Source organism: Triticum urartu, chromosome 2A (genome assembly GCF_056163025.1).
Source record: "Triticum urartu cultivar PI428250 chromosome 2A, HENAU_Tu73, whole genome shotgun sequence".
In the NCBI taxonomy this organism is placed as follows: domain Eukaryota; kingdom Viridiplantae; phylum Streptophyta; class Magnoliopsida; order Poales; family Poaceae; genus Triticum; species Triticum urartu.
Genome location: NC_141874.1, coordinates 59,019,495 through 59,091,583, shown reverse-complemented (window position 1 = coordinate 59,091,583; position 72,089 = coordinate 59,019,495). Strand labels below are relative to the sequence as shown.

The window sequence follows — 72,089 nt, the reverse complement described above, 5'->3', positions numbered from 1 at the left end:
ATGTGTACTTTACTAGTGTCTATAGCAACCCCTCAGTATTTGATACTAGTTCAGTTGCTAAGAGTAGTAACTCGAAACGGGAGTTGCAGAATGAACAGAGACTAGTTAAGGGTGAAGTGACGATGTGTGTTGGAAGTGGTTCCAAGATTGATATGATCATCATCGCACACTCCCTATACTTTCGGGATTAGTGTTGAACCCAAATAAGTGTTATTTGGTGTTTGCGTTGAGCATAAATATGATTGGATCATGTTTATTGCAATACGGTTATTCATGTAAGTTAGAGAATAATTGTTGTTCTGTTTACATGAATAAAACCTTCTATGGTCATACACCCAATGAAAATGGTTTGTTCGATCTCGATCGTGGTGATACACATATTCATAATACTGAAGCCAAAAGATGCAAAGTTAATAATGATAGTGCAACTTATTTGTGGCACTGCCATTTAGATCATATTGGTGTAAAGCGCATGAAGAAAATCCACGCTGATGGGTTTTTAGAATCACTTGATTATGAATCAGTTGATGCTTGCGAACCATGCCTCATGGGCAAGATGACTAAGACTCCGTTCTCCGGAACAATGGAGCGAGCAACAGATTTGTTGGAAATCATACATACTGATGTATGTGGTCCGATGAATATTGAGGCTCGTGGCAGGTATTATTATTTTGTGATCTTCACAGATGATTTGAGCAGATATGAGTATATCTACTTGATGAAACACAAGTCTGAAATATTTGAAAAGTTCAAAGAATTTCAGAGTGATGTGGAGAATCATCGTAACAAAAATAAAAGTTTCTACGATATGATCGCAGAAGTAAAATATTTGAGTTACGAGTTTGGCCTTCAGTTAAAACAATGTGAAATAGTTTCACTACTCACGCCACCTAGAACACCACAGTGTAATGATGTGTCCGAACGTCATAACCGTACTTTATTAGATATAGTGCGATCTATGATGTCTCTTACTGATCTACCACTATAGTTTTGGGGTTATGCATTAGAGACAGCTACATTCACGTTAAAAAGGGCACCATCTAAATCCATTGAGACGACACCGTATGAACTATGGTTTGGCGAGAAACCTAAGCTGTCGTTTCTTAAAGTTTGGGACTGCAATGCTTATGTGAAAAAGTTTCAACATGATAAGATCGAACCCAAATCGGAGAAGTAAATCTTCATAGGATACCCAAAAGAAAATGTTGGGTACACCTTCTATCACAGATCCGAAGGCAAGTTATTCATTGCTGAGAATGGATCCTTTCTAGAGAAGGAGTTTCTCTTGAAAGAAGTGAGTGGGAGGAAAGTAGAACTTGATGAGGTAACTATACCTGCTCCCTTATTGAAAAGTAGTTCATCACAGAAATCTATTCCTGTGACTACTACACCGATTAGTGAGGAAGCTAATGATGATGATCATGTAACTTCAGATCAAGTTACTACCGAACCTCGTAGGTAAACCAGAGTGAGATCCGCACTAGAGTGGTACGGTAATCCTGTTCTGGAGGTCATGTTACTTGACCATGACGAGCCTACGAACTATGAGGAAGCGATGATGAGCCCAGAGTCCGCGAAATGGCTTGAGGCCATGAAATCTGAGATGAGATCCATGTATGAGAACAAAGTATGGACTTTGATTGACTTGCCCAATGATCGGTGAGCCATTGAGATTAAATAGATCTTCAAGAGGAAGACGGACGCTGATAGTAGTTTTACTATCTACAAAGCTAGAATTGTCGCCAAAAGTTTTTCGACAAGTTCAAGGTGTTGACTACGATGACAGTTTCTCACTCGTATTTATGCTTAAGTCTGTCCGAATCATGTTAGCAATTGCCGCATTTTATGAAATCTGGAAAATGGATAAACAAAACTGCATTCCTTAATGGATTTATTAAAGAAGAGTTGTATATGATGCAACCAGAAGGTTTTGTCAATCCTAAAGGTACTAACAAAATATGCAAGCTCCAGCGATCCATCTATGGACTGGTGCAAGCATCTCGGAGTTGGAATATACGCTTTGATAAGTTGATCAAAGCATATAGTTTTATACAGACTTGCGGTGAAGCCTGTATTTACAAGAAAGTGAGTGGGAGCACTACAGCATTTCTGATAAGTATATGTGAAAGACATATTGTTGATCGGAGATAATGTAGAATTATTCTGCAAAGCATAAAGGAATATTTGAAAGGAGTTTTTCAAAGAAAGACCTCGGTGAAGCTGCTTACATATTGAGCATCAAGATCTATAGAGATAGATCAAGATGCTTGATAAGTTTTTCAATGAGTACATACCTTGACAAGATTTTGAAGTAGTTCAAAATGGAACAGTCAAAGAAGAAGTTCTTGCCTGTGTTACAAGGTGTGAAGTTGAGTAAGACTCAAAACCCGACCACGGCAGAAGATAGAGAGAGAATGAAAGTCATTCCCTATGCCTTAGCCATAGGTTCTATAAAGTATGTCATGCTGTGTACCAGACCTATTGTATACCCTGCCCTGAGTTTGGCAAGGGAGTACAATAGTGATCTAGGAGTAGATCACTGGACATTGGTCAAAATTATCCTTAGTGGAATAAGGATATGTTTCTTGATTATGGAGGTGACAAAAGGTTCGTCGTAAAGGGTTACGTCGATGCAAGTTTTGACACTGATCCACATGACTCTAAGTCTCAATCTGGATACATATTGAAAGTGGGAGCAATTAGCTAGAATAGCTCCATGCAGAGCATTGTTGACATAGAAAGTTGCAAAATACTTACGGATCTGAATGTGGCAGACCCGTTGACTAAACTTCTCTCACAAGCAAAACATGATCACACCTCAGTACTCTTTGGGTGTTAATCACATAGCGACGTGAACTAGATTATTGACTCTAGTAAACCCTTTGGGTGTTGGTCACATGTCGATGTGAACTATGGGTGTTAATCACATGGTGATGTGAACTATTGATGTTAAATCACATGGCGATGTGAACTAGATTATTGACTCTAGTGCAAGTGGGAGACTGAAGGAAATATGCCCTAGAGGCAATAATAAAGCTATTATTTATTTCCTTATATCATGATAAATGTTTATTATTCATGCTAGAATTGTATTATCCGAAAACATAATACTTGTGTGAATACATAGACAAACAGAGTGTCACTAGTATGCCTCTACTTGACTAGCTCGTTGATCAAAGATGATTATGTTTCCTAACCATAGACATGAGTTGTCATTTGATTAACGGGATCACACCATTAGGAGAATGATGTGATTGACTTGACCCATTCCGTTAGCATAGCACTTGATCGTTTAGTTTGTTGCCATTGCTTTCTTCATGACTTATACATGTTCCTATGACTATGAGATTATGCAACTCCCGTTTACCGGAGAAACACTTTGTGTGCCACCAAACATCACAACGTAACTGGGTTATTATAAAGGTGCTCTACAGGTGTCTCCAAAGGTACTTGTTGGGTTGGCGTATTTCGAGATTAGGATTTGTCACTCCGATTGTCGGAGAGGTATCTCTGGGCCCTCTCAGTAATGCACATCACTTAAGCCTTGCAAGCATTGCAACTAATGAGTTAGTTGCAGGATGATGTATTACGGAATGAGTAAAGAGACTTGCCGGTAACGAGATTGAACTAGGTATTGAGATACCGACGATCGAATCTCGGGCAAGTAACATACCGATGACAAAGGGAACAACGTATGTTGTTATGCGGTCTGACCGATAAAGATCTTCGTAGAATATGTGGGAGCCAATATGAGCATCCAGGTTCCGCTATTGGTTATTGACAGGAGACGTGTCTCGGTCATGTCTACATTGTTCTCGAACCCGTAGGGTCCGCACGCTTAAGGTTTCGATGACAGTTATATTATGAGTTTATGAGTTTTGATGTACTGACGGAGTTCGGAGTCCCGGATGAGATCGGGGACATGACGAGGAGTCTCGAAATGGTCGAGACGTAAAGATCGATATATTGGACGACTATATTCGGACATCGGAAAGGTTCCGAGTGATTCGGGTATTTTTCGGAGTACCGGAGAGTTACGGGAATACGTATTGGGCCTTATTGGGCCATACAAGAAAGAAGGAAAAGGGCCTCAAGGGTGGCCGCACCCCTCCCCTTGGTCTGGTCCGAATTGGACTAGGGAAGGGGGGCGCCCCCTTCCTTCCTTCTCCTTTTCCCTTCCTCTTTTCCTATTCCATATGGGAGGTGGAATCCTACTAGGACTAGGGAGTCCTAGTAGGACTCCACACTTGGCGCGCCCCCTCCTAGGGCCGGCCTCCTCCTCCCTTGCTCCTTTATATACGAGTGCAGGGGGGCACCCCAAAGACACAACAATTGATCATTGATCTCTTAGCCGTGTGCGGTGCCCCCTTCCACCATAATCCTCGATAATATTGTAGCGGTGCTTAGGCGAAGCTCTGCGACAGTAGAACATCAGGATCGTCACCACGCCGTCGTGATGACGGAACTCTTCCCCGACATTCCGCTGGATCGGAGTCCGGGGATCGTCATCGAGCTGAACGTGTGCTAGAACTCGGAGGTGCCGTAGTTTCGGTGCTTGCTCGGTCGGGCCGTGAAGACGTACGACTACATCAACCGCGTTGTGCTAACGCTTCCACTTTCGGTCTACGAGGGTACGTAGACAACAATCTCCTCTCTCGTTGCTATGCATCACCATGATCTTGCGTGTGCGTAGGAAAATTTTGAAATTACTACGTTCCCCAACAGATCTCTTCCTTCGTGCTGCATCCTGCCCGCCGTCGCTGTCTGTCGTGTCGATTAGTTATGGGAGTGAAGTCGTTGTTGAGGTCGTGGCTCCGGTGCTGCAGATTATGCCTGAGCTGCAGAAGATTTGTGGGGAGCCCACATCGCCTATTTCGATGGTGCTTCCTAAGGAGATGGGGTTGCTTGGAGGGGCGTCTTTGGAGCGCAGTCAGCCGATCACCTTTGCGGCCCGTGGAGGTTTGGATGCTGCTATTGTTGTCCCACCTATAGCTGTTGTTGGCCAGGTGGCATCTGTGGGTGCCGAGGTTGGTGAGATAGGTGCTTTGGCACCTAATTCTGAGGCATTGAAGACCATCCAATCGCCCGTCTTTGACCATGAAAGTATGTTGGCACGTATTGACGAGGTGGTCTTTGCAAAAAAAAGCTTTGCCGCTTGCTCAATGTTTGAAGGCAGCTAGCCCTGGGTCTGGCAAGGCGATTGCTTGCCTCCTAGCGGAGGAGGCTTCTACGGGCAAAATCAAGAAGGTGGAGAAAGCTCTCAGAAGTATAAGCAAGAAGAGTGGAGCCATTGGTAAGGTGTCCGCGGCTGCTTAATAGATGATGCTCCGTCTCTTCGACCATCATCTCCGAATGGCTCGTCTCCGCGGATTTCGTGGTGTCCGTTGTATTCAACCTTGATTTCGTTGAGGGTTTCATTGCGACATAGAAGTGCTAGGGATTGTGGTTGTTGCGCGTTATGTATGTTTGTTGGGTTAACCGTGGGGTCATGGAGTTTCTTAGCGAGTAGCCCGCATGTGATCTATATGTATCGGTTTTCGACTGGTTTTTCGTTAATTAACCGGACAATTCTCCACATCTTAATTAATCGATGAGGCAAGTCTTTTGTCTTCGTTTCGATTTTATTTTTTTTGAAAAACCAACGCAGCGGCAGCTCCAAATGTTACCTCCTGCAGGGCCGGTACTCTCACAGACAACCGTCTTGGATTCACTTGCCTTGATTCTCAAGCTACATCTCACTCTGGCATACGCCTCCTCCGCCGAGAGCGGTGTGAAGCTTGGATTGGACAGGAAAACAGACGCGGTCTTCAGCGCCCGTGCGCTCCGGAAGAAGAACTCGAGGAAGCCAGCCTCCGCTGGGTCCCCTGTGAACTCACGGAAACTCGTCACCTTGATGCGCGAGAGGAGGTTTCCTTTGGGATCAGACTCCTCCCAGGACTTGAGGGTGAGGTAGTTTCCAGTGGGTTCATCACATCTTTCACTTTTGCTCTGCAAGAATTGGTAGGATCAGACAACACTTGGAAAAGCACCCCTGGAAGCCTCAAACGAATTACGTTGTTGGAGAAATGACGGAACAATACTTCCACGCATGATACTAGCACAAAGTACCAACCAGCCCACCTGACAGAACAACAATTGTGCTCATGCTGTCACCATATATGCAACCTCTTCCGTATATATATAACAAATAAAAAGTGAGGAAGCAGGGTTCGGTCAACCATGCATGGAGGTCTTAAACAGGTGAACAGTTTCGCAGAAATACTGCCCGAGACAAACTTTCATATGTGAGCCATGACAATCAGTTCGTGAGTAATTACTTAATTGGAGACAAGTACCGCATATTGCGCAATTGGTGTAATAGCATCAATTTGGTAGGGGTGGTATACCATACAGACCTCCAAGAAACTCTAGGCAGCAAATGTGCTAGTTTATCATGTGTAATTTGATCGGTTTGAAATAGGCATTACATGCCGTTTGCATTGCACAGCACAAATACTGCTAGCTAGTATGAACACAATGAGAAAAATCTAAAGCAAGAAAATCAAGAAGCAAGGCAATTGAAATCAAAATAATAATAGCAATATAAACTGTGGCACAACAAATCTTTCTTACTCCCTCCGTTCTAAAATACTTGTCATGGTTTTAGGTCTTAACAAACAGATTCTAAAAACCGGACATATGTACAAGACATCGTTGATTTGCGATATATAAAGGGAGCATGTGGCAAGTCAGCTTTTAGAGCATCTACAACCGAGCTCCCCAAACCCCCTCCACCCCCCCCCCCACACACACACATCCCCCTTGAACGGCCGGTGGATGGCCTAATCACTGATCGGTAAAAACGACCCAAACGGGCTCTACGCCCGGGTTGCCAGGGTGCGTCCGCCACGTCAGACTGACAACAGGGACCCACGTGGAAACACACAAAAACCCATTGATCCTATGGATGTGTACTCCGATTAGCGATGAGGGCGGTGGGGCGCATTGTAACACCCACGATGCGGCTATATCTCCCACGTGTTGGAGCACGACTTAGAGGCATAACCGCATAGTAGGCATGTCGCAAGAGGGGTAATCTTTACACATCCCATGTACTGAATAAGAAAGGGACAAAGAGTTGGCTTACAATCGCCACTTCACACACTACATAAATATATCATACATCATCCAGAATACAATTAAGGTCTGACTACGGAACCAAAAAAAGAAAGACAACCCCAAATGCTAGATCCCCGATCGCCCCAACTGGGCTCCTCTACTGATCATACGGAAAAGACACATAGTAACGGCCCGAATCCTCGTCGAACTCCCACTTGAGTTCAGTAGCGTCCCCTGCACTGGCATCATCGGCACCTGCATCTGTTTGGAAGTATCTGTGAGTCACGGGGACTCAGCAATCTCACACCCTTGCGATCAAGACTATTTAAGCTTAAAAGAAGGAAAAGGGTAGTGAGGTGGACTGCAGCAAGCACTAGCATATATGGTGGCTAACTTACGCAAATGAGAGCAAGAAGAGAAGCAAAGCACGGGCGAGAAGCTAATAATGATCAAGAAGTGATCCTGAGGCTACTTACGTTCAAGCATAACACGAGATCGTGTTCTCTTCCCGGACTCCGCCGAAAAGAGACCATCACGGCTACACACGCGGTTGATTCATTTTAATTAAGTGTCAGGTTATCTACAACCGGATATTAACAAATTCCCATCTGCCCATAACCGCGGCCATGGCTTTCGAAAGTTCAAAACCCTGCAGGGGTGTCCCAACTTAGCCCATCACAAGCTCTCACGGTCAACGAAGGATATTCCTTCTCCGAGGAAGACCCGATCAGACTCGGAATCCCGGTTACAAGACATTTCGACAATGGTAAAACAACACCAGCAAAGCCTCCCGATGTGCCGACAAATCCCGATAGGAGCTGCACATATCTCGTTCTTAGGGCACACCGGATGAAATCTACGTACAACTAAAACAAAACCTCAAGTTTCTCCGAGGTGGCGCTGCAAGTGGCTCTGTTTTGGACCAACACTCAGAGGAGCACTGGCCCAGGGGTTTAAAATAAAGATGACCCTTGAGTCCGCGGAACCTAAGGGAAAAAGGCTTAGGTGGCAAATGGTAAAACCAAGGTTGGGCCTTGCTGGAGGAGTTTTATTCAAGGCGAACTGTCAAGGGGTTCCCATAACATCCAACCGCGTAAGGAACACAAAATCAAGGAACATAACACCGGTATGACGGAAACTAGGGCGGCAAGAGTGGAACAAAACACCAGGCATAGGGCCGAGCCTTCCATCCTTTACCAAGTATATAGATGCATTAAAGTAAACAAGATATAATAATGATATCCCAACAAAACCCATGTTCCAACATGTAACAAGTTCCATCTTCGCCTGCAACTAGCAGCGCTACAAGAGGGGCTGAGCAAAGCGGTAACATAGCCAAACAACGGTTGCTAGGAAAGGTGGGTTAAAGGCTTGTCATGGAAATATGGGAGGCATGATATAGCAAGTGGTAGGTATCGCGGCATAGCAATAGAGCGAACAACTAGAAAGCAAAGATAGAAGTGATTTCGAGGGTATGGTCATCTTGCCTGCAAAGTTCTCCGAGTTGACGAAAGCTTGATCCTCGTAAGCGTACTCAACGGGTTCCTCGATAACGTACTCATCTCCCGGCTCTACCCAAGGCAAGAACACAAGCAAAGGAACAACAATCAACCACGGTGCAATGCACAATCAACATGATGCAAAACATGGCATGATATGCGAGATGTGATATGCAATGCATATACGTGCTTCGGAAGGGAAAGATTGAACCAGGCATCAACTTGGCAAACCAAGTGTGCCGCTGGAAAGATGAGTTGATTTCGGTCGAAATCGATATAAAGATCACCGGAATCGGAGGCACGGTTTGCAAATGGCAAGCAAAACAAGAATGGCACAATTCTGCGATTAACAGCACGATGCCATCTAGAATGCAACAAGAAACTAAGTTACTGCACTCCAACATATCAACAAGGCACATGGAACAGATCTACTCAAGATTCTTGACAAAATATGAACACTGAGCTATGGCTAAATCACACGAGAGCAGGTTCAAACAAGCATGACAAAAGTGCAAAAGATATCAGCTTCACAGACTTGGTGAAAATATTAACATGTCAGGAATTAACATCAGGAAGCAATGTTTACAGCAATCAAACAACATGCTACAGGAACAGATCATAGCAAACAAAGGCATGGAATGAATCTACTCAAAACATAGAACAAAAACCCCTTATTGATCAAGAGCCAAAAAGGCACAGAAGATATTATGGCACCCATGTAAACATAGCAAGTTTCGTTAACAGATTCAGACTTAGCAGAAAACTGAGCATGGCAAAAATAGAATAATGAAGGCATCTTTGCGAGCTCGATTCACTCATCACAAGGCATTGCATGACAAGGTAAGCATACCTACAGCAAGAAGACATGATCATGAAGCTAACCAAAGCAAGAACAAGTTTAAAGCATGCTTGGATCAACTACAACAACCATAGCAAAATTGATTAACATGTAAACAATCTGCCAGGAACATTTTATAGCAAAAGTAGAGCAAGATTAAGTCATTCTAGGGCACTCCATAATTTCAAACAGGGGAATGAATAGATAGAGCATAACCATATATCCAAATCATCCTTACTGAAGCAACTCAAATAAAGCATGTATCTCACTGTAGCAACATGGTTACATAGCATCAAAATAACAGCAGACAAAGACTTAGCCAAAATCCCGAGATCCTGAAATCAACAATAACACGAAGGCTACTTTGTATGCTTGTGCTAGTCACCACACAGATCACAAAAATGCATGGCATACACCCCTGGAAATATGGCATGACATAGATCAAAACACATGTAGAGATCATGCCCATATGCAACACACAACAAATGTAGCAAAAATGACAAATCCTCATACTCTGATAAGAATCAGCACCTAACACTTTATAGCACTCTTGCATCAAATATTTGGGAATCAAGATGGACTCAAACAAGCAGGTCACAATGGAATGAAATGAAGAGCACATCATGATGAACATTTTGATATATTGCACGCACGAAACGGAGCATCACACGAGAAGTTACAATAGGTCAAAGTATGCACCAGGATGATAAAGTTTAGGGACTTAAAAGAAATTGGACCTCGCAGAAAGTCAACGCGGGCGGCGGATCTCGCTGGAACCGGGGAAGAAGATGGCCGGAGAGCGGGGGCCGGCGGGGGGGTGCCGGATCCGGGACGGCGCGGTCCCCGGAGGCAGCGGTGCCCATGGGCGACGGCGGGGTGCACTGGAGGGCGCGGGGCGGCGCGGCACAGACGGCGACAGGGTCACCGGCGGGCGGCGCTCGGATCTGGCGGCGGCGAGGCGGATGCAGGCCGGCGGCGGCGACCGGCGGCGAATCGGCGGCGGGGCGTGCGGTCTCTGGGAGGCACCGGCGGCGGAGGAGCGCGCAGGCTCGGGGGGGCCCGTCCCGGCCTGGCGGGCCGGCGGCGCGGGGGCGGCGGACATGCCACATGGCAGGAGGATATTGGCTGGGCGCGGCGGCAGTGGATGTGTCCGGCACCGGCGGACACGTCTGGCAGCGGCAGGGAAGGCTAGACTAGGGTTTCGACGCGGATTTGGACGGGGAGGACATATTTATACCTAGAAGGAGGTGGGAGTGTCCAAATGAGGTGTAGTTTTCGACCACGCGATCATGATCCAACGAGGGAGGACATGTGATAGGTTTGGATGGGTTATTGGGCCACTTTGGAGGGGTGTTAGGCTGCAACACACATGAGGCCTTTCCGGTTCCCCGGCGAACCGTTGGAGTATCAAACGGACCCTAAATGGCACGAAACTTGACATGCGGTCTACCGGTGGTGTACCAAGGCCGCTTGGCAAATCTCGGTCCATTCCGAGAACGTTTAACACCCGCTCACGAAAAGAGGGGCACCGGAGGACGTAGGAGTGTCGGATTGCAAAACGGACAACGGGGAAAAAGCTCGGATGCATGAGATGAACATGTATGCAAATGCGATGCACATGATGACATGATATGGAATGCATGACATTAACAAAATGCAAAACGAAGACAAAACCCAACCATGAGGAATCTCATAACTTGGAGCCGAGAATGGCAAGAGTCGGAGTACAAATATGGCAAGTTACATTCAGGGTGTTACAACACTCCATCACTACGAAAGGATCTCATCCCGAGATCTAGGACTGAAAGAACTCTAGATATTCGGAACGGAGGTGGTCCTCACGTTCCCAGGTGGCTTCTCGGTCAGAATGATGTGACCACTTCACTTTCAGGAATTCAATAGACTTGTTGCGAGTCTTGCGCTCAGTTTCTTCAAGAATAGCAACGGGATGCTCATGATAAGACATGTCTTCTTGGAGATCAATCTCTTCCAAGTTGATGGTGCGGTCAGGAGTCTTGAAGCACTTGCGAAGCTGTGACACGTGAAACACATCGTGCACATTTGCGAAGTTGGATGGAAGCTCAAGTTGATAGGCGAGATCACCTCTTTTGCCAATGATCTTGAAAGGACGCACGTATCTAGGGGCAAGCTTCCCTTTGATACCAAAGTGACGAGTACCTTTCACTGGAGAGATGCGGAGGTAGACATGGTCCCGATCTCGAAAGCCAAGTCACGATGCTTGCTATCATAGTAACTCTTCTGACGCGATTGCGCGGCTTTGAGATTTTTACGGATGACTTTGCACATTTCTTCAGCTTCTGTGATTAAGTCATTGCCAAGAAGTTGGCATTCACCAGTCTCTGACCAATTAAGAGGAGTACGACACTTTCTGCCATAGAGAATCTCGAATGGGGCCTTGCGCGAACTCGCTTGGAAGCTGTAGTTGTAGGAGAACTCGGCATATGGAAGACAATCCTCCCCTTCATACAGAAAGAAATGACACAAGCCCTGAGCATATCTTCAAGAATTTGATTTACTCGCTCGACTTGTCCACTAGTTTGAGGATGGAAGGCTGTGCTGAAGCGAATGTTGGTGCCCATGGCCTTCTGGAAGGAGTCCCAGAACTTAGAAGTAAAGATGCTTCCACGATCTGAAGATATCAACTGCGGAATGCCGTGCAAGGAGACAATCCTGGAGGTATATAGCTCTGCCAACTGAGCTGCTGTGGTAGATTCTTTGATAGGAAGAAAATGAGCCACTTTTGTAAGCTTGTCGATGACAACAAAGATAGCATCATTTCCACGCTTGGACTTGGGAAAACCAGTCACGAAGTCCATCTCAATATGGTCAAACTTCCATTCTGGAATGGCAAGAGGTTGGAGGAGACCAGCTGGCCGTTGGTGTTCTGCTTTCACTCTTCTGCAGACATCACATTCATTCACGAACTGAGAAATTTCTTGCTTCATTCGAGTCCACCAATACGACTGCTTGAGGCAAGGTTGTCAGAATCGCGATTCTGTTATACGATTCTACGACTTTACGATCCAAACTAATCCCTCTGATTCTACGATTTTAGTTAATAGAATCTACGTTTTTACGATCCTGATAGTGAAGATTCCACGATTTGCGATCCTACCATCAGAGCTCCGATCCAATTCAAAATCGCGATTCTGACAACCTTGGCTTGAGGTCATGGTACATCTTTGTACTTCCAGGATGAATGGATAGGAGGGAATTGTGAGCCTCGTTCATAATGATTTTACGTAGATCACCCTTAGGAACCACAATTCGGTCCTCGAAGAATAGAGTATCTTTGTCATCAAGGCGATAGCACTTGTACTTGGGTTGGCTCTTGGCGATCCCATTTTTCACCTTCTTCACCATGGCATCAAGAAGTTGTGCCTCACGAATTTGATCTTCCAAAGTAGGAGAGAATTGGAGGTTGGCAAGGAAGCCTTGAGGAACAACTTGGAGATTTAGTTTGCGAAAAGCTTCACAAAGGTCCGGTTGGAAGGGCTTGAGAATTAAGCTGTTGCAGTAAGCCTTCCTGCTCAAAGCATCTGCAACGACATTGGCCTTGCCTGGAGTATATTCAATGCTCGGATTATACTCTTGAATCATCTCGACCCAACGAGTCTGCCTAAGGTTGAGGTTGGGCTGAGTGAAGATGTACTTGAGGCTCTTAAGTGAAGATGTCCACTTTCCTTCCCAACAAGAGATTTCTCCATGTTAGTAGAGCATGGACAATTGCCGCCAACTCGAGGTCATGAGCGGGGTAGTTATTTTCGTTGGGCTTCAACTGGCAAGAGGTATAGACCACAACTTTCTTCTCTTGCATTAACACAACACCGAGACCTTGTAGGAAAGCATCACAGAAAACTTCGAATGGTTTGGATTCATCACGAGGAGTCAAAACAGGAGCTGTGACTAGCTTCTCTTTCAGGGTATTGAAAGCCACGTCACACTCAGGCGTCCAGACATACTTGACATGCTTCTGGAGGAGGTTGGAAAGCGGCTTTGCAATCTTAGAGAAATTCTCAACGAATCTTCGACAATAGCTCACAAGCCCAAGAAAGCTGCGGAGCTTCTTGACATTCTGAGGCGGTTCCCAATTCACAATTACAGACACCTTCTCAGAATTAACAATTATGCCCTTGGCGGAGATGATATGGCCAAGGTAGAGAACCTCATCGAGCCAAAACTCACACTTTGAAAACTTCGCATAGAATTGATGCTCTTTGAGTTTGTCCAGCACCAATCTCAAATGTTTGGCATGATCCTCCTTGTTCTTGGGAAAGACCAAAATATCATCGAGATACACCAAGACGAAATCATTTGTGTAAGGGTTGAAGATGAAGTTCATCATGCGAGAGAATGTTGGAGGAGCATTGACAAGACCGAAAGACATGATAGTATATTCATAAGAACCATAGCTTGTCCTGAATGTTGTCTTGGGTATATCTTGTTCACGAATGCGAATCTGATGATAACCCATACGGAGGTCAAGCTTGGAGAATACTTGAGCACCTTTAAGTTGCTCGAAAAGCTCATTGATGTTGGGAAGTGGGTACTTGTTCTTTATTGTCTTCTTGTTCAATGGGCGGTAGTCGACACAAAGTTGGTCCGTGCCATCCTTCTTCTAGACAAAAAGAACACCACAACCCCATGGAGATGAACTCGGTCTGATCAGACCCAGACGCTCTTGTTCATCGAGCGGTTTCTTCAATACCTTCAATTCCTTTCGTCCAAGATTGTAAGGATGTTTGCGAACAGGTTCCGTCCCAAGCTCAAGATCAATGACGAATTCAAATGGCCGGTGAGGAGGCATTCCTGGAAGCTCTTCTGGAAAGACGTCTTGATATTCACAGACGACTGGAATCTGAGAGATGGCATCCAACTCGCCCTTCTCATTGAGATAAAACAGTCGAATGGTATCATCATGAGCGGCATAGATGATCACATCCTCAGACGAGTGTGTCAATTGAATCTGCCTGGCAGCACAATCAAGCTGAGCCTTGTGCTTAGAAATCCAATCCATGCTGAGAATTAGATCAATATCCGAGTCACCAGGAACAATAGGAGAAGACAGAAACTTATAGTCGCCCATCTCGATAGACACGTCTGGGATGCAATTGTTAGATGTCATTTGCTTCCCCGGGGACACAATCTTCAACAGGAAAGGAATCTTTTCGGTCACAAACTCATGCTTGGCAACAAAAGGTCTTGAAATGAAAGAAAGCGATGCACCAGTGTCAAACAATACTTTTGCAGGAAAAGAGTTAACTAGAAAGTTACCCATGATCACTTCTGAAGAGTCCTATGCCTGAGCTGCGTTCATCATGTTGACCTTTGCAAACTTGGAATTATGCTTGACCACTGCATTGCTGGCAGATCTCACAGGAGGAGGAGGCGGAAGGCGCCTTTGGTTGAAGCATTTGTTTGCATAGTGACCTTTCTACTGACACTTGTTGCAAGTGAAGGAAATATGCCCTAGAGGCAATAATAAAGTTATTATTTATTTCCTTATATCATGATAAATGTTTATTATTCATGCTAGAATTGTATTAACTGGAAACATAATACATGTGTGAATACATAGACAAACAGAGTGTCACTAGTATGCCTCTACTTGACTAGCTTGTTAATCAAAGATGGTTATGTTTCCTAACCATAGACATGAGTTGTCATTTGATTAACGGGATCACATCATTAGGAGAATGATATGATTGACTTGACCCATTCCGTTAGCTTAGCACTTGATCGTTTAGTTTGTTGCTATTGATTTCTTCATAACTTATACATGTTCCTATGACTATGAGATTATGGAACTCCCGTTTACCGGAGGAACACTTTGTGTGCTACCAAACGTCACAACGTAACTGGGTGATTATAAAGGTGCTCTACAGGTGTCTCCAAAGGTACTTGTTGGGTTGGCGTATTTTGAGATTAGGATTTGTCACTCCGATTGTCGGAGAGGTATCTCTGGGCCCTCTCGGTAATACACATCACTTAAGCCTTGCAAGCAATGCAACTAAATGAGTTAGTTGAGGAATGATGTATTACAGAACGAGTAAAGAGACTTGCCGGTAACGAGATTGAACTAGGTATTGAGATACCGACGATCGAATCTCGGGCAAGTAACATACCGATGACAAAGGGAACAACGTATGTTGTTATGCGGTCTGACCGATAGAGATCTTTGTAGAATATGTAGGAGCCAATATGGGCATCCAGGTCCCTCTATTGGTTATTGACCAGAGAGGTGTCTCGGTCATGTCTACATAGTTCTCGAACCCGTAGGGTCCGCACGCTTAAACGTTCGTTGACGATATAGTACTATATGAGTTATGTATGTTGGTGATCGAATGTTGTTCGGAGTTAGGGATGAGATCACGGACATGACGAGGAACTCCGGAATGGTCCGGAGATAAAGTTTGATATATGGGATAATAGTGTTTGGTCACCGGAAGGGTTCCGGAATTCACCGGAAGGGGTTCCGGATGTTTCCCGAAATGTTTGGGTACGAGGACACTTTATTTGGGCCAAAGGGGAAAGCCCACAGGTTTTTGGAAAGCGCAAAAGGAAGTTTTGCGGAGTCCAGGGGCCAGACGCCAGGGTCCCTGGCATCTGGGTCCAGACGCCGGGAACCCTGGCGTCTGGCCCTGGAGTCCGAGAAGGACTCTTGCCTTTCGGGTGAAACCGACTTTGTGGAGGCTTTTACTCCAAGTTTCGACCCCAATGCTCAACATATAAATAGAGGGGTAGGGCTAGCACCCAAGACACATCAAGAAAAACCAAGCCGTGTGCCGGCAATCCCGTCCCCTCTAGTTTATCCTCCGTCATAGTTTTCGTAGTGCTTAGGTGAAGCCCTGCGGAGATTGTTCTTCACCAACACCGTCACCACGCCGTCGTGCTGCCGGAACTCATCTACTACTTCGCCCCTCTTGCTGGATCGAGAAGGCGAGGACGTCACCGAGCCGAACGTGTGCAGCACTCGGAGGTGTCGTGCTTTCGGTACTTGGGTCGGTTGGATGTGAAGACGTACGACTACATCAACCGCGTTGATATAACGCTTCCACGAACGATCTACGAGGGTACGTAGACAACACTCTCCCCTCTCGTTGCTATGCATCACCATGATCCTGCGTGTGCGTAGGAAAATTTTTGAAATTACTATGTTCCCCAACAGCGGCATCCGAGCCATGCGTAGATGTCATATGCACGAGTAGAACACAAGTGAGTTGTGGGCGATATAAGTCATACTGCTTACCAGCATGTCATACTTTGGTTCGGCGGTATTGTTGGATGAAGCGGCCCAGACCGACATTACACGTACGCTTACGCGAGACTGGTTCTACCGACGTGCTTTGCACACAGGTGGCTAGCAGGTGTCAGTTTCTCCAACTTTAGTTGAACCAAGTGTGGCTACGCCCAGTCCTTGCAAAGGTTAAAAAAGCACCAACTTGACGAACTATCGTTGTGGTTTTGATGCGTAGGTAAGAACGGTTCTTGCTAAGCCCAGTAGCAGCCACGTAAAATTTGCAACAACAAAGTAGAGGACGTCTAACTTGTTTTTGCAGGGCATGTTGTGATGTGATATGGTCAAGACGTGATGAGATATAAGTTGTTGTATGAGATGATCATGTTTTGTTGAAGTTATCGGCAATTGGCAGAAGCCTTATGGTTGTCTCTTTATTGCATAAGATGCAAGTGCCAAATAATTGCTTTACTTTATCGCTATGCGATAGCAATAGTTGCAAGAGTAATAGTTGGCGAGACGACCATGTGACGACACATTGATATAGATCAAGATGATGGAGATCATGGTGTCATGCCGGTGACGATAGATATCATGACAGTACTTTGGAGATGGAGATCAAAGGCGCAAGATGATCATGGCCATATCATGTCACATATTTTGATTGCATGTGATGTTTATCTTTTATGCATCTTATCTTGCTTTGATTGACGGTAGCATTATAAGATGATCTCTCACTAAATTTCAAGATAAAAAGTGTTCTCCCTGAGTATGCACCGTTGCCAAAGTTCGTCGTGCCCAGACACCACGTGATGATCGGGTGTGATAAGCTCTACGTCCATCTACAACGGGTGCAAGCCAGTTTTGCACACGCAGAATACTCAGGTTAAACTTGACGAGCCTAGCATATGCAGATATGGCCTCGGAACACTGAGACCGAAAGGTCGAGCGTGAATCATATAGTAGATATGATCAACATAGTGATGTTCACCATTGAAAACTACTCCATTTCACGTGATGATCGGTTATGGTTTAGTTGATTTGGATCATGTGATCACTTAGAAGATTAGAGGGATGTCTTTCTAAGTGGGAGTTCTCAAGTAATATGATTAATTGAACTTAAATTTATCATGAACTTAGTCCTGGTAGTATTAGCATATCTATGTTGTAGATCAATAGCTCGCGTTTAGCTCCCCTATTTTATTTTTGATATGTTCCTAGAGAAAACTAAGTTGAAAGATGTTAGTAGCAATGATGCGGATTGGATCCGTGATCTGAGGTTTATCCTCATTGCTGCACAGAAGAATTATGTCCTTGATGCACCGCTAGGTGACAAACCTATTGCAGGAGTAGATGTAGATGTTATGAACGTTTGGCTAGCTCAATATGATGACTACTTGATAGTTTAGTGCACCATGCTTAAACGGCTTAGAATCGGGACTTCAAAGACGTTTTGAACGTCATGGACCATATGAGATGTTCTGGGAGTTGAAGTTAATATTTCAAGCTAATACCCGAGTTGAGAGATATGAAGTCTCCAACAAGTTCTATAGCTAAAATATGGAGGAGAATAGCTCAAGCAGTGAGCATGTGCTCAGATTGTCTGGGTAATACAATCGCTTGAATCAAGTGGGAGTTAATCTTCCAGATAAAATAGTGATTGACAGAATTCTCTAGTCACCATCACCAAGTTAGTAGAACTTCGTGATGAACTATAATATGCAAGGGATAACGGAAACGATTCCTAAGCTCTTCGTGATGCTGAAATCGACGAAGGTAGAAATCAAGAAATGCATCAAGTGTTGATGGTAAACAAAACCACTAGTTTCAAGTAAAGGGACAAAGGGAAGAAAAGGGAACTTCAAGAAGAACGGCAAGCAAGTTGCTGCTCAAGTGAAAAACCCAAGTCTGGACCTAAGCCTGAAACTGAGTGCTTCTACTGCAAAGGGACTGGTCACTGGAAGCGGAACTACCCCAAGTAATTGGCGGATAAGGATGGCAAAGTGAACATAGGTATATTTGATATACATGTTATTGATGTGTACATTACTAGTGTTTATAGCAACCCCTCAGTATTTGATACTAGTTTAGTTGCTAAGAATAGTAACTCGAAACGGGAGTTGCAGAATGACCAGAGACTAGTTAAGGGTGAAGTGACAATGTGTATCGGAAATGGTTCTAAGATTGATATGATAATCATCGCACACTCCCTATACTTTCGGGATTAGTGTTAAACCTAAAATAAATGTTATTTAGTGTTTGCGTTGAGCATGAATATGATTGGATCATGTTTATTGCAATACGGTTATTCATGTAAGTTAGAGAATAATTGTTGTTCTGTTTACATGAATAAAACCTTCTATGGTCATACATCCAATGAAAATGGTTTGTTGGATCTCGATCGTCGTGATACACATTTTCATAATATTGAAGCCAAAAGATGCAAAGTTAATAATGATAGTGCAACTTATTTGTGGCAATGCCGTTTAGGTCATATTGGTGTAAAGCGCATGAAGAAATTCCATGCTGATGGGCTTTTGGAATCACTTGATTATGAATCAGTTGATGCTTGCGAACCATGCCTCATGGGCAAGATGACTAAGACTCCGTTCTACGGAACAATGGAGCGAGCAAAAGATTTGTTGGAAATCATACATACTGATGTATGTGGTCCGATGAATATTGAGGCTCGCGGCAGGTATCATTATTTTCTGATCTTCACAGATGATTTGAGCAGATATGAGTATATCCACTTGATGAAACACAAGTCTGAAACATTTGAAAAGTTCAAAGAATTTCAGAGTGAAGTGAAGAATCATCGTAACAAAATAAAAGTTTCTACGATATGATCGCAGAAGTAAAATATTTGAGTTACGAGTTTGGCCTTCAGTTAAAACAATGTGAAATAGTTTCACTACTCATGCCACCTGGAACACCACAGTGCAATGGTGTGTCTGAACATCGTAACCGTACTTTATTAGATTTGGTGCGATCTATGACATCTCTTACTGATTTACCGCTATCGTTTTGGGGTTATGCATTAGAGACAGCTACATTCACGTTAAATAGGGCACCATCTAAATCCATTGAGACGACACCGTATGAACTATGGTTTGGCAAGAAACCTAGGCTGTCGTTTCTTAAAGTTTGAGGTTGCAATGCTTATGTGAAAAAGTTTCAACCTGATAAGCTCAAACCCAAATCGGAGAAGTGCGTCATCATAGGATACCCAAAAGAAAATGTTGGGTACACCTTCTATCATAGATACAAAGGCAAGTTATTCATTGCTGAGAATGGATCCTTTCAAGAGAAGGAGTTTCTCTCGAAAGAAGTGAGTGGGGGGAAAGTAGAACTTGATGAGGTAACTGTACCTGCTCCCTTATTGGAAAGTAGTTCATCACCGAAATCTGTTTCTGTGACTACTACACCAATTAGTGAGGAAGCTAATGATGATGATCATGTAACTTCAGATCAAGTTACTACCAAACCTCGTAGGTAAAACAGAGTGAGATCTGCACCATAGTGGTACGGTAATCCTGTTCTGGAGGTCATGCTACTTGACCATGACAAACCTACGAACTATGAGGAAGCGATGATGAGCCTAGATTCCGCGAAATGGCTTGAGGCCATGAAATCTGAGATGAGATCCATGTATGAGAACAAAGTATGGACTTTGATTGACTTGCCCATTGATCGGCGAGCCATTGAGATTAAATGGATCTTCAAGAGGAAGACGGATGCTGATAGTAGTGTTACTATCTACAAAGCTAGAATTGTCGCAGAAAGGCTTTCGACAAGTTCAAGGTGTTGACTATGATGAGAGTTTCTCACTCGTATCTATGCTTAAGTCTATCCGAATCATGTTAGCAATTGCCACATTTTATGAAATCTGGCAAATGGATAAACAAAACTGCATTCCTTAATGGATTTATTAAAGAAGAGTTGTATATGATGCAACCAGAAGGTTTTGTCAATCCTAGAGGTGCTAACAAAATATGCAAGCTCCAGCGATCCATCTTTGGACTGGTGCAAGCATCTTGGAGTTGGAATATACGCTTTGATAAGTTGATCAAAGCATATAGTTTTATACAGACTTGCGGTGAAGCCTGTATTTACAAGAAAGTGAGTGGGAGCACTACATCATTTCTGATAAGTATATGTGAATGACATATTGTTGATCGGAGATAATGTAGAATTATTCTGCAAAGCATAAAGGAGTGTTTGAAAGGAGTTCTTCAAAGAAAGACCTCGGTGAAGCTGCTTACATATTGAGCATCAAGATCTATAGAGATAGATCAAGACGCTTGATAAGTTTTTCAATGAGTACATACCTTGACAAGATTTTGAAGTAGTTCAAAATGGAACAGTCAAAGAAAGAGTTCTTGCCTGTGTTACAAGGTGTGAAACTGAGTAAGACTCAAAGCCCGACCACGGCAGAAGATAGAAAGAGAATGAAAGTCATTCCCTATGCCTTGGCCATAGGTTCTATAAAATATGCCATCCTGTGTACCAGATCTATTGTATACCCTACACTGTTTTTGGCAAGGGGGTACAATAGTGATCTATGAGTAGATCACTGGACAGCGGTCAAAATTATCCTTAGTGGAATAAGGATATTTTTCTCGATTATGGAGGTGACAAAAAGGTTCGTCGTAAAGGGTTACGTCGATGCAAATTTTGACACTGATCCAGATGACTCTAAATCTCAATCTGGATACATATTGAAAGTGGGAGCAATTAGCTAGAGTAGCTCCGTGCAGAGCATTGTTGACATAGAAATTTGCAAAAATACTTACGGATCTGAATGTGGCAGACCCGTTGACTAAACTTCTCTCACAAGCAAAACATGATCACATCGTAGTACTCTTTGGGTGTTAATCACATAACGATGTGAACTAGATTATTGACTCTAGTAAACCCTTTGGGTGTTGGTCACATGTCGATGTGAACTATGGGTGTTAATCACATGGTGATGTGAACTATTGGTATTAAATCACATGGCGATGTGAACTAGATTATTGACTCTAGTGAAAGTGGGAGACTGAAGGAAATATGCCCTAGAGGCAATAATAAAGTTATTATTTATTTCCTTATATCATGATAAATGTTTATTATTCATGCTAGAATTTATTAACCGGAAACATAATACATGTGTGAATACATAGACAAACAGAGTGTCACTAGTATGCCTCTACTTGACTAGCTCGTTAATCAAAGATGGTTATGTTTCCTAACCATAGACATGAGTTGTCATTTGATTAACGGGATCACATCATTAGGAGAATGATATGATTGACTTGACCCATTCTGTTAGCTTAGCACTTGATCGTTTAGTTTGTTGCTATTGCTTTCTTCATAACTTATACATGTTCCTATGACTATGAGATTATGCAACTCCCGTTTACCGGAGGAACACTTTGTGTGCTACCAAACGTCACAACATAACTGGGTGACTATAAAGGTGCTCTACAGGTGTCACCAAAGGTACTTGTTGGGTTGGCGTATTTTGAGATTAGGATTTGTCACTCCGATTGTCGGAGAGGTATCTCTGGGCCCTCTCGGTAATACACATCACTTAAGCCTTGCAAGCAATGCAACTAAATGAGTTAGTTGCGGAATGATGTATTACGGAACGAGTAAAGAGACTTGCCGGTAACGAGATTGAACTAGGTATTGATATACCGATGATCGAATCTCGGGCAAGTAACATACCGATGACAAAGGGAACAACGTATGTTGTTATGCGGTCTGACCGATAGAGATCTTCGTAGAATATGTAGGAGCCAATATGGGCATCCAGGTCCCGCTATTGGTTATTGACCAGAGAGGTGTCTCGGTCATGTCTACATAGTTCTCGAACCCGTAGGGTCCGCACGCTTAAACGTTCGTTGACGATATAGTACTATATGAGTTATGTATGTTGGTGACCAAATGTTGTTCGGAGTCCGGGATGAGATCACGGACATGACGAGGAACTCCGGAATGGTCCGGAGATAAAGTTTGATATATGGGATAATAGTGTTTGGTCACCGGAAGGGTTCCGGAATTCACCGGAAGGGGTTCCGGATGTTTCCCGAAATGTTTGGGTACGAGAACACTTTATTTGGGCCAAAGGGGAAAGCCCACAGGTTTTTGGAAAGCGCAAAAGGAAGTTTTGCGGAGTCCAGGGGCCAGACGCCAGGGTCCCTGGCGTCTGGGTCCAGACGCCGGGAACCCTGGCGTCTGGCCCTGGAGTCCGAGAAGGACTCTTGCGTTTCGGGTGAAACCGACTTTGTGGAGGCTTTTACTCCAAGTTTCGACACCAATGCTCAACATATAAATAGAGGGGTAGGGCTAGCACCCAAAACACATCAAGAAAAACCAAGCCGTGTGCCGGCAATCCCGTCCCCTCTAGTTTATCCTCCGTCATAGTTTTCATAGTGCTTAGGTGAAGCCCTGCGGAGATTGTTCTTCACCAACACCGTCACCACGCCGTCGTGCTGCCGGAACTCATCTACTACTTCGCCCCTCTTGCTGGATCGAGAAGGCGAGGACGTCACCGAGCCGAACGTGTGCAGAACTCGGAGGTGTCGTGCTTTCGGTACTTGGGTCGGTTGGATGTGAAGACGTACGACTACATCAACCGCGTTGATATAACGCTTCCACGAACGATCTACGAGGGTACGTAGACAACACTCTCCCCTCTCGTTGCTATGCATCACCATGATCCTGCGTGTGCGTAGGAATTTTTTTGAAATTACTACGTTCTCCAACAGCAAGTAACCTCTGAGAGCGGACGGTGATAAGGAGCACTTGACCTTGGAGCATGAGACGGAGCTTTGTTCTGATAGCCTGGGTTAGGTGGGTGGGAAGATCCATTGCCACCTTTACTCTTCTACTGGTAAGACTGATGAAATAGAAGAGGAGGAGACAACCAGAACTTCTGTTGCTTAGCTGCCACTTGAGTTGAAGAAGAATATGGAGTTGCATCCCTGACTCTCTTCTTAGAAGCATCGCACATGAGCTGAGCGGCTTCTTGCTTTAGTGCCATGTTTTAGAATTCATCATACTTGGTCAGCTCAAAAAGTAGGAGAGCTAGTTGCAGATCTTCTCTGAGGCCACATCATGCTCTTCTTGTCAGGGACGTCTTGTTTAGCGAAGCGAGCGAGCCTCTGAAACAGGATGTTGTATTGGTAAACAGACATGCTGCCTTGCTTGAGATTGTGGAACTCCTCACGCTTACTCTCAGCAACACTTTGAGGAATGTGGTGAGCTTTGATGTCTCGGCGGAAATCATCCCAGGTAATCACACGACCTCCTCTGGAATCTTTGTATTGTTGATACCACTCAGCAACTTGGTCTTTGAGTTGGAACGAAGCAAACTTGACAAAGTCCTCAAGCCTGACATTACTACACTCAAAATGTTTGCAGATATCCACGAGCCAGTCGTCGGCGTCTGTGGCCTCGACACAGTTACTGAAGGACTTCAGCTGGTTTGCGAGGAACTGATTGAGGGTAGCAAACTGAGCTTGATTGTTGCCTTGGCATTGATTTCCTTGGTTGCGCTCTTGCAAGAGTTGCAAACGCATCTGAGTGTTGGCGTTGGTGGCGGCCATGACAGCTTGCCATGCCTCCAGAGGTGGAGGTGGTGGCGGAGGTTCCGGATTCTGACGCGTTGGAGGAGCCATCCTGAAGAGGTTTACATCCGTTAGCATCTTGAAAGACATATATTCAAGCTGAATCAATGGATCGAAATTGCAACATATAGCCTTAACATTCGAACAAGAATGAACGAATGAATTCCAAAGTAAATCATCACACTTCCATAAGTTGAGAAGCCACTTAGATAAAGGTAGATGAATAAGGCAACAAGGTACGGATATGAACAAATAAGTGGTAAGGATTACCCAATCACAAACCAAATATATGCGGGAAGAAAATACTAGAGCTACATGAATTCCCACCTAAAACTCCCGAAACTTTCTAGTTATGCAATCAGGTGTTGGGGATACAGGGGAAGCATAATATCTCACCCAAAACTAGCAAATCCTACATCCAGTTGTATCCATCCTTCAACACATAACCAAGAAACCTTCGGAAATCATTTACCTCAACCTTCGAAAAGCATCTGTTATACGAGTTATGGCAATACTCCCAAACTCCCGCCCCAGTACTGGGTGGCGTCGAGGTTATCTCACCAACAACTACATAAAGGAGATTTTCGATGTCGGCGAACTCAGGTATTCCAGAATTGCAATGATAAAATTGTGACAACAACACCTCGAAGCTCAACTCCCTGGGACACTGCCACAACCCCTAAATGTCAGGAGGCACCAAGAACAATGTTCTCGTCACAAAACCATCGACACGATTCCAAGATACCCGCGTGATCCTAAAATTTTTTTAGTGAAATTTGAGGAGAGAAGAGTCAAAACTCTACGTCGGGAGGCCTCACCAGGGCGACGAAGGGACTGAGGAGTAAAAAGAATCCTACTCTCCTATATATATAATCCTAAGACTCAAAACATTTGTTCTAGACTCAACAACGTTAGCGATTCGATCAAGCAGGGGGCTCCTAAGTCGGGGAAGGCTCTGATTACCAACTTGTAACACCCACAATGTGGCTATATCTCCCACGTGTCGAAGCACGACTTAGAGGCATAACCGCATAGTAGGCATGTCGCAAGAAGGGTAATCTTTACACATCCCATGTATTGAATAAGAAAGGGATAAAGAGTTGGCTTACAATCACCACTTCACACAATACATAAATATAGCATACATCATCCAGAATACAATCAAGGTCTGACTACGGAACCAAAAAAAGAAAGACAACCCCAAATGCTAGATCCACGATCGCCGCAACTGGGCTCCTCTACTGATCATACGGAAAAGACACATAGTAACGGCCCGAATCCTCGTCGAACTCCCACTTGAGTTCGGTAGCACCCCCTGCACTGGCATCATCGGCACCTGCATCTGTTTGGAAGTATCTGTGAGTCGCGGGGACTCAGCAATCTCACACCCTCGCGATCAAGACTATTTAAGCTTAAAGGAAGGAAAAGGGTAGTGAGGTGGCACTACTAGGGAAAACCTTATACAAAGAATCTTAGCAGCAGCGCGGTTTAAAAACAAACGCTACTGCTAATTAGCAGTAGAGAGCTTGAGAAAACCGCGCTACTAATAACCTGATAGTAGTAGCGTGGGTTTTTACCCCTCGCTACTACTAAGTTATTTCCACCGTGCCTCCCGGGACCAGCCGTAGTAGTAGCGCGGGTTGTAAAACCTACGCTACTACTACGTGGATAGCCATAGCGCAGGTCAGACACCCGCGCTACTACTAGTCTCCCACGCCACCCACCCCCGCCGGATACACTCCCACCCGCAATCGTCCCACACCACTCAACCCATGTCTGTCTAAAAAAATCCACCAATGCTCGATCCAGATCCCCTCCGCCTCCATCCCCCGCTGGGTGCACCACGCCGGCGGCCGCATGGCCGCCGCTCCCCGTCTCGCGCCGCTGCCCTCCCCTCCCCCCCAGCCCAGCAAGCTCGCCGACGAATCTCGTATCCATCATATCGCCATCACCGGCCGCATCCCGTCCCAGCCCACCTGCCCGCCGATGTCCTTCTCCTTGTTCCCATGGCTGTTCCGCCGCCGAGCCGGCGGCAGCAGCGAAACCGGCCCAAGCAAACCCTCCGCCGCGGAGGGGGAGGAGGAGGACACGAAGGAGCTCGGCGTCACGCCGCAGCTCCTTGACTTCCTCCGGACACTCTCCCCCGACGCCTTCAAGTCCTTCCCCTCCAGCTCCACCAAGGCACCCCCTCCTTCCTCCCTTCTCGATTCCGCTCCCCTGCTAGTTCCCTCTCGATTACTGGCGGTGCTATGCTTTGTCGCAGGAGGATCCGCGGAGTCGGCGGCCGAGCTCTCGGACTGGCAGCAGCGGCACGTCGTCCTCGTGCTCGCCAGAGCCAAGGTAGGTCTCCCGCGGATCTCGTCCTCCGCTTCGGCCAAGACAGAGATGGCTCTCAGGTCTCAAACTGTAATTTGTGATCCCTGCAGGAACTCGCTAAGGTCCGCTATGATCTGTGCCCACGCCACATGAAGGACAAGCAGTTCTGGACATACATCTTGTCGTAAGCTCTTGCCTCGTTAGCTTTCACCCATGTGTGAGTGCATTGTTCCAGTCCAAGTGCTCAATTAGCTTCATGCTGGTCTTGATTTTGTGAATCTTCAGTTAGGAATTCTAGTCCATGGTGCTCCTTAATACCCAACAAACTATATTTGTACCTAAACATGATCGTCCCAGTTGCGTGTGTACCGTTGTGCTGTTTTGTATATATAATAAACATCCAGCAAAAGGGATTGGCATCTAAAGATGAGAAATTATGTCAAATGTGAGTACCTGTTTTTGTAAAAGCTCAGCAAAAAGGGGACATCATCATGTAAAGCATGGTCTCTGTTTGCTGAACAACTATCCATGAGGTGTAATATAGGTAAGGTGCTGGTCCTAATATAAGTAATAACAAACCATGGCTAGTGATAATTCCTCTGTTGTTCGATCCTTTATATATGCAAAAGAATACACACATGTCTGTTCCAGATATGGCCAAAGTTGTAAACACTAGATAATCCATCAGGTGGGCTTTTGATGCCATCCTGCAGCACGCGTTGTTGGGTTTGACTCTAGCCAATTTCATTTTCAGGTAGGTTGGTGGGTGGGATATGCTAATGACACCGATGACTCAATCCGGAGGATTGTGCGGATAAACCCTGGTGTCGGGAGATACGTCGCCAAGAGCTACAGCCCAAGGTCCGGTTTCTCCGTTCTCTTAAGTTCGGTTGATGCAAAATTGAACATGCAATTTTTTAGCCTAATTTATCACAAGTGAGGAGCAGTGAATTCTATAGTCCATTAGCTACGGTTGATCGGCAACTGCATAAGCTTCTATTTCTACTTCTGAATTTTGAATGATTGTATGAGCAAATGAGTGCTACAAATGTACAGTTTTGTTGGTTTAGGCAAACACCTCACAGTACTCAAAAGTACAGTTTTGTAGAAACCATAGTATTCTGATTGAGCTAGTAAGATTTAGTTTATGTAAGTTTAGTAGATGAACTAGTAGGATCCTTCTGCTGAACTGCTACTAGTAGGACGGCTTGCGATTAGATTAGTCTAGTCTATGCAGCAGGTGCACGCTCTGAGCTCGCTCGCAAGGTGTTTGCAACAATGCCTCTAGGAATGTTGAAATGTCAATTTGTTCAATCAATGTAGAATTCTGTGTTCCACAGGATACAAAGGAGCCTATGGACCTTAAACTTTGCTCATTAAATTGAAAAGAAAACATTGTACTATTCATACACAAACAAAACATCTATGGGTGGGGATGTTGGCATTGCGCAATTAAATTGAAAAAGAAAATGCTCTGATCAGATTAGCATATACGGTGTGCTTCATGCATCCAAGAGACCAAGACGTCTTCTCTTCTCTATGGAGAGAAGCTGATTTGCATTGACGGCTAATGATGATTCTTTGTGTTCCATAGTTTAAAAGGCAACCATTTTGCACTGGATAACCAAGTATTCTGCCAGGGTTAAATTTAATTAAGAATGTTGTTCCTTTGTTATATGGAAGAAGACTTCATGGTTAGCATTATTTATTATAACACATTCATATAAGATTTTCCTGCCACTGTAAGTAGGAAGTTAATTTTTTTGGTCTGTTTTGTTCTGCGGGGATTTTGGTCTGTTTTTCTAATAGTATATATGATCATTCAGTCACAGTTCCAGTATTTTAGAACTAAAGCTCCCCCTAATTAAAATGCAGAAACGTGTTTTCTTTCATTATGTTTTAGTCACTGTCTTAGAAACACTAGAAAATATCTCTTGACAAACTTCTTCATGGAACTAATATTTTTATGCTAATGACAAATTGGATTTATAATCTTTAACCTCGAATCTTTATAGGATTTTGGTTACTACCATATCTGCTCTTGCAGGTCTACTAGAGTATCCACTTCTGAGGTTGATTTTCAAAATGTGTATATCTAATATTTCTTACTGCAGCTTTAAGCTTCACTAGCATCTAACTTTGTCTAGTTAATATACTTACTCGGCAACATGGAAAGTTTCCACATTTGTTCTAGCTGTCTCTATGGGTTAGCGACTTAGCATACATGTTGTAATAAGGTTTCACATTTGCTTCTCTGACAAGGTCTGTTTTTATTCATAGGTAGAAGATAGCGACAGAGTGCTGCCGGATAATGAGATGTTGAAGCGGCAGACTGAATCCATGACACCGAAGTGCAATTGCGGCAGATTATCTCTATCTTTTCTTTTCATTTTTCTTATTATTGAGTGAGAACAGAATGAGGAACTGTGTGATAGTACATACAACAACTGTAGTAAAAAGAAACTTATGTTTGCAATTGTTAATGACATAGATACTTGCATGTTCTTTGAAGTGTTCATTTGTGAGTTGCAATGCATAATGAGGTTTTTTGGCTGATTTATTTCCTTCGGTTTCCGGTTAACCATGAAATAGGAGCCCAGCAGTGCTCACTATTGTTGTGTTTACTGGGAACTGTATGCATAAAATGGAATTGGTGGATTTTATTTAATTATAAATTAGTTAGTAGTGGCGTGGGAAAAGACTGCGCACTACTAGTATTTAGGATACTAGTAGCGTTGTTAGTATGGACACGCTGCTACTATTTTGTTAGTAGTGGCGCGGGTACTAAATAGCAGTAGCGTGGGTGGCACACGCTACTACTAACTTTGTTAGTAGTAGCGCGGCTTCAACCCACGCTATTACTAACTATTAGTTGTAGCGCCTTATTGGTAGCGTGGGTACCCGCGCTGCTGCTAGGCTTTTCCCTAGTAGTGTGGAGCTGCAGCAAGCACTAGCATATATGGTGGCTAACTTACGCAAATGAGAGCGAGAAGAGAAGCAAAGCACGGGCGAGAAGCTAATAATGATCAAGAAGTGATCCTGAGGCTACTTACGTTCAAGCATAACATGAAACTGTGTTCTCTTCCCGGACTCCACCGAAAAGAGACCATCACGGCTACACACGCGGTTGATTCATTTTAATTAAGTTAAGTGGCAGGTTATCTACAACCGGATATTAACAAATTCCCATCTGCCCATAACCACGGCCACGGCTTTCGAAAGTTCAAAACCCTACAGGGGTGTCCCAACTTAGCCCATCACAAGCTCTCACGGTCAACGAAGGATATTCCTTCTCCGAGGAAGACCCGATCAGACTCGGAATCCCAGTTACAAGACATTTCGACAATGGTAAAACAAGACCAACAAAGCCTCCCGATGTGCCGACAAATCCCGATAGGAGCTGCACATATCTCGTTCTTAGGGCACACCGGATGAAAACTACGTACAACTAAAACCAAACCTCAAGTTTCTCCGAGGTGGCGCTGCAAGTGGCTCTGTTTTGGACCAACACTCAGAGGAGCACTGGCCCGGGGGTTTAAAATAAAGATGACCCTTGAGTCCGCGGAACCTAAGGGAAGAAGGCTTAGGTGGCAAATGGTAAAACCAAGGTTGGGCCTTGCTGGAGGAGTTTTATTCAAGGCGAACTGTCAAGGGGTTCCCATAACACCCAACCGCGTAAGGAACGCAAAATCAAGGAACATAACACCGGTATGACGGAAACTAGGGCGGCAAGAGTGGAACTAAACACCAGGCATAGGGCCGAGCCTTCCACCCTTTACCAAGTATATAGATGCATTAAAGTAAACAAGATATAATAATGATATCCCAACAAAACCCATGTTCCAACATGTAACAAGTTCCATCTTCACCTGCAACTAGCAGCGCTACAAGAGGGGCTGAGCAAAGCGGTAACATAGCCAAACAACGGTTTGCTAGGAAAGGTGGGTTAAAGGCTTGTCATGGCAATATGGGAGGCATGATATAGCAAGTGGTAGGTATCGCGGCATAGCAATAGAGCGAACAACTAGAAAGCAAAGATAGAAGTGATTTCGAGGGTATGGTCATCTTGCCTGCAAAGTTCTCCGAGTTGACGAAAGCTTGATCCTCGTAAGCGTACTCAATGGGTTCCTCGATAACGTACTCATCTCCCGGCTCTACCCAAGGCAAGAACACAAGCAAAGGAACAACAATCAACCACGGTGCAATGCACAATCAACATGATGCAAAACATGGCATGATATGCGAGATGTGATATGCAATGCATATACGTGCTTCGGAAGGGAAAGATTGAACCAGGCATCAACTTGGCAGACCAAGTGTGCCGCTGGAAAGATGAGTTGATTTCGGTCGAAATCGATATAAAGATCACCGGAATCGGAGGCACGGTTTGCAAATGGCAAGCAAAACAAGAATGGCACAATTCTGCGACTAACAGCACGATGCCATCTAGAATGCAACAAGAAACTAAGTTACTGCACTCCAACATATCAACAAGGCACATGGCAGTGATCTACTCAAGATGCTTGACAAAAGATGAACACTGATATACGGCTAAATAACAACAGAGCAGGTTCAAACAAGCATGGCAAAAGTGCAAAAGATATCAGCTTCATAGACTTAGTGAAAATATTAACATGTCAGGAATTAACATCAGGAAGCAATGTTTAAATCAAGCAAACAACATGCTACAGGAACAGATCATAGAAACAAAGGCATGGAATGAATCTACTCAAAGCATAGAACAAAAACCCCTTACTGATCAAGAGCCAAAAAGGCACATAAGATATTATGGCACCCATGTAAACATAGAAAGTTTCGTTAACAGATTCAGACTTAGCAGAAACCTGAGCATGGCAAAAACAGAATAATGAAGGCATCTTTGCGAGCTCGATTCACTCATAACAAGGCACTGCATGACAAGCTAAGCATATCTACAGCAAGAAGACATGATCATGAAGCTAGCCAAAGCAAGAACAAGTTTAAATCATGCTTGGATCAACTACAACAACCATGGCAAAATTGATTAACATGTAAACAATCTGCCAGGAACATTTTATAGCAAAAGTAGAGCAAGATTAAGTCATTCTAGGGCACCCCATAATTGCAAACATGGGCATGGATGGATAGAGCATAACCATATGTCCAAATCATCCTTACTGAAGCAACTCAAATAAAGCATGTATCTCACTGTAGCAACATGGTTACATGGCATCAAAATAACAGAAGACAAAGACTTAGCCAAAATCCTGAAATCCTGAAATCAACAATAACACGAAGGCTATTTTGCATGCTTGTGCTAGTCACCACAAAGATCACAAAAATACATGGCATACACCCCTGGAAAGATGGCATGGCATAGATCAAAACACATGTAGAGATCATGCCCATATGCAGCACATAACAAATGTAGCAAAAATGACAAATCCTCATACTCTGATAAGAATCAGCACCTAACAATTTATAGCACTCTTGCATCAACGATTTGGGCATCAAGATGGACTCAAACAAGCAGGTCACAATGGAATGAAATAAAGAGCACATCATGATGAACATTTTGATATATTGCACGCATGAAACAGAGCATCACACAAGAAGTTACAACAGGTCAAAGTATGCACCAGGATGATAAAGTTTAGGGACTTAGAAGAAATTGGACCTCGCGGAAAGTCAACGCGGGCGGTGGATCTCGTCGGAACCGGGGAAGAAGATGGCCGGAGAGCGGCGGCCGGCGAGGGGGGCGCCGGATCCGGGACGGCGCGGTTCCCGGAGGCGGCGGCGCCCACGGGCGACGGCGGGGGCGCGCTGGAGGGCGCGGGGCGGCGCAGACGGCGGCGGGGTCACCGGCGGGCGGCGCTCGGACCTGGCGGCGGCGAGGCGGATGCAGGACGGCAGCGAAGCGGGCACGGAGGCGGCGACCGGCGGTGGGGCGCGCGGTCTCTGGGAGGCGCGGGCGGCGGAGGAGCGCGCGGGCTCGGGGGGCGCGTCCCGGGTCTGGCGGGCCGGCGTCGCGGGGGCGGCGGACACACCACGTGGCAGGAGGAGATTGGCTGGCGCGGCGGCAGTGGATGTGTCCGGCGCCGGTGGACATGTCCAGCGGCGGGGGGGAAGGCTAGACTAGGGTTTCGACCCGGATTTGGACGGGGAGGACATATTTATACCTAGAAGGAGGTGGGAGTGTCCAAATGAGGTGTAGTTTTCGACCACGCGATCGTGATCCAACGACGGAGGACATGTGATAGGTTTGGATGGGTTATTGGGCCACTTTGGGGGGTGTTGGGCTGCAACACACACGAGGCCTTTCCGGTTCCCTGGTTAACCATTGGAGTATCAAACGGACTCCAAATGGCACGAAACTTGACAGGCGGTCTACCGGTGGTGTACCAAGGCCGCTTGGCAAATCTCGTTCCATTCTGAGAATGTTTAACATCCGCTCACGAAAAGAGGCAAAAGGGGGGTGCCGGAGGACGTATGAGTGTCGGATTGCAAAACGGACAACGGAGAAAAAGCTCGGATGCATGAGACGAACACGTATGCAAATGCGATGCACATGATGACATGATATGGAATGCATGACATGAACAAAATGCAAAACAAAGACAAAACCCAACCACGAGGAATCTCATAACTTAGAGCCGAAAATGGCAAGAGTCGGAGTACAAATATGGCAAGTTACATCCGGGGTGTTACACGCATTCATGGCGCAACTCTGGGCCGCTATCTGAGGGCCCTAGTCAGGCTATTTAAACCGAGCGGCGGCACCCGAACCCTATCCCGTCCCCAATTTTACCCACCCTTCCCCCCCCCCTCCCACCGCCACCACCTTTCAATCCACTCGCCATCCGCCATGGTCCAACAGAGGATCATGACGGGCGGCGGTTGGAGCTCCTTGAGCAGATCCGGACTAGGCGCGAACCTCAGATTGCAGTCGGCCTAACTCTAGACTCGCCGGAGCCAGAGGAGGAGGGGGAGCATGACGCAACCATGGAAGTCAGAGGAGGAGGAGGAGGAGCAGGAGCAGGACACAACCATGGAGGGCGTGGAGTTGGAGGAGGAAGAGGACCAGAAGCAGGACACAACCATGAAGGGCGCTGAGCTAAAGGAAGAGGAATAGATGCAGGTGGGGCAGATCCGGCGCCTTCGGCTGCGGGCTTCGTCATGGCCAACGCACTGGCGGGGTTCGAGGTGGCCCAAGCGGAGGGGGCGGCAAAGCAGCAGGCCATCCTCGACTCCATCTAGTCGGCGACGGAGGTGAAGGCTAACCGCCGCTTCCTTTGCCCGGTGGATGTGGAGCTAGACGAGATCTTCGCCGAGCTGTCCGGCGACGAGGAGTCGGAGGTGCAGGAGGCGGCCATCCAATGCACCAAGATGCAGGCCCGTCTGGCATTGCCTGCACGAATGGCCTCCACATCGTTGACGAAGAGCAGGCTAGGTTTATCTACATAGCATGTACTCCCTCCGTTTCCAAATATAAGTCTTTTTAGAGATTCCAACAAATGACTACATACGAATCAAAAGGAGTGAATCTACACTCTAAAATATATCTACATACATCCGTATGTTGTAATCCATTTGAAATGTCTAAAAAAACTTATATTTAAGACCGGAGGGAGTATTTACATAGCTTTTGTGTATTGCATAATCAAATATGGATTTGAGGAGTAAAGTTTACGGTGTGTGGTTGCAACGGATGAAAAATAAGTGCTGACCGGTGGCTACCCGCGGATGCTCTTACACCAAGATAAATAACCAGTGCAGGATTCAACCTGTAAAGCGTAGGTGGTACGTCCTAGGATTGTTCACGTGAGTCCTTTGCATGCAGCTTGGACTTTATCGAGCCGGAGGACGTCGTCGTTGTGCATCGGCTGTTGGCCGCCTTTGCTGTACCGCACCGCGGTTGCTGCAGGCACCGCCGCTCTGAGGACGAGAGCCGCGTCGGTCGCCGCCGTTCCTGGACAAAAGGCCGCACCGTGGAGGGCTGGACTGAGGTCCGTCGTTCGACGTGGGGATCCGCACCGGGAGGAGTCGGGCGGGCGGTGCCGCGCGCCTGAGGGCGCTGCCGGCCGCCGGCTTACGTGCCTGAGGACGCGCTGATGCGGTACCCACTGGCTGGCCAAACCGCCGTTGCTCGGCTCTGCGTAGTCGTAGACCTTGGTGTCGGAGAGCGCCCCCGCCACGGCCATGCGCCAGGCCGATGGCCATGGACGCAGATGTCGATCTCTTTCCTTCTCTGCTTGGCCTGATTGCTATCTGGAAAAGGCGTGTTGATAACGTGTTTAGAAATGAAAGCGAATGGAATGAATAATGTTTCTTATTGATTGAAGACGGGTATTTATACCATCATTACAAGGCAGTTAGTTACAATGTCGATGACTACAACCGACTTAAACAACCAACTTAATCATTGATTATTAGGATTAAATTAATCATTAACATATCCCCGTAAACTAAAAGATTAAGAAAATTGCTGACATGGTGCAGTGACGTGGAAGCCTGCATGTCAAGAGTAATGGGGCTGCTGATGTGGATAGTTGCATTTTTTTCTCTTTTGTGAATGCGGTATGTTGAGATAGAAAATATAGTGAGGACGAGACTCTTAAGATGTGCAATGGCACATGCATCAAAACAGTGGCGAATCGATCAGCCAAGAACCATGAACTAGTTCAAGCCACACACCCTACAAGCACATCTGAATGGCAAGTGGGTTCACTGTTCGGAGTAATCAAGGTGAAGATGTATTTTTTTAAGGAAAAGCCTTTATGGCTAGCTTTATTAATTTAAAAAACGCTTACATTGGTCGCTAGAAGTCTGGAAATAAAATTGGAAGGTGCGTCCAACCACAAGTTTGGTGGATCAACACATCGGTTATAAGCTAGCGAATGACCTACCATATTAGATTCACGGTTACAATGCTCTAATAAGACCTTTCCGAAGTCACGAAGAAGTGTTCGGAAGACGTTAAGAATAGGAGCAGCGATCGTTGAATGGCCAGTATTTTGTTGAATTGCTTCTACAGTGACTAAATTGTCCATCTGTACCAGGATAGAGTTGGCACCAATAGTACTGGCTAGTTTGAGTCGTCCCTCCATAAGTACGGCTGCTTCCGCTGACACTACATCTGCCACGTGCTCGAGTTTAGCCATTGCCGCGCCCACAAATATACCGCTGCTATCCATTAATTGCCCCCGCAAGCACCCGTATTATCCTCTTCTGAGAACGCAGCATCAACATTAAGAATAAGTTGGCTCAGCATTGGTTTTCTCCGTAGATTCTGACAAGGGGTCGCAGCAGGTTTGCTAGCTGCTCTCACAAAATTCGTGATGAATATGTAGATGCGGTGCGGATGCGGTACCCGTCCATCCGTGGTGAAGGGGTAAAGTCTGAAATAAACCTCAAGGTTGTACGCGAACAAACCCTCACCTCCAAATCCCTGAAGTTGGTACCCTGTATTTATAGTCCCGGTCAATCTAAACCCTGTATGAGTAAAATCTGGTTTGTTGCAATAGGAAGGCACGATCCCAGCCGGGATTGATTTCTACTGTCACTTACAATATGGACCCACCTGTCATATGTAACTCCTCAACGGCGAGCATGGCCGCAGTGCCAGTGTCCATCGACGGATTGTTGGCACTGTCAAGATTAACCACGAACTACACCTTGATTATTATGAAAAGACAAGAAAAATATCGTGCATCACAAGGCCTATTGCAATCCAGCCGTGTCCAGCGTCTTGCGTGCGTGTATCGAGAAGAGATCATCTAATCAACCAAACCAGGCTCGTGTACTAGTTCAGGAATACATCAAGCTATCCCTGTACGTGCGTGTCTTCCGGCGAAACTTTGATCCTCAGTCGGTGCTCGTCGACATTGTCGTGAATACAGAGAAGCTAGGTGGCTGTGGTCATCGTCCCCCTTGCCGCGCGTGCACACAGACCACGCCCACTGAGCTGCAGCGGGAGGCGGCCATGGTGAGATGCTCAAGCCAGTGCGGCGTCAGGAGCAGGGATAGCGGCGCTGCAGCGAGATGGGGTCTTTGACATAGCTTGAGACCCATTCCAGAGCGCCGCCGTTGCTGCGACTCAGCACAGGCCTCCAGGGCCACGCGCCAGCCGCGATGCTCTAACGCAAGCACGCCCACCACGATGGCCGCATTCATCGGCCTCGGGAGCGGCGGCGCACCCCTGACGCCTCACCTCCGCGATTTGTGGCAGGAGCTCGTCGTGCTGCAGGAGCTTCTCGCCATGGACCGCGGATGGCTAAACAGGCCTTGTGAAGCCCACCGAGACACGACGTCAATGAAGCCGAGGGAGATGTCGAGCCTCGTCCGATGATCCCTGACGGCAGCCTTCGTCCTCCTGATGGCAAACAACTCCTCTTCGTTGGCGTCCTAGCTCCTCGGTTGCCTTGGTTGTCATGCACATGGCTGCTATCTCCATCATCGCCTCCTTGCTCACCATATGGCAGCAGGCTCGCCCCGGCTGCATCTACCCCCGCCGATGCATCTTGCAGGCTGTAGCTCGTCAACTCGCCTCCACCTTCCCAGGAGCATCTACCTGATAGACATAGATGGATCTGTGAGGAAAGGGAACAGGAGGAAAGAGGTGGGAGCGAGGAAGAAGATGGCTTGACCCGCACAACCATGAGAAAAGCGAGTTCCCGGTCAAGTTGTGCGTTCCCAGTGTGCCAAACATATCTAGGGTCAGAATAGACCGGGATCAAAAAGATTAGGGTATCAACTTCAAGGATTTAAAGGTAAGGGTTTATTCGTGTCGACCTCTACAACTTCAGGGTTTATTTTAGACTTCACTCGTGGTGAAGTGAAACACACTCGAGACTGAGTCACCGACCGACCCGAGCCGGTCGCCGGGCGCCGCGCCCAGCGCTGGCGCGAACCCCGTGCGGCGGTGCCCAGAGATGTTCGCCGCGGAGGGACCGGCGATGTTGACACGGACGCGCGGACGCTGCTGGAGTTCGCGCGTGTGTTCACGTGCTCGGACGGGAGAAGTGGGCGCGCATTTGCTGACACGGATGCCACGTCAGCTGCGCCTGTGCGCCTGTGCGCACCTCAACAAATCCACCCCTCTTCATGTAGCGCTGGCATGGGCAGCAGGCGTATACAGATCAACACGACATCACAAGCGGTCTATGAGATTCACGACCACAGACGTAGAGCACAGGAGATTCGGAAAACTGAGGTGAGGTGCTATGCTAGATGAATGTCCCAGCAAACACATTCAACATTTACATTCATGCAGGTGAGAATCGAATCCAGGGCTTACATCGGCGTCTGCGATCTTCACTTTCTAGGATAAGCACTAGTACTAAAGGGCGTTTTACATTCAGGTAAATGCTGCCTTGCTCTGAACCTGATCCCCGTCAGGCTTGGCACCTTGGGACAACAGCCAAAAGACTAGTCCCACCGGCAGGAACATCACCAGCGAAACTGATACCATAGAACATTGAACAGAACAGTTCTGTCCCTGCTCACCGGCTTTTCCTCCTGGTTATAGGAGACTTCTGCTCCGAGATCATCTTTAACAGATTCACGAGCGACTGCAGCCTGTCCCACACGCTGATGCCATACAGAGTCTCGACGAGCAGCTGCTGGAATGCAAATCCATTCTCCGAGACGGGATACTGCAAAATTGTCATTTGTGACTATCAGAAACATGGTAACAAGCAAACCATGGCAGCCTGGCATTATGTGGGGAAACAGCAAACCTGAATGGGCTTGGGGATCATTGTTTTCACATATGGCCACCACCTGTCTTCTACGACTGCCTTTACAAGGCAGCAGGCCCGCAAGCCTTCCACGCCAGCGAATCTTCCAAACCCGCTGTCTTTAACACCACCAAAGGGCAAAGACTGCATGACAAAGAGATGTAAGCCTACTTGCACTGGCAGTGGTTAACATAAAAGAAACAAGAAAGAATTTATACCCGCAGTTCTATGATAAAAGTGTGCTAAATAGTACTCCCTCCGATCCATAATAAGTGTCGTGGTTTTAGTTCACGCCACTTATTATGGATTGGAGGGAGTACTACTATATCTGCAATATACATGTGTACTTCCAAGATATCTTCAGAATGCTTATATCTTAAGCTGTGTGACCATTATTATTATTACAAAAGAGAGAGAGCACAAACTAGATAGTGTTACCCACCTGACACATATAACTTGAAGCAAAGTCATTGATTGCTGCAACACCACAGTGTAGTTGAGATGCTATTTTGATGGCACGCTTCTGGTCGCCCGAAAAAACAGCACAGCCAAGACCATATTTAGAGTCATTTGCAAGTTGGATGACCTCTTCGTCAGAAGAGAATTTCATGATTGGTAGAATCGGCCCAAATGCCTGTTAATCAGCAGTAACAGTGGTAAGGCTAACAACATTGGCACAAAACGAAATCATACCTACATTGGCTACAGCCTACCTCTTCCTGCATAATTTTCATTGTGTGATCAACATTCACTAGAACAGTTGGGGGGAAGAATTGATCAACAGCATCTTCACCCAAATTCCCAAAGCTCCCTCTGCCAGCAATTTCGGCACCTTTGTCAAGAGCATCATTAACAAGATTCTGAAGTCTCTCAGAGTGCTCTATCATACAGATTGCACCCATATCATATCTGCCAGATAATGGGGGGCCCTAGGAAAAGCAAGATCAAAAATGAGAACGGAAATCATGACATAAATACTACAAGGAAAGATGACTACGAGCATGAACTGTTAAAATTATCTGGTGTCAACTGTTAAACAGAGAGTATGTTTAAACTGAGTAACATATGGTGAGGTGGAACTGAAATAGCAATAAACATGATGAAAACAAAAGTTAAATGTGAATGTAGAAGTTGGATGTGGACAGCGGAACAATACCAAGAGTAAAAAGTTAAATGTGAAAGTAGAAGTTGGATGTGGACAGCGGAACAATACCAAAGCCTTTAGTCCCAAACAAGTTGGGGTAGGCTAGAGGTGAAACCCATAAGATCTCGCAACCAACTCATGGCTCGGGCACATGGATAGCAAGCTTCCACGCACCCCTGTCCATAGCTAGCTCTTTGGTGATACAATACCAAGAGTAACTACAATACAGGAAAATGTAAAATAGCAACAGAGGTGAATCTTGTGCTCAAATTCAGAACTCAAAAGGCGGGCAATTAATTTGCACTTGCGCATCTGGCTATTGACTGCAAAATACACCTGTTAAATTACAACAGATATTGATTTGATTATCTTAACTACGCGAGAAACAAAGCTATGATAGAATTCAGAACTCAAAAGAAATAAAAATTGCAATTGCACATCTGGCTATTGACTGCAAAATACAGTTGTTAACTTACAACAGATATTGATTTGATTATCTTCACTACGCGAGAAACAAAGGTAGGATAGATATCCTTGTGGACATAAAATCTTTCAGCACCGGCACAGTTTTGTCCACTAGATTGCAGTGCAGCTCTCACAGCAACTTGAACAACCTTCAAATGGGGAACGGCTATAGGTTAGTTGCTATTGTTGAAGAGAACAGGCTGGCATGACATACACAACATAAAGCTACACTTACATTGGGTAAATCCACATCTTCGCACACAATAAATGCATCTTTGCCACCAAGCTCAAGAGTTACAGGTATTAATGTTTCGGATGCTTTTTGCATAATCTGTGATAGGCACAATACTCAACACATTAAATAAAGTAACAGATAAAATAAGCAAATTAAGTGTATGCATGCAGCATCGATCATGGTATCTATAATGGCATAAATAATATTAGCGGCATGGGATTAAGAAATCACTACTTCAGATGCGAGTTATACCATCCTTCCAACACCAGGTGATCCAACAAATATTATTTTGTCCACTGAAGATACAAGAGCTTGACCCGTTTCCGCAAAACTAGAGGGGAGAAAAAAGAGGCCAGCAGGTAGGGCATGTCAGTAATTAGCCTGAACACCAAGAAAATGCAGAAGCTACATTCATACCCAGTTACTATGTGAACCAGATTATCTGGGGCACCAACAGCTAACAGAGCTGCTTGTATGATACGAGAATAAAAACAGCCAGACCAACTCGCATGCTCTGAAACCTGTAAATCAGCATTTCATTAAATAGAATAATGGATAACATTGTGGCAATTTGTTACTTAAATCAAGAAAATGAATGAAAAGGTAAAATTTCAGAGGGTATAAAGAAAATTAACTTTGCAGAGAAAAAGCAAATGAACATATGATTGTTTCCGTATGTTTGACTTGGCACAACAACAAAAGTTAATGACATGATCAGCACAAAATTTGTGAAGTATGCAATTCATTATTTTCATGAGAATTACTAGCTTCACCTTATGGAACACAAAATGGTAGCCATAATCGACTCAAAGTTGATACATAATAAATGCAACGCATGGAGATCATCGAATAACAAAAGTCAACAGGGTTGACCTAAGACTATGAGTATGTGAGAGTTTCCATGTCAATGGTTTGTAAGGCAATGTAGTCAGGACGAATTGGGGTATTTCAACCTTGTAAATCAGCATCCATGCTCTGACGGCTATACCCAGGTTACAAACAAGACCGTACTATGAGCAGACAGTAGATTGCCATAAGTAATAAGCTCCAGACTTCAAGCTAAGCTAAAGCATTTTTTCTAACAACGGAATCTCAATGAAAAATGTACAGGAACTGAAAGACTCTTTGTTCTGCTTGATCATAACCAAGAACATTTACTCATATCAAATTATAGATGATATTCATCTGATTACTTACCTTTATAACTGCTGCATTACCAGAGAATACTGCAGCCAACATCGGATTGAAGACATTATGGAAAGGATAGTTCCATGATACAATTGCACCAATAACCCCAAGAGGGTGGAATTCAACTTTTGCACTTTTGTGCAGCATTGATCTCCCACAAGATCTGAACAGTATTAAAAGAAAATACATGCAGGCCATAAGAAAACAAAACAATACTTCACTACTGCAGCATAAAAAGAATTGGTTAAGACATTATTTTAGGTGTTATGAAATGAATGCCGTCGGCAACAGTGCAGCAGTGTACACTTGCTGTCTTTCTAGCTTATAGAATATTACTGTGACATGTGCAAAAATTAAAAGGCCTATCTTCTGCACAAGAATTAACAGAAATTGCTAGCCCAATATCTGCAGTATGTTCAGGTCCTAGCGTCTAGTCATGTTTTAATCAAGAGCAGAACTCATTTTCTGTTCATCTAATTTCCAATGTTCACACACATTATGGTACTAAATAATGCTAAACAGCCCAGTGATGTTACATATCATAAGTGAACCATTGTGTAGTTCAGGTGTCAAACACAAGTCACACCTACTGTGCTTAACTTACCTCAACTTTTCCTCTTTATGATTCTATTTGTTTAACATACATGGTTAAATCAACATTAAACATTGGCATTGCATGGCTCTTAAATTATTGTATACATCACATTAGGATATTTCTGGTTACAAGAATCTAACCTGTACTCAGGTTTTAACCACTTCTCACCCTCATCCAGAAGCCAATGAATCTTCTCACAGGTGGTCATTATCTCGCCTAATGAAGCGTCAACCATAGTTTTTCCAGTGTCCCGAGATGATATCCTACACAAAAATAACAGTGTGGACCCTCAGACCTTCAATATGTTGGAAAGTGTGAGCAAATAAAACAGAAGGAGAGACCATTGATCAGGACTAAGTAAATCCTTCATCAAGGGTAGACACTATTTGGAAAAAGATCATTGGCATCTGGTACAATCAAAAGATAAGACTGTTTTTGAATTCCCAATTTGTCCTTACTCGCATATCAGATCCTGATGTTCAAGTATATACTTCAGAAGGATACGGAGAAACTGCCGCCTTTGTTTGAAGCTACTTTTTGCCCATACCTCTTGTGCTTTACGAGCTTGTGCAACGTGCTCCTGGACCTAATGAGTCAAAGAATAAGTGATACGAAATAGAAAGCCACATTAATGAAGGTCCAAACTATTGCAAAAACAGTACATAACAAGCTTTGCCTTCCCTTCAATCATGACTAAGGAAGGGTGAACCATTATTTCTAGTCAATAATGCAAAAGAAGATAATCAGACCAGCCAACCATATAGTAGCATACATTGTACTTACGGAAAATGCAACAATAGCAAACCAGCAACATACCTCATCAGGAGTCAAAGCAGGGAAGTATCCCAAGTATTTCATAGTAGCTGGCTCGTAGCATCGAACCATATCAGTCTGAGCAGCTTTCCCCTTCCTTGGTACCTGCAGCAGAGCATAAACTCAGCATGATAAAGTTCAAATAAATGCGGCTCCTGCTGCTACAATGGGTCATTTTGAGCTTTTGGTACTTCAGCTGAAAGCAAATCACCGCTACTTGAAAAATATTTGTAGTGCTTCTCTAGAACCATTACAGACGTATACTGGCACCAAATCAGATTCTAGCCAATCAAGGGTGGACAGTTGGTTTTCCCCTAGCATGTTGAACCCACTTCTTATTTTTCCCTTTTGGTTGTAACTCTGTTTCTTTCCGTTACGAAAATAGGGAAAATATCAGTAGGGAAACCCGGCTCGAAATAAAATATGCATTTCATTTAGAGGATATTGCTGTCTTACCGCATTGAACCATTTAGACCCTGAGAAGGTGAGACCTAACCACGTTAATTACATGTCCAAAGTAAAATCAGTTATGTTTGTAAATTATTTGCCCACCAAATTGTTATCAATGGCTTTGCTAAACTTTACTGACCGCATCTTCTAGTTGTCAAAACCACAACCACAGCGAACTGGAATTTTGGGAGACATGAAGCTATCCAACATAAATGACATTGAAATCAGTTTCCAGGAAACTATCAGCAGGCACGCATGCGCCAGATGCTTTCAGGCACAGCAGATCACCAAAACACACGCATCCCAATATTAACTTAGGTGGGAGGAGCCAGCATTCACGTTTGTGCATTGGATCATTATTACTGCATCAGATCTACTGGATGCCCTATGTACTCGGAGTTAGCCATATCAGCATGCTACAGCTTAATCCACTAGACCACCCTATACATGTCTCATACCAACGGCAAAATAATCACATACACCAATTAGTTATATTACTGTGTGGCGTTATTCTTGAAACCATGCAACAATGTGCAGCCCCAGGTTACACCAAACCATGATCGGAGTGTCCAGAACAAGCAAAATTCAGTATTAAACTACTAGTAGCAGAATCGCTGGGTCACCCCCCTCACTACATCAAATTGGCTGGCACCAAACCAAAACACACTGATCCTAGCGCAACAGATGAAGAAAACACACATCGCATAGGTTAACTTATTAGGTAGGACGAGACAGCATTCAGGTGTGTGCACTGGATCATTCATTCACCAAAATCATCAACAGAGAGGGAAATGCAGAGGGATAACTCACGTAGATGAAGCTGTCTTCCTTGTTCTGGTTGACCTCCTCCATCACTGCACCAAATCCGAACACGGTTAATAAACCCTGGTAAACCCCCTGACAATCCTCCACGGCCAATCACCAGCATACAAAACACAGTCGGGGAGTGCGGCGGCGTACCATCGGAGGCGTCGACCTCCATGGAGGGGACGGTGGGCGGGATGAGGAAGAGCAGGACGCGGCAGAGCGCGTAGGCGGCGGCGAGCACCAGCAGCGGCCACCAGAACGCCATGGCCGACGGGGCCCTCCCTGGCTAGGGCTCCGGCTCGCCTTCGGCTCCGGAGCGGCGGCGAGGGAGGGAGGGAGAGGGGCGGGGGGCGCTCAGGAGCGGCGGCGAGATGGCATCGGAGGAGGTGGGGAATGGAATCAGATCGGAGGGGAGGGAGGGGGGAGAGGGATTTTGGAGCCTGGAACTGGGAGGCAGCAGTACTTTATTCGATTCGATGAGTGGAGCGGCGACAGTGGGGAGATGCTCCGCTAGTGCCACTGGCGTCCGACGGCGAGGAGAGCGGTGGCCGCCTCGTGCCCTCCGCCGTGCGCGGTTCGCGAACCGCACGCCGCGCGAGCCTATCCGTCCGAGTCCGACCGTGAGGGCGTGCACACGGGGAAAGGGTTGTTTTTTTTGCACAAAATGCTCACACGACTGAAATTCCGTTGTAAAAAAGTGATGTCTAATGCATTTTATAATTACTACTCCCACCTTCCTAAATATAAGTCTTTCTAGAGATTCCAACAAATAACTACATACAAAATAAAATGAATGAATCTACACTCTAAAATATGTCTACATACATCCATATGTTGTAGTCCATGTGAAATGTCTAAAAAAAACTTATATTTAGAAACGAAGGGAGTAGTATAGTACTAGCCAAGTGCAAAACAAGAAATGTGCAATCAAACCCCTCAGATTGAACCTTTTACGATACCGATCACGCGAACTCAAACGCTAACCCGAGAAAACCCTCCCTCCAAAGTTGCCTAGGCGCCACGAGTGGAGAATGCGTTGTTTGGTTTGGTTTGGTGTTTTTTTTTATGTTCCGAGCTGTTCGGTACGGTTGTGACGTGGCCCGTTTGCGCTCTGTTCGACCTCTTCGCCATTGTTTGGCTTGAGTTTGGGCAAGGTGACTTTGTGTGCTGGTGTTGTCATGGTGGATGTGGTTGCTAACCTCTCGATGTAGCACTTTGCCGTAAGACGTTGTATCGGCCATCTTAGCTACTTTTTCTATGGATATATGACACGCATGCTTGTGTGTATTATTCTAAAAAAAGTATCCTCCTCCAAGCTGCCGCCTCTGCCCCCATATCCTCTCTCCCGCCCGACGGCCTTATCAGCGACAAGAGGAGAGGGAAAACCGGTGTAGTGGCGGTGATGATGGTGTAGTGGTGGTGATGATGTCGTGTTGCAATAAGGTCTCTCCCTACCTCGATGTTGTTTGATCATACACTGACGAAGAGCATGTGAGGATATGTAGCTCTCTTGAAATCTTGATAGTTGGTGTGTCAATCGAGGGAAATATTTGGTTATCTCTTCTTGCGGCGGTTTTGACCTCTTTTCGATTTATTATGTAGTATGTCCCAGTTTCTCCATCCCCTGGCCTGGTGCTGAAGAATTGCAAGCCTGCACTACGTAGGTAATGCTTCAACTGATATTCCTTCGGTGGTTTTTAGGTTGTGTTTCTGGCGATGAGTGGCTATAGCAATCTTCAAAGCCTGGTATAGCTAGGGCATTTGCAGATATCCCTTTCTTGTACTGCTAGTTCATTGCAATTTTCAAACTCTGGCGGACGACATACAATTGAAGGAAGAAGACGGCCAGTATAGTTTTTGATGTACTTTTTTGTTGGTCATTTTGTGTCATATTATCTTTCATTTGAATTAGTTACTGCTTTTCTTCATAACTATTAGATATAAGATATCCTTTGGACGTATTCATTAAAATATTGGCATAAAAAACCTCATGTACAACTTTTTTTTGCCATTCTAGCTTTTGATCATTTTACTTTTGCCACTTTAGCTTTTGACATTTCAATTTTGTCACTAACAATACATCCCAATTGTCATTTTGTGTGGCAAAAGCAAATTTTCCAGAGGGTGTATTAATTTTACGTATGCCACTGTGACAAGGTGAAAGTGGCAATAGTGAGATGTCAAGAGCTAAAGTAGCAAAAGCAAAATGGTCAAAATGTAGAGTGACAAAAACAAAAAATCCCCATGAAAAAAATACACCTTGGTAGTACCAGCGAAAATTGAGTTATTTAATACAATTAAGTATGCAACTAATGTGAGTGATTAATATGTGTTTAACTTTGTTCTTTTTCACACAAATAACCGAAGACAAAATGAAACATCCTCCAATATTATCAGAACCCCAAACTCTAAAAGTTGGTTAGAGCACATAAACTATCAAACTCTTTCACTTTAAAGCTCTCTTCGGCGAGAACACTAAACCAAGAAAAACTTAGAAAAAAGGTAAATATTATTTTTTAAATATGAACACCCAATCTAGTTCTTTTGAATTTCTATTATTTTGCTCTTTTGGATAGAAAATTCGGAACTATAAATCTAGATAGGAATTGTCTTGGTCTTTATAGATATTTGTCTTGCCTTCAAATTATTATTTTCGACAATTATTATGTTATTTTATCTATGGTTATGTAGTTAACCTTGATTTGAAATTTGTTGACCTTATTTTTCATTGTTTCCATTATTACTAAAGTTTCAATTTCATTAATAGTTGTTTCCAATCCCACTCCCCTTGATTATTGAGATTTAATCTCATCATGTTGAGTTATTTTCATCAAAACCTTTTAGACAATTATTTTATCAGCATGCACAATATATGCGAGCACTATATGCGACATAAACACCCACATATCAAGTTGTGTAGGCATTTGTGTGCGTGCACACACACACACATGTATCAAGATTGACAAAGTCAACACCTGCCCGAGAGATAGATAGCCTATCACCAAAAGACACTTTGCGTTGAAGAGATACACATGAAATCAAGCTTAACGTTTGATATTTTGGGCTTACAATCATGAATGGAGCTAGCCTTGAACGCCCAAGGGTATGGTTGGTCCCTAATATCTTTCCCTTACTCTACCAGCCTTGGCCTAGGGTGCAATAATTCGACAAGCCCATATGCGGCCCCGTAAAGCCCACATGTGGGTCTAGTAAAGTTGGGCTCACATGTCCGCTCTATAGGGCTTCTTTGAGTACCAAGGATCAACCCCATGTGTTCGCCCCGTGAAGAGCACATGTGGGTCTAGTAAAGTTGTATCCACATGTAAACTTTTGCGGGGTTCCTTTGAGTACCTAGGAGTTGCCACTAATAACTCAACCTAGCAACTAGTTGAGACATTTAGAAACCTTTGACAATTTGTATCCTAGTTTTGGATATAAGCAGTCATGCCATTAATCAACATTAATACCACATCCTTTTATAGTCCCACCAATTCCAAGCGTTATACTGCAAAAAAAGCACCAATTGCCCCATAGCACAACCAAAAATACTGGAGCGGTACAACAACTAGGGTGCCCGGTAATACCGCCTAAATAAACTAAGCTTAGACTACCGGTGGGCTACCACCCTAGTGCCGCTTCAAACCCGAGAGGATTTGCCCCCTGCGCAGTAGTTGGTCCAGTACTTGGAGCGGTAGTGCTGCTCCAACAAGGGAGTGGTATTGCCCGCCAAGTAGGCGGTACTACCAGTTGGAGCTCCCAGCTAGTACTATTCTCCATAAGGAAGTGGTACAGCCGATGGGAGGAGCGGTACAACTTGGTGCACCTTTTGCAACATGTTGGTAGAAATTGGTTCTCTCCTCAAAGGAGGATGGGAATGTATGATGGGTGCAATATAAGTTTCGCGTACGTGACTTGATTCCACCTGTACCTTCCAACGCAAGCCCCCTCTTAATAGTACGGATTTCCTGTGACCAAAGAAATAAAAGCATCGGAAATGTCATCTCCGATCTTTTCCTTTCAGAGGGGTACCTAAATGTCTCGTGCCATTCGAATATTCCTGTGTAGCTCAAGCACACGGTTAGTCTAAAGATTGCATTGTCATCAACACCAAAACACTTAGTGGGGGGGATGCCCTTTCAGCTCTAATATAGTTTCTCAACTTGTTCAATATAAGAAGATGAAATATAAAGTTTGCTCTCCCTTTTCACCTTAGAGATTTTGGGATTGTTGGTCTATATACATACAAGCTTGGTGTCTCTCCTAATTTATTCTCGGCCACACTATCGCATCCCCTACATGAAAAGTTTACCAACCATGATGTAAGTATTATTGGGATTGCGCCTAGAGAGGAAACACCGAATAGTAGATCAATCAAATAATTGACATAAGAAAGGTGAGCTTACATGTTGTGTGACCAAGACGAACATGGTGAACTTGAGTTACCTACTTTTCGAAGCTTTTCATGGTGAACTTGAGTTTCGAAATGCGGTTGCTGCTAGAGTTAATTCCCAGCAGCTTGTGCATACCCCCGCAGCCTGTCAACTGGATCTAACACGAACTCCAGCTCATCGTCCGCCATTGCACTCCGATGATTCTCAGTGAAGGCCTACAAATCAGATAGGTTGCACTACTCCACGAAAACATTCCAAGCTTTCCTCTTCCTCTCGTCGGCACCGCTGCCGGTCCGCCCCATCTCCGATGGCTTGGGCCATGGAGGTACGGATGATCTCGGCCCTCCGCCGGCGGGAGGGATCTCATTCTCATTCTTGTTAGGTTCAATGTCTTGGTTGGGGCTGTGTGGCGGCGGCGATGTCCCTCGGTAGGAATAATGTCTCCTACTTGCTATCCCCGTCATCGTCGGAGGGCATGTGGAAATGTATCTCTGTCGGATCTCGCGGGATTCGATCGGTGATGGTCTCCGCATCTCCTTGCACCGATGCCTTCATCAGCCGAGCAAATCACACCGCCTTCAGAGAGAAAGTGAAGGAGAGGGGGAAACTGGTTGATAGATGAGAGAGAAACAAAAGTGGATGCCTCGTTCCCTCGGCCAATTTTCTGGATCGAACGCCTCATGGTGATGACGTGTCAAGTCACTTGTGCCAAGATGCGTGCGCTAGATCCAACGGCTACAGGAAAGTTCGTTATGAAATTCTTAAACACTCATGTTAGATTTTTATTGACTTCGTTATTTCTTTTTGGTCCATTCACAATTTCAGTCTGTTTTCTTTATATTTCTGTCCAGATCATTGACCTTTTCTTTTACAAAAAAACACAAATTACAAAATCCCTGTGCAGCAATGGCTGCGGCCCCACTCCAGCTCCGCCCAGCGACCTCCCCGCGGTTCGGCATACCACCGCCGAGGTCGTCCTTCAGGTCGTCTGCACCTCCGGCGACGAGGCACTCGTCGCGGCGGTCGATGGAGGCAGCCAGCAGCCAACGCGATTCGCGCCGTCGCGGCGGTTGCAGGATGCGGAGGCGAAGATGGCCGTGGATCAGTGGATGATGATCGCGCCATCCATTCTCTTTGATGACCCGAGCGCCAATCGGGGGAGGAGATGGAAGAAAGATGAATCGAGGAGGGGGGCTCGTTGGTCCATGGAAGAGAAGGCATCGAGGGGGGGCGCCAATCCTTTTTTCTGGTGGCCTGAGCGCGAGCCGGGGGAGGAGACGGTGGTCCGGGCTTGATCGGGAGGGGAAGGCCGGAAGGGGACGAAATCGAGGAGGGAGTTCGTTGCTCCATGGATGAGGAGGCGTCCGTGGGTGGGTTTGTCGAAGATACGACAATGGAGGATACGACAAGAGAAAGGGAGGACGGTGTAATTGACGTTGGATATGTCTCTATCGGACGGCCGTGGTGGTCGATCCGTGGGATGGCTGGATCAGCCAATCACAAAGCGAGTTTTGCCCCACCCGTGGACTTCTGTTGGTTTCAGCACAGCCAAGTCGGGCCAGACAGAATTCGAACGATTTTTTTTATTTTTCTAATGATAATTAAGGCATCCATCACCACCAGAATTTTGATTTATTTTTTTTGGAGGGAGCTAGAAATATAAACAAGTATCTAAATATGGAAAAAAAATCGTCAATTTCTCGCCCATTTTTAATATACATGTAGTTCACAATTGAATATTATCGAGTAAATATCTAGAAATGAAATTATAATGCCTTGAAAGTAGCAACTGGTTCCAGAAAATACCAAAAATTGGCATTAGCAATGTAACATATAGCAGATTTCTCTCTATTGACCATTTGACCAGTACCCTCTTGTATAATTCAAGTGCATTGTGCAGTCTGGTCACACCTTCTGAGTTGCTTGTGAGAATATAATGCAGTCGTCTACAAAGAGAAGGTGTGAAACCCACATTAGCCAGCTATCTCGCGAAGCGTCAACTCTTGTGGTGATCGGAGCGCTTTTGCGCCCGACCGGTGGAGCACGACGGCGGAGAGACCCAGCCCGCCCCCAACCATGACAAGGGCCCTCCATTGGGCTCATGCTAGGAGGTCAGTTGCCTTGACGAAGGCTCGCCGGCGTACCTCCAGCCGACATCACATCTACGTCGTTTTCTTAATTTAAGAATGTGTTAACGGCGTGCAACCAAACTAGCGGTGTATCCTGCTCGCGCGCCCGCCACAAGTATGTTGGATACCACAACTCTGACAACAGAAGTGACATCCACATTGTATTAGTGGCATATGTCTCCGAGTGCATGCTGCTAGTCCTGAGTTCACTAGCGGAGTGTATTTGTACCACTATATAGTGTGAGAATAACTTTGAATATTGGCTATTGGATGGAGCCAATCCAACGGAGGAAAATTGGCAAATCCGACCATCGTTGGCCATTGGATATCCCATTCACCACACAAGATTTTGCCATGCATGCGCACTATCTAGAATATTTCATTACTAAGCTTAAGCACAATGCGCCCTATGCACAAACCTCAATGCACTATATTTCTCCTCTTTTCTAGGATCTTCCGTACTTTAACACTACCAACCTTTTTTTTCTAAGGGCATGTACAATATAATGGAGGCAGCATCTTGGTGCTGCCCCCAGCTCATCCAACTAGATAGAAAACGAGGCAACTTTTTTTTGACCCAACACATGTAGCCCAAGCGATCAGTGTATGGTGTCCCAGTGTCGTCACCTTCCTCCTCCCAAGCACGCATACAGCACCATCTCTCATCTCCTTTCTTCTCTCTCTCCTCTCTTTTTCTTCTCTCTCCCATGGAGTAGTGGCCTCTTCTACATGCCACCCTGACACACTGCGAGGCTACTGCACTAGCTCCACGTTGGAATTCGTCCCTAGTTGGCAGCCGGGCATCAAGTTTGAAGTATACCATTAGCCATGCCCTAAATGAACTGCTATTTCTTGTTTACTTTTATAAATATCAATGCCTAAAATATGCACAAATCTATCACTTTATTAAAGAAACACACACACACACACACGCATCCATTGCTACAGTTGCATAGCAATGTAACATGCCTCTGAAAGAATTGACATTCACTTTTACTTAATTCACTTCTTGTACAGGGCTATGGCAGTATCTTCATTAAATGATTTATATTTATTTTTCAGTGCCATGAGCTACAAGAGTTAAATCTACATCTCATACATGATGCATATTTGACTGTAAATTTATATATTTGCTTGTGTTAGATATGTCAATATTTAATCGCACTTTGGTTATGTAAGTTATCATGTGCAATGCATGTGTACCTTATTAGTATTATACGTACATTGCTAACAATTCCTGGTTGGAGGGCTCCCTGGGTGTACTTTTTTAACGTTGTGTAGTTATCGTGCATGCCGCTAGTAAGGTAACATCTGTAGCATGCACTTTCTTGCGGAACGCCACTGGTATTGCTCCAAGTTTGCGCTCGCGTGCCTGTTCGGTTACATGCTGCTAGTAGCAAAATCCTATAAGGGGTTTTGTATTAGTGTGGATGCCAAAAAGTGTGTGGACCAGGCGATCTGGACATTTAAGGATGTTTTGATGCATGGAGTTGGGTGCCAAAAAGTGTCCAAACAACTCGTACGGTATAGACATTTAGGGGGGTTTTGATGGACGGCGTTGGAGTTGCTTTAATGATGCTAGTGGGGTGGAGAATGCATTTGAAAAAAAATAGAAGATAACAGTAATTAATGAGGTGACATATGGTGACGTGGGATGTATGTATGTTGAGAGAATTATAATGAGTGGTGATCAATCTATTTATGTATATAGGATTGCCACCTACAACATGTGGTGATGTGTCAGACGATAAATGAGGAGAGAAAGCAACAACCATTGCACAAGCTTCGAGGTGGAATTAGAGTACACACCTGGTATATGCTGTCACCTCTCATTTGCACAATTTAACCTCGATTTTGTTAGAGTAGTTGTATGATGATCTATTTTGTGGATGGCATGGTCAATTTTATCAACAAGACAATATACAAGTTGTCAGATAAATCCACATGTTTCATAGACCGAGTACAACATGGAGAAGATAGACGTGGTACAGAGCTATATACCTGTTAATAAAGGGAGGTGATATTCTTGGTTTCGTCCCGCTTTCTCATGGACCACATCCTACGATTCTTCCAATTGGGCCAGGAGGTGATATTCTTGGATTAGTCCCACTTTATCTCGGGCCATGCCCTGCGATTCTTCCTATTGGGCTAGCTTTCGATTCTATCAAAAAAAGGTTTTCTTATTAATTAATAGAACCATCTCACTAATTTACACAGGATCCCACCAGTTTATATATGTCACCAAATAGACAATCAACAAGCCTCTTCAGAAAAAGACAAAAACAAGGAATGAGGTGTGGGTACAACATGACAAATGACAGACCGTGTGGCTATACGGTGGCAATAAGAGTGAGAGTTGGTAATCAAGGATAGTGCTTATTGAATGTTGCGTGGGCTTTCCATGTATGAAAAGTACTGGCCAATGTGAGTATACAAAATAAATCGTTGCACACAAATAGTGTTGATATGTTCTTGCTAAACAGCAGACCAAGTGATCCACTAGAAAAGGGTCGTGTTCAAATAGAGGACCCGGACCGCCATAAGTGTGTGATATTTTTTTTCCGGTTCCAACACACACGGGCTCTTTTGCTAGTAAATAAAAAAGGAAGAAATGTGTGTGTCTAAGGGCATCTCCAACGCCAACTCCAAAATGGACGCAATATTCACCCACGGACTGGTCTAGACCAGTCCACAAACAGTGATGTGGGAGTCGGCCATCCAGTCCTAGCACCTAAAACTCCTGCCTCCGTTTGTTTCCTAACCGCGACACTGAAAATATTTATAGAAAATAACACAATTCATTCATAAATAACGTGCAAATATCCCTAGCTAGTACGACAGTTGTTCAAATGTAAATGTTGCATCCGAGATAACCGGATGTTCAACAAGTCTTTCACATTCACTGATTCCAAATTTAACGATACTAGAAGTAGAGCTGGCATATGTACTCCTACACATGCTGTCCCTTGAGCTTCATCCAACAATGTATGTGTGTGAATGACATGCCCTCGATCCTGTAGTACACCACGGACGTGCATGCAAACTATACAACATATAGAGCAACATTAAGTGAATGATGAATTAACGTACATAGAGCAACATGAAGCAAAACTTATGATCTCCATGATCGACGAGCCCGATGACCACATTGTCTCCACTCGTGCGACCGCACCGCAAAACTTCATGACGGGGGTTGCAGATGGTGTATCATTGATGCGATATATACTTCACATTGTGTTGATGGATGACGTGCACGTTTTAGGGCGTGGAGTTCTTTCGTGCATGAAACAAAGCATGCACACGCTGTCAAAAGGTCAAGCCCCTTGAGTTCATGCCTACAAAGTCAACCACACATTGCATATCAACTCATCCTCAATCACCGAGTACCCCGCCATCATGCTTTACTGTAAAAAACAACCAGAAGTTCAACAAAAAAGCTCAACAACATTTGACTGGACACCTGTCGGGCAAGGTGTCCGCTATGGACATCGTCGACAAGGGGCGGAGGGTACCTGGTTGTGGAGGGATCCTGGGTGGACAGTGACGTAGTCCAAGGAGGGCATGCGCGTTGGTGGGGGTCGCGGACGTCCTACGGTGCATGGGCGGCGGCCGGAGAGGTACAACGGCGGCCTCAGACGAGGAGAGTGCGGATGCAAAGCCAGGGGGAGTAGTGGTGGAGAGGAAAAAAAGTGTACCGGGAGGGGGGTTTAAGTCGGCTGGGTTTTTTAGAGTGCCACGTGGCGACGGTCTCTCTTTTGCTTTCTGTTTGTGGGAAAATGGAAGTCCGGACCGACCACAGACCGATGAGGCACTGTCTTGGATGGTAAAATGGGTCCAGACCCCTCGATCCGGGTGAATGCAGACAATTTGAGGGTCCGCGTTGAGGATGTCGTAATGTAACAAGTAGAATGTGCACGTTTCATATAATGTATATAAATACTAGGACATGCTGGTGTAGTGATAAATGATGGAAGAGGTTAATGATTTGCTCCAAATCAGAGAGGAGCACGGTTGCATGGGGCATGGGCGTGTGGAAAAGCTAATTAGGTCGCCCATAATTTATACTGTACTAATTAATAAAGGAAGGTTGCGGCAATGCATCATATAAAGCCTGGTTTTAGGTTGTTAGTTTGAACTTGGATTTGGCCGAGCCATTTTGAATAGAAACGCATTAAGAGAGAGAGAGAGACTGAGAGAGAGAGAGAGAGAGAGTAGTAACAGGAAAACAGCCACCAACTTGCAGTGCAAGGCGGCACGCGCAAGTGGACACCTGATCATTTAATGCGGAGGATCTACGCTTTGATGAAGCCTGGGGTTTGCACGCAGTTCGTCCAGTCCAGCCTATATATGCACCCGCATTGCCATCCCATCGATCCCCCCTCACACGCTCGTCCTCCATTCCCCTCAGCCCCTCACACGCTCGCTCTTCCGTCCCTGCGCAGCGCTCCTCCCAACCACACCCTCCCCTGCGGGCTGCGGCGGCGCAAGCCAACTCCCTCAAGGTGAGATCCACCTGCCCTGCTTCTGTTTGCGTGGTTTAGTGGATTCAACCGCGTGCTTCCCGTACGTCCACCTTTGCTGCCTTGTTTTTCGTCGATTCGTTTGCCTGGTTCCCGTTTCCGCCGCATGCTGTCCAGTCGTGCCTTGCGTTGCTGCGGTATGGGATCTCGGTTCATGGGTTTGGGGGTTTTCGGGAGGGTTTTACGTACATGCGCGCGTTATTTCCTTGGATGCGCACGTTGAGGTTTCATGGACCCGATGCACGGACGGGTGCTTTGATTTGATCCACGCCCTGTTTTGTTTTCAGCTTGCTGCTGCTCCACGCCATCCGTTCGTGTAGGTTCGGTTTGGATCTGGTCGGATACACGCCGCCCTTGTTTCCTTGGCGTTGGGTGCCGTACGTGCTGATTGGCTTGTGCTCTAGTCGTTGGGTTCATGGGTTCGGGCTGTACATGCGCGCATCGTTCCCCCTTGTTTGTGTGGCTTGCTCGAATCACCGGCGCTTGCTTCCCGTTTCCACCGCTTGCTGTCCGATCGAGAGATGCAGTCAGTAGATTGCTGCGTTATATATGGGATCTCCGTTCGATCATGGCTTTAGCTTTTCGGGAGCGTTGTACATCTGTAATCCATATCTTCGCGTGTCTGATGTGCACGGGTGCCGGCGACAAGGCCAAGACCAAGACCAAGACCAAGGGGCAGAACCAGCACCGTTGCCGCAAGTGCGGAACTGTCCTGGAGGAGGCAAAGAAGACCCTTTATCACGGGGATCGGGAGTGCAAGGCCGCCCTGAAGGCCGCCAAGAAGGACTGAGTTCATGGATCTAAAGCGGCAGTAACTTCGTAGTAATATTACTAGTATCACAAGTAGTACTTATGGAGTAACTATGGGATGCATTACTGCATAAAATGTAATTATTGCCTATCGCAACTAGGAGTACCTGAGGAGTAAAATTATGATAACCTTGGTAAACCATGATATGAGTAATTATGAGGCGGTGTAGGAACACATTGGCAAAATTCCACTAGATCTGTCTGTTTTTTTTTCTCCCGTTTTCGGTGCTTTTATGCTGATTCTACTACTTTGCTCGTCAGCACAAGCTCCGTAAGTACCATATCTAGGACTTAGTGTTGCATGCGTATAGAATTAGTTAAAAAAAACCCAATGCCAGAAGAACTCATTTGGCAGTGCTGTAACGGGATTACAAGAAGATGCTGGACATCTTCTATAGATTACAACAAATGGAGTTTGGATGCTGACATCCAAATCAGGCAAATCAACTCCTTACATACTTAACATATTCTAATTCTCACAAAACAATCAAGGCTTCCAGCTCCTGCAAGCTTCCACTCCCTCCAATCCTCAAGGTTGAGATCAACTAACTGCTGACCTGCTGTATGGTTAATTGCTGCTGCCTATTGCTAAATACTCTTGTATTTTACGCTGCTTCCAAAGGTTCCAACTAATTATAGAATGCCCAAAGAGTTCGAAGCCTTGACGATCCTTGCCCAGAAAACTAAGTCTAGCATTCAACCACCATGCCTCCAAGGTATTTGTAGCCATAGGGCAAGGCACATTGACTTGCAGATCACAGAAGCATCTGCGCCAAGTTCTCGCGACACCACCCACTGAACGATGATATAATCAACAGTATCCTCCTGTCGCAGACACAAGTAACAAGCAGCAGTGCACTATCCTCCCATTCTTCGTGTGTGTGCTCACTTGCATACAAATAAGTGGAGCAATGTCTTCCGCAACAAGTCCATTAAGCCATCGCTCACACCAAAAGAGCATTTTCTTACCATCACTGGTTTTGATCTGTACCAAACTGCGAAATACATCATGCACCAAATCGTCAGATATGAGCAACAGCCCGTGCCATGGCCGCTAAGCATCAGTTCGTCTCAGCATTCCCATTGCACCCTTAAGGCAATAGCGTGCGCAAAAGAAGCAAGTCAAAATGTCAATCCAAGACAGCAAGAGCCACCATCCACGACGCGTTCTCCCTTAGATATATGTCAAAGGTCAGGAGCAAAATGTGAATAATATGTAATATAGGCAACTTCGGATGCACATCTTTTACTCAAACTGAGATACATGCTGTGCTGGTTTTCAGTTTAGCTACAGTTGAGCCCATCAAAACACAAGGAACAAATGACATAACATAATGGTCTCACTGAAACAGATATTAGAAATGGCTTGCCTGCTACAATGACCAGAGAAAACAGCGAGCATGCCAAGATCAACCAACAACCTGCAAGGGAATATCCTTCCGGTGAAAACAAAGATCAACCAACAACCTGCAAGGGAATATCCTTCCAGTGAAAACCAAGATCAACCAACAACCTGCAAGGGAATATCCTTCCGGTGAAAACAAAGATCAACCAACAACCTGCAAGGGAATATCCTTCCAGTGAAAACCAAGATCAACCAACAACCTGCAAGGGAATACCCTTCCGGTGAAAACCAGGATTTGCTAAGTTAGCAAACTTGGCCATGTTTTCCAGAATCGTAAGGGAAAAAAATAGTAGTGCGAAAATTAGCTATCAAAATTTAGAAGTCATGCTTAACACATCATAACTTAGTAAAATACAAGTTATGTTCAGGAGATCATACAGTAAAGGCATAACCATTAATTTTCCTATTTGATAATTGAACTTAACAGTGACGAACAAAGGAAAAAGAAAGTAGCGACTGCTCTGCTTGAAATTTGTAGATACCTGTTCAACTTCAATGCCAGAAGCTTCTCTAGTATCCTTCTCTATAATCGGAGCGATATGCATTTTCTCATCAGCTATATAACCAGCTAATGCAATGATCTAAATCCTATCCTGTAACGGATTGTTGGATCTGTATAATATCAATAAACCTTGCTCTGCAAACAAGCATAACCTGATTTTTCACCTGCAAAAAAAAGCATAACCTGATTTTCATCAAACAAAGTGTGAGGGGATGTTCAATCCTGTCGAGGTGAAGAAAAATATCAACAGGTTATGAATCACAACTGAAACAACATCAATAACAAGAGAAGAAAATAGTCACCATGGGCCAATATCCATCAAATTTTACCTCGTTAACTGAATCATCACTCATGTTGTTCTATTGCACCTTATCAGTTATAGAAAGACGATTGCATGAAACATACTAATGGGGAAAACATAGGAATGGAATGTAACATAGTATCTAGTATGAATTCCTACAGGATATTTTTTTGAGGTAATCCTACAGGATCTTAAATACATGAACTTTTGAAACACAGGAATTTTGGAGGATTTTTTTACAAGAACAGCAGGAGCTCTGCTTATGCTTTATTAGAAGGGGAGAGGTAAGTGAAACATCACCAGAGGACACATATAAGAGAAACTGGAAAATGAGCCGCAAAAACAAGCAGCAGGTGCTCAGATCAGTAACCCTCTAGCCTTACGCGGGAGGTTGATGTCATCGCAAATGCCAAGGCAAGCAGGAGGAGCTTCCTTGTGCTCAAAAACCCGCCTGCTTCTTTCTTTCCAAAGATGCCAGGCGGTGTACAACGCCAGCGTGATCCTTTCTTGCTTCATGGCATCATTCCTCCCCGCTGACACTTCCCGTCACCAGCAATAACTGAGGAAGATTGAAGCGCCGCTGCTGTCACCAACGGCCTGCTCTGCTCATGCTGAATAGTTGCCATACTTTGGCATACAGACATGAAAGCGTAATGTGCCGAGCAGTCTCATCCTCATGATCACAGAGGACACATCTATCGTTATGCGGCCATCCTCGGTTGCTTAGGTGATCCACGGTCCAGTTTCTGTTCTGCAAAAGAAGCCACGTGCAGAATTTGACCTTGCCCTCAACTTTGGCCTTCCAAATCTTTTCAAGCACCGGCTGCAGAATCCATCCAGTGAACTGAGCATGATAGCAGATCTCGCAGAGTAAACACAATCAGCAGATAATTTCCAAGTGACCGAGTCACAGCTCACCATAAGCTGAACCGATTGGATTAAACCCCAGACGTCGATGAACTGATCCAACTGGGATTCAGGAGGAAATCCTGTGCAGACCTGTGAGCCATCTGCTATTTGCAAGAGCCTCGCCCAAGAGCAGGTTCTTTTGCCTGGCAAGACCGAAAATCTCTGGCGCGATCTCACACGGAACACATTTTTTTTCTTTTTTTCTCTCTCGAAAAGGAGGATTACCCCCGGCCTCTGCACCAATTGATGCACACAACCATATTATTAAGCAAAGTCTCCACCAAGTACGTAATCCGATACAAGTTCACAAGCAAAACCGAAATATAAAAGAGTAAGTTGACATCTATCTTACCAAAAGCAGGCCTTATCTCCTTTGCCGAGGGTGATAGACGAGCAGGCAACAAATAGCTGCTTATCCGCATCATCACATGGTGAGAGTTCCTTTCCACAGTGTATCAGCCGGTGCCCAATCCAACCATTCCCATCTGTAAGCTTGTATTTGAATATCTTTGATGCCCAGCCCGCCTAACTGCTTGGGGCCAAATATTTTCTTCCAATTAACCATACACTTGCCCGTGTGCGCCTCCTCATCCGCGTTCTAAAGGAAATTTAGCCTTAGCTTATCCATCTTCTTGACCATCCACTTATCAGCCAGGAAGGAAAATAAGAAATATGTCGTCGTAGAGGTGAGAACCGAATTAATGAACTCAGGCGACCCTTGCAAGTCATGGGTTTTCCTTTCCACTTCTTGAGCCTACTAGCAATCTTGTCGAGGACAATCTGACCATGAACCCTCCTCGGCTTTCTAATACTCAGAGGCAGACAAAGGTAGCGGCAGGGAAGGGATTCCTGCAAGCCACCAAATTTCAGGAGCACTTCTTGCATATCCAGATTGTCACAGCCGACTAGGTAGGCCACACACTTGCCGATGTTGCTGTGGAGGCCTGAGGCATCACCAAACAGCTGCAAAATCGCTTGCACGGTCGAAAGATCTTGTGGCGCGGGTTGACGAACAAGGCTTCATCGGCTGCATAGAAACTTGCATGCAACCGAGCAGCCGACAATCGAAGAGGTGACAAGATATTACGATCAGTGGCCAAAACAAGGATCCGCTGAAGAGGCTCCATTACCAGGATAAAGAGCATAGGGGACAAGGGCCCCCCCTGCTTCAATCCCCTCCTATGAAGAAAAGGCCTCCCCGAAGAACTATTAAGGAGAACACAAGACGAGGATCAAGCCAGCACCAACAAATTTAGGTCCCTCCACCACTGACCAAAACCCATGTGAGCCATAACCTCCAGCAAGAAGCGGAGTCGAAGGCTTTATCTATGTCAAGCTTCAGGAAAACCAGAGGCATCTTCTTTGATTTTGCTTCCTTCAAGACATTTTTCACACAGAGAAAGTTGTCTTGGATGGAACGGTCCTTGATAAAAGCACACTGTCAAACAGAGATCAGATGTTGCAACTCTGGTGCCAAACGATTGGCTAGTAACTTGCACAGAATCTTCGCACAGCTATACATAAGGCTGATTGACCTGAATTCCTTTTTTGTGATCAGCACCAGTTTGGTTGTGTTTAGCAGGTTCCAGTGATCTTCCCTGGTTGAAGGCCGCCAAGAGATCATCCTTTACTAGGCTCCAGCAAGCCGAATAAAATTTAGCACTAAAAGCGTCGACCTGGAGCCCTATTCAAAGGAAGGCCAAAAAGTGCAGCATGTAATTCCTCCGTGATAGGGGCCTCAAGATGAGAGAGCTCAGCTTGCGGCAGATTGATGGATTCCCAGTTCAGCCCAGCCCCATGCTGATGATGTGATCCCATAACTACTCTGAAGTGGTCCAGAAGGGCAGCAGCCTTGTCTCATGCTCCAACACCAACTCATCATGGGCAATCAGGGATGGAATGTGATATTTCTTTCAACGACTATTTGCACGCAGCTCACTTTTTTTTTTTTTTTTTGCATTTGCGTCCCCTTCTTTGATCCAGTTAATTCTAGCTCTCTTCTTCCATTTGGTATGGTTGATGGAAGCGAATCCCAGCAGTGTGTTCTTCAGAAGCCTCCTCAGATTTATTTTTTCCTCAATTGACAATTCCCTCTCCTCTTGAGCCACATCCAGTCTGAAGATGACCTCATTTGCCAAACTGGACATGAAGGCAGTCTACTTCATCTTGGAATTATGCCAAACTTTGAGTGTACGGTTGACACGATTGAGCTTGATGTGAAGACCCCTAATGTGATCCATGGAACAGATGGGTTTGTCCTATGCATCTTTGGCCACCTGCTTGAAATCTGGCACCCTTAACCAGAAGGATTCAAACTGAAGTCCCTTGGAGTGATATGCATCGTGCGGAGAATCAAACAATGGTCTGAGACACACATGGAGGCCGGGGAAAGCTGGAACTGAAAATGGGCAAGCTCCCATTCATCAGTGACGAGGAGACGATCGATCTTCGTATGAACGGTATTCTCTCTTTCATTCGACCAAGTGAACCTCCTTCCCACAAGTGGCGTTTCTCTGAGCTCAAGATCGTCAATGGTCGAGCGGAAGCGACCCATGATCCAAAGGTTGACATTATTGTTGCTTTTATCCCGTATCAGGCAGATGAGGTTGAAATCTCCCAAAATAAACCATTGTGGCTACACAACAATCTTGACATTCCTGATCTCCTGCAGAAACGCGAGCTTCTCATCATGCTCTAGAGGTCCATAAAACCCCGTATCGACCAGCTGGTGCCGTCACCCCTGTACTCATGGCCAGTGATGGAGTGAGCACCATCAGCCAACACCTCATGCAGTAAAGAGAAGTCATCTAAGCAGGCAATAAAAATTCCACCACTCGTTCTGTCAGCTGGTGGTTCGAAGATGAAATTGTCCCCCAACCGGCTGCTGAGAGTCTCCACGACCACTTCCCTAGTGATCAAAGCCATGTTGGTCTCCTGGAGGCAGAAAACGCTGCATTTCTGCGATCCAACAAACAATCTAACGGCGCTGAGCTTGGCGGGGTTGTTAATTCCGCTTACATTCCAACTGAACATTGCAAGCTGAAACAACAAGAACTCGAGACACCACCACAATGGAGATAGCACTGGCAAGATCTGTCTTGCACATCACCGAGCAGAAACAAGAACATATAGCAGCACGAATTGGCAGCCGACAGCAGCAGACACAACATCCGCCCAACATTGACGAACAAAGCTTCAGCAACACAGGCAGCAACCCACAACAGACAACAACAACAAGAGAGGGAACTAAACATTGTAAACAAAGTGGCACACATCGCAAGGGGCACGAGATCAGGGCTGGATAGCCTGCACCGCGTGTCCCGAGCCCATCATCTCTTCTTGCCCGAACCTGAAGATTCAACCAGGGCAGTTAGTGCCTCAATGAAATTGCTCGGCGGAGGCTTTTTGTACAATTCTCGGTAGGGCCGGAGGTCGTCCGGCAACGGTGGCGCGCCCTCGGTGCCGAGGCCGTTCTTCCTGAGGATAAAATGAAGAACTTTGTCCATATTGGACCAAACCGGCCGTAGGCTTGGCGGATAGGCGGCCGCTGCTCTGCGTCGATCCCTCCGTGGTGTTGCACTCTTGCCCTCGTCGCACTGGGATGGGATGGCGGTGGGGAGGACCGCTGGGGTGTGGAGGGCCTCCGCCGATAGCGGGGTGGAGCAGGGAACCGGGGGATGGGGAGGACCGCCGCCGGCAGCGGCGGTGGAGCAGGTGACGAGGAAAGTGGGGCGCGTGTCGGCTGCTGCAAGACGCACATGGGCAGGGCCCGACGCTGTGGGCTGTGGGCTGTGGCAGCTCTCGCCTTCGAAGCGCGCGGGTGGTTCTAGGTATACATTGTGAGCGCTGTAGGCGCCGCTTCGCGCCGCTGGCGCTCGCACGGACGCGAAGTGGGCCGGCCCAGCAACGTGCTACAAAGCAAAAGGCGAATGCAAAATGTTGATTACATAAGGAAAACAGAGCATTCACATAAACCATGGATTATTTGACTAAAGAAAACATAAATATTAAAAAGCATTCACATAAACAATGAATTGACAAGAAAACTTCACAAAAATGGAAAAATTTCGTGAATTTGAAAAAAAGTTCATCGAATTTAAAAAAAAGTTCATTGAATTTGAAAAAAGTTCACCAAATTTGAGCAAGAGTTCATCGATTTTGATAAAAGTTCATTGATTTTGAAAAGAGTTCATCTATTTTGAAAAAAATTCATCAAATTTGAAAAAAGTTCATCGAATTTAAGATAAAGTTCATGAAATTTTAAAAAAATCATCAAACTTGAAAAAGTTCATCAAAAATTGAAAAAAGTTCATTAATTTTCATAAAAAGTAAAACGAATCTTAAATGTTCATTAAATTTGAGAAAAGTTCATCAAATTTGAAAAATAAGTTCATGGATTTTTGAGAAGAGTTCATGAAATGTTAAAAAATGTTCACAAGTTTTGAAAAAAGTGCATCAATTTGGAGAAAATTTCATGGATTTTTGAAAAAACGTTCGTTGATTATGAAGAAAAAGTTCACGGATTTACAATCGCGCATTTCAGAAAAAGAAATAAATAGAAAAGGAAAAAAGGACAGAAAAATAGAAAAAAGAAAAAGAGATGCGAACTAGCAAAGAACAAAAAGGACGGAAGCAGTTCCCATCCATAAGTTCATGATAGTTCTAGTGGTTGGGTCGTTACGCTGAGAACTAAGAGGTCTAGAGTTCTATTCTTTGGCTGGCAACATTTTTGCACTTTAAAACAGAAAAAAGGAAACGCTAAGAGGTCTACAGTTCGATTCTTTGGCTGGCAACATTTTTTTGCACTTTAAAATAGACTAGGAAACATGCCCGTGCATTGTAACGGGAGAAAAAACTGTACACCCCTACTCCAATAAGTGACACTTTAAGGCCCACGATAGGTCTAGGTCCTCTGTTTAATACAGTGTCCAACCCGTATCACCATTTATCCTCCTTTTTTTTTATGTAACACCACTTATCCTCCTAAACGCCCGTACCGAGGGTGTCCACTGTGATTGCAATGCCTCCGAATGTGGCCAATCCTAGGGCGATGATCTTGGCCACCGCATGAAGCAGATATCACTACGCCACTTATCCTCTTTCACGCCCTCACCATAAAAAGACATGTTATACAACCAATTTTTCGTAGCTACAGGTAACTAAGAGGTCTAGAGTTCTATTCTTTGGCTGGCAACATTTTTGCACTTTAAAACAGAAAAAAGGAAACGCTAAGAGGTCTACAGTTCGATTCTTTGGCTGGCAACATTTTTTTGCACTTTAAAATAGACTAGGAAACATGCCCGTGCATTGTAACGGGAGAAAAAACTGTACACCCCTACTCCAATAAGTGACACTTTAAGGCCCACGATAGGTCTAGGTCCTCTGTTTAATACAGTGTCCAACCCGTATCACCATTTATCCTCCTTTTTTTTTATGTAACACCACTTATCCTCCTAAACGCCCGTACCGAGGGTGTCCACTGTGATTGCAATGCCTCCGAATGTGGCCAATCCTAGGGCGATGATCTTGGCCACCGCATGAAGCAGATATCACTACGCCACTTATCCTCTTTCACGCCCTCACCATAAAAAGACATGTTATACAACCAATTTTTCGTAGCTACAGGACAATGGACATGTTTTATTATATAGATGATTATTTCTCAGAGATGTTTGCCTTACTTTTTTCCATGTCTATTTTGTCAACTAAAAACCTGCACTTCAAGATCGTAATTCACAAAAAAGGAAAATTGGAGGGGTGTGGGGGGATTCAGTATTTGTACCATAAAATAGTCATACAAAGTTCACCTTCAAAAACAAAAATCTGCCATACAAAAGGTTTTCCATGAAACTTGGCAGATAATACAGACAATTGCACACCTTCTTGTGAACATAATCAAAAGAAAAATCCACAAAGAAGAAATCGACCATTAGGAAACATAAACCTCTAGTTGAAGGTTGCATCTGAAATGAAACTGCAATAGAGAGCCAGCCATGTAAGCTAGAGGTCCGTAAACATAGCATGATCTGCACACAATAATGGGAGGTAGTAACAAGATTACTCATTTTAGAAAATAGTGTGTTGACAAAGTTGCTTGCGTCAGATCAACCTATGTATTTCACAGCCTTGCAAAGCAGAAGCCAGTTACATATCATGCATTCACGCATCAATAACCAGCAAAACATAAATCAAAACTCACGAAAAAATGATGAAACTACTTTGCAAGAGACAATTGCATAACCATGCAAATGTTCAGCACAAAGCTAAAAAAGTATGCACAGTTTTTATTATATGTAAAGATCATCTTTCTGAATTTAGTATTATGCAAATGTTGAGAACAAATTGAGGCCTATAACTAATAAAATCAGGTCAGGTGGGGTTAAAGATACGAGACAATATTTGGAATTATCATCAGTGTCATAAAGTGGAGGTTTGACCCAGGATCACAACTCATGTAGTATGAGTTATTTAAAGGCTTCCTCCAATAGCAACGTACATGCTCTTTCTTCACAGGCTCCCAACATGGTTGGGTTGAGGTCCTCCATCCCATAAAAATAAGTTTATCTGTAAAAACAAATGCAATATGTCATTATGAGAGGCTTCTCGACCTGATATAAGCAATGCTATAAAAAATTTATTAGAAAAGAAAACATTACTCTGGCTAAATCAAACAATTATAGATTCATCATGTGAAAAATAACATAGCCCTAAAGGAACAAATTTACCAGATAAAGGAGCAATATCTTTACATGCATTTTATTAACCTCCAGGAGCAGGATTCCATCTTAAAAATAGATAAATTATGATAATAGTAATTAAGTGGATTATATAGAAAAGTAATCAGGTGGAAACTATGTAACACATCACGTCAAAGTAAGCATGTCCCAAAATTTCCTTCATAAAATAAAATTATATCCAAAACTTTCCTTCATAAAAGGAAAGAATGCCCCAAAACTTGCTACCCCACAGCCAAAATCCAGAACAGCTATAGTGCAGAGAGTCAAATGCAATATCCGGTACCATCTGCGAAACAGAGAAACACGTGCTCAAAGCCTCAAATGAGATTCAGTAATGGTAGAGGTTTTAGTAGCCGTTGTTTGTCTTTTGCATTTTCCTGTTAAGCAGGGATGCGTGCAAAAGCCCGTGGGAGCTACCTTGCACGGATACTTCAGAAAGTGCGCGTATCTAGTCGGATATTGCTCCGATATTTCCCGATACGTATCCCGTAAGTATCCCTCGACATTTTGATTTTAAGAAAAGAAAATAATGTTTGATACTCCTAGGATACTTCTGTGATACGTTTTGGATTCCTGAAACCCCTCGTTCGACGTGAAATCTCCTCAATAATGAAGGCGCACCTTTGAAGATTCCCAACATGGACGTGAGTTCATGTGAAAACATGTCTGTCAATGTTTTTTATTCAATTGAAAGGTGAGGAAGAGAAAGTCGATGCATTGATTGGAACAGCAAACCTAGTCAAATATCACTGCCAATTAATGGAAGTGGACTAAGTGCAAGAAAAGAAAGAGGTAATCTTATTGAGGCATGCTTTGACCTAGAAGCTCCTTAATTTTTTTCTTCATATTTGTAATAACGAAATATGTATTTGGCAACCCTGTGCCCGATTGCAAAACTGCCACACCACTCGGTGTCCCTTCGATCGGCATCGCAGCATGATCCACTTTTTTCGGTTCTTCCACTCCTTCCCCGCACTCGTCCTCTCCAAGCTCGCCGCCTCCGACCACGTCTCCTCCGCCGCCTCCGCCCTCTCCGAGTCGCTCGCCTCGGGGGCCCTCCGCGCCTTCTCCTCCCACCGGGCCGCCCGGGGCCCGGATCCTCCCTCCCCGCCGCTGCACGACCGGATCTTGGACCGCCTCCTCTCCCCCGACGGCGCCGGGTTCGCCTCCGCCATCCTCGGGAGCTTCGCCAGGAACCTCGTACTCTCCTGCCGTGATCCCGAGGCCCGGCCCCGCGCCCCTGGCCAGCCGGACTGGCTCGCCGCGCTGTGCAGCGACAGGGGCAAGGAGGCCGCCGCGGAGCTCGTCCGGGTGTTCGTCAGCACCGCCGTCGCCGCCTACCTCGACAGGACCGCGGCCGTGCGCACCTCCGACCAGGTGCTCGCAGGCGTCACTGACCCCAAGCACGACGCCAAGCTCAAGGACCTGCTCGTGTCCGTCTGCAACGGCACCGTCGAGACGTTTGTCAGGACCTCACGGCAGGTCACAAAGGAGGCCTCCATTTCTCGAGCTGAAGCAGCAGTGGTGCAAGAGGTCTGCAATTCAGGTCCTAGCTGTGTAATGGAGAGAGTATCGACCACATTGGCCATACCAAGCAACCGGAGGTTTGTGCTGGATGTCACGGGCAGGGTCACCGCAGAGATGGTCCGGTCATTCCTCGAGTTCTCGACTCAGCGGGTGTCCGCTGGTGCACGAAAGAGCATTGTCGTTGCCCGTGACGAAATCACTGAAAGGGGTCTCGTCGCCGTCAAGTACATGAGCGCCAAGTCCATGGCCATCTTCACCTTATGCCTCACAATGTGCATGCACATTTCGGTTGGAATGAGGTTCCCGTTGCCGGCCTAGGCATAGCCTGGTGTGGACTTCAAGGTGACATTGTTCCAGTTATCCTGATTGTAGTTGGAAAGTAAAGTATGTAGATTGCAAATTGATCGTTTGCTACTGCTAGCCTTTTTTCTGTGCTGTTGACTAGCATTTGGAAGCAGAAATCTGTTGGATTTGTAGTTGTTGGTTTGTTGTTTGTGATAGTCTGATAGGGAGTATATAGGCCACGAATGGATAATTTTGCAACTTTAGTGTAAGGTTTCATATGTATTATGGTGTTGTATCCTGGTAACTTTAACCATTGTGGAAGAAAAATGTGAAAAGATACCCGATAATTTATGTGTAAATAGATGGTAATATACGCAGCGCACATCTGATAACTGAGGTAGAAACACCATGGTAACTTTGATCATAGGGAAGATTTTTTTAAAAAAGATACTCTGGTATCTTCTATGTAAATAGCACGGTACTATACCTCCCTCCCCTGATATTTTTATGTGTAAATAGCATGAAAACACTGCGATAACTAAACACCATGATAAGTTTTTGACCCGTGTGTGCCGGGGGGGGGGGGAGGGGGGGTTTGTTGAAACATACCCCTGATAAATTTTGTGTAAATAGCATGATATTTTAAGCACTGCGGGCTTGATAAGTTACCTAGAATCACCATGATAACTTTTTGTCCCAGGGAAAAGTTGTTCAAAACATCCCCGATAATTTTTGTGTGAATAACATGATAATATAAGCACCGCGTAACCGATAACTTACAATATAAACATGATGGTAACTTTTTACCAAAGGAAAACAAGTTGTTAAAAACATACACTCGCCTCATCGGGCCTCTTAGATGAACACAACACATGGTGTGCCACTGAAAAGCCACATAATATTTAGTGTCATGAGGGGCACACGTGCTCGTGGGTTGGCCCGAAAAACGGCCCACTTTGACCCGCTATAGGCGTGATAAGTTATGCAAAAACATCATGGTAATTTTTGACCCATGAAAAAAGTTACCGAAACAAACCCAGGTTTTTAGGTATAAGTATCATGATAATATACGAACTATAGACCTGGTAACTCATGTATAATCCCCCATGGTAACTTTGACCAGGGGCGAGGTTGATGTACACATACCCTGATAACTTATGTGTAAGTACCACGGTATTTTACACATCGAAGACCTTATAACTTGTGTACAAAACACAATGGTAACTTTGAAAGGGGTGTGGTTGTTGAAACATAGTACCTGGTAAGTTCTATGTAAATAGCACGGTAACTTACGGATCGCAGGCCTGATAACTGGCATGCAAATACCATGGTAACTTTGTCCTGAGGGGAAATCGTGATAATTTTCTGTACTTTTTGTAGTAATAAAATTGTAAAAAAATGGGGTCAAAACGATTAGTTTCTTTAGTTTGAGCAACAATTACCTAAGGGTGAGTTGGTTGTGGTGGCGTGCTTTGGTGTCAAGGAGGTGTGGGACATGCGCAATATTTTTTTATCATGTGGTAGACGTGAAGAAGTGGCAGTTTTCTCGGTGGTGGGCGTGCGAGATGTGCGGGAGAAGCAGGTTTCTCGGGCGAGCTTGCGGGGTCGTTCGGGAGAAGGCGGGGTCAAAGAAAGGGGATCGTGTGGTACTTTAAAGTTAAAGAAGTAGAGGTGTGGCAGTTTTGCTTATATGGCACACATGTGCCAAATATCACAGTCTTTGTAATAATTAATATATGTAACATCTATACATAAACGTATCCCCGTATTTATGTTTTTAGAAAATTGACGTATCGGGCGTATCCCCGTATCGCGTATCCGATACGTATCCAAGTATCCGTGCAACGTGGCATGGGAGTGAGTCAGGCGAGAGGTGACATGACACTGCCACAGCCACCGCAACTTTCTCACGGCGCCACCACTGACACCTATACCACCTCCACCTATACTTCATGCAAACACCCACGGCAAACCCAGCTTCCCGGCATGCTTCCAGGTGAGGCACAGGCACCACTGATGAGAGGACATTGATGGCCACATGCTCACCTCATGCGCGCTGGACAGGCTCCTCTGGTCGTCCTTTTCCACCACGGCGATCGGCGACGCTGGCCTTGGTCGAGTGGCGCAAGGAGTGGCTGGATGCGTAGCCCCCAGCATCCGCAGGTCCTCTTGGTCGCCATGGCCGTGTCTACGGCCTCAACAGATGGTGCAGTTTCCCGCTCCGGAAACTGCCTTCGCCGTCGCCATGACGATGCACTCTTCGTGACTTCTCCAGATAGCTCCCTCTCCAACTGAACGTTGGTGCTTTCAAGACATTCTGGATTCATTCAGGCAGCATTCGTTAGTTATTCATTATTAGTTCAAGTTAACAAGACATTTCATGTAAATTAGACGGAAAAACATTTACCTTATAAACTACATATAGGAGGTCTGCATAGCTATCCTGAACATCCATCATCCCAAGGTTGCGCTGTAATAGCCCAACAGTTCTTACTTCTAGAACTGTATGTTCCTTCGAGTAGTTGGATTGCGTAGCTGCAGACAAAAATTATTGTTTGCTGAATGTTAATATATTGTAGGTTTATATACCAAGGCATTATGTTAGGAAGAAATTGATATAACCGGTGGGACGGGGAACACACGTGTGAGAACAAAACAACATTCAGAGCAACCTTAGCTTGTCCAAACTGAAATTAGGGGAAATTTAATTTTGTCAAATTATGAAAGAAGAAACCAACATTCCAAACTTATATTGTACGCCAAGGTTGTTTCCACACTCGGTCACCACGCTTGCAGCTACCGAAGGATGACGTCAAAACAGGAGGTCACCTGAGATTAGGTGCCTTGTGGACGCGGTTGTAGATGGACCGTTGCTGTATCTGCGCCCCTTCCTGAACACTACAACACCTGCAGTTTTCACTAACATCTATAAATATTTGCAAGAGCATTATAGCACAAATCAAACTGGTTCTTGACAGTCCTCTGAATGAACAAACTAACAGTTGTTGCATCCCAATGAGTACTGTCATATATTCTTCCAATTCAAAATCCACGCACACAGCAAGAAACCTAAACCTGGTGGGGGAGGCCAATGTGCTGATGGATGCACAACATTTGTTGTTGCTGTTGGAGATGGTTAGCTCCACTAATAATGAAGGTTCAAATCAACACACCTGGTGGGGGAGGTCGATGTGCCTGCATGGTTGCTCTCCCCGTGGTGGCCTGTGAGATTCCAATGAGCTAACCTAGACCTCCAACTGCACTAACGGATGCGCCTCCCACTTCACTTCACCCTTGGCCTGCCCGCCTAGCCAACCTCATCCTCCCGTCATCGTCGGCAGCCGTGGGATGGAGAGGTGTTGCGATTCACAAGGACGGCTGCAGCAGCGGCTTTGAGAGGCGTGGCGACCAGGGAGGGAGGCGCGAGCGGGAGGAGGAATCGAGGGCCGTGGGCCGGCTGGACTGATCGGGGTCGATGCAGCCCACGCATCAGGCGCGAGCGGTGGCGGCGCTCTGCGTTCGGCTCGCATATGACGGTGGCGGTGCTCGGGTCAAAGGAAAGGCAGAGACGCGACAGGCGGTGGAGGAGGACGGGACGGGCTGGATCCCGTCGGCGCCGGCGGGATCCGGAGGCTAATGACGGCCGGCGGCTGAGGGGCAAGCTCCGTCGGCATCCATGGCGTCTCGAGGTCCAGATTTTTTTTTGGCGTCTTGATGTCCCTGTTGACGAGAGACAAGGTGAGAGGGAGAAGAAGGGAAGGAAGGGAGAAGAAGGGAAAGAAGGGGGAGAAGGGGATGAAGGAGAAGGCAGGCATGGTAAGGTGGAGCTCCAACGGCGGCGAGAGGTGGAGGCGCTCGGGGCCAGAGCTCCTGTGCTCGGGTTGAGGCGCTCGGGGCCATGCAGGTCTTTGCTTGGAGGTGGTTGAGCTCCTGCAAGTACTTCTCAATAAACATGTGTGTGGACAGCGGACTCTGCATCTCATGCTCATGGATGGCCTTTCTCCTAGCCCACCAAATAGCCCACAACGTAACAAGAACCGAGATGAATTTGTCCCTGCTGAGAGTGCTGCACAAACCAAACAACCACAACCTTGGATCGGTAGTCTCGTCGCCATAGATTGGAAGAAGAGAATCGTCGGCAGTGACGCCCGCGCTAGGCGCCAAGCGAATAGCCGCAGCTTGGCCGGGACTTTCACCCCCAAAGTGCCTTCCATTGTCGTTCCTCATGCTCCGTGTCTGAGCTGCCCGACGTCCCATTGAGCCAACTTTCTCTTCTGAGTTTTGTCTCTACAACTAGGTGGTAGCAGGACCGGACTGAAAAGACTCCATTCGGCTCGTACTGTCATGCATAGAAATCTCTCTGTTGCTTGTAGCTAATCGGAATCTGTCGGATTATATCTGCGTCCATGGGAAGGAAGTGGTCTTGTAAACATGATTCATCCCATGTTCTGGTCGCATGCACTATCAATTCTGATACACGTGTAGGGGGGTTATCTGAAACAGTGCTCAATGGCCGCATGTTGTAGTTCCGTGG

At 45.3% G+C, this 72,089-nt stretch overlaps 1 protein-coding gene and 2 pseudogenes across 1 annotated transcript; 2 read left to right on the top strand and 1 right to left on the bottom strand.

The window, feature by feature from the left end:
- Nucleotides 1-26,295: 26,295 nt before the first annotated feature.
- Nucleotides 26,296-26,813, top strand: LOC125534937 (uncharacterized; annotated as a pseudogene).
- Nucleotides 26,814-37,802: 10,989 nt separating this feature from the next.
- ALDH22A1 (aldehyde dehydrogenase 22A1) lies at nt 37,803-44,657 on the bottom strand. The gene is made up of 14 exons (XM_048698621.2): nt 44,193-44,657; nt 44,043-44,086; nt 42,786-42,887; nt 42,428-42,555; nt 42,110-42,232; nt 41,384-41,537; nt 40,604-40,707; nt 40,439-40,517; nt 40,187-40,282; nt 39,963-40,100; nt 39,056-39,271; nt 38,785-38,976; nt 38,343-38,486; nt 37,803-38,258 (listed from the first exon to the last, which is right to left on the bottom strand). Exons 1-14 carry the CDS (start codon nt 44,302-44,304, stop codon nt 38,106-38,108), a joined length of 1,785 nt encoding a protein of 594 aa, XP_048554578.1. The 5' UTR covers nt 44,305-44,657; the 3' UTR covers nt 37,803-38,105.
- Nucleotides 44,658-66,679: 22,022 nt separating this feature from the next.
- On the top strand, nt 66,680-67,686 carry LOC125534936 (protein PHLOEM PROTEIN 2-LIKE A10 pseudogene; annotated as a pseudogene).
- Nucleotides 67,687-72,089: the final 4,403 nt, after the last annotated feature.

Bases quoted from the DNA above. Each gene is read 5' to 3' on its own strand.
- ALDH22A1 (XM_048698621.2), bottom strand. From the start codon at position 44,304: ATGGCGTTCTGGTGGCCGCTGCTGGTGCTCGCCGCCGCCTACGCGCTC. The intron at 40,283-40,438 runs GTATAACTCGCA...TGCCTATCACAG, and splicing joins CACCTGGTGTTGGAAGGATG to ATTATGCAAAAAGCATCCGA. The intron at 38,487-38,784 runs GTGGGTAACACT...TTTGTCATGCAG, and splicing joins CTTCAAGTTATATGTGTCAG to TCTTTGCCCTTTGGTGGTGT.